This window comes from Coregonus lavaretus, assembly GCF_964263955.1.
Source record: "Coregonus lavaretus genome assembly, chromosome: 33".
NCBI lineage: Eukaryota > Metazoa > Chordata > Actinopteri > Salmoniformes > Salmonidae > Coregonus > Coregonus lavaretus.
This window is the reverse complement of record NC_140020.1, coordinates 7,410,235-7,482,323: the sequence shown is the minus strand read 5'-3', so window position 1 is coordinate 7,482,323 and position 72,089 is coordinate 7,410,235. Positions and strand designations below refer to the sequence as shown.

The window sequence follows — 72,089 nt, the reverse complement described above, 5'->3', positions numbered from 1 at the left end:
CAAAAATCTCTGAAGCTGGAGACTCTTATCTCCCTCACTAACTTTAAGCGTCAGTTGTCAGAGCAGTTTACCGATCACTGCACCTGCACACAGCCATTCTGAAATTAGCCCATCCAACTACCTCATCCCCATATTGTTATTTATTTTGCTAATTTGCACCCCAGTATCTCTATTTGCACATCATATTTTGCACATCTATCATTCCAGTGTTAATACGAAATTGTAACTATTTTGCACTATGGCCTATTTATTGCCTTACCTCCATAATTTACTACATTCGCACACTCTGTATATATATTTTCTGTTGTATTTTTTGACTTTATGTTTTGTTTACCCCATATGTAACTCTGTGTTGTTGTTTTTATCACACTGCTTTGCTTTATCTTGGCCAGGTCGCAGTTGTAAATGAGAACTTGTTCTCAACTGGCTTACCTGGTTAAATAAAGGTTAAATAAAATAAAAAAAACAATAAAAATAATGTGAAACCAAAAACATCCGTTCCCACAACTTAATTGGGCTCCCAAGTGGCGAGGCGTCACTACAGACCCCCTGGTTCAATTCCAGGCTGTATCACAACCGGCTGTGATTGGGAGTCCCATAGGGCGGCGCACAATTGGCCCAGGTTTGGCCGGTGTAGGCCGTCATTATAAAGAAGAATTTGTTCTTAACTGACTTGCCTAGTTAAATAAAGGATAAATAAAAGAAACCAAATGTGCTAGCTGGGTACATTGCTTCATTCTAGGTAGTATGCTAGTATTCCTTTTTTTTCTTTTTTTTTAACAAGATCAGCTTTAAAACCATTTATTTTCTCTTTCATGAGTTACAGACATTTATTTTGCATCATCTCGTTTTGTTGTTTCTTTAAAAATATATATATAATATATTTATTACACATGCCATTTAATAGGCTATATATTTGTTGTTGTTGGTTATATTTCGCTAGTTGTATGGGATCAAAAAGATAAATACAAATAACATCAATACAAAACAATACATTACATTTAACAGCATTTGTAACTTGAGTCTGATCATTTTCAGTACAAAACAATCTGATAATACTAAATAAAAATACTTGCTTGATATGTTTTCCAGTTTCTGAAATACTTTGCAAATGCAACTTAAGTCTAAGTGAAAACTGAAATGGTCTATTCATTCTCTTTACATTTGAGTAGACGCTCTTTTCCAGAGCAACTTACAGTAGTGAGTGCATTCATTTACTTTTTTGTACTGGTCCCCCGTGGGAATTGAACCCACAACCCTAGCGATGCAAGCACCATCATATCACATCGTCACAAACCACTTGATGTCTCAATGTACTAAATTATTGTATTGTGCAATAGTTTTTCTTCATGGTGATGGAAAGTCTACAGGTACAAACCTAGATGACCAGCCTATGTACAATACAGTAATTACATTTACATTAAGTGGTTTGTAAGGATGGTAAATTAATACTGCACAAAAGTGGTTGTTTTCTATGTTATTTGATCAAGAAAAATATTTAACTTGATGTGGATGTTTTGGGTATTTGCCCATAACTTTGCACCTTTTGATGTAAATGTTTGAGGACATGGTTTTGTTCTTTCTGGATTCCATTAGAATGACGATCACAGAGAAAGCGACAGAGCAACAACTCTTACAATTCCAGCTATTGAATCCTGCAAGATACTGTTCTTAATTATACAACTACCTTTTTTGGCAAACAAATGTTTTTGCCCGTGCTACAGATGTCTATATCGGTCCGCTAATACAAGACTAGTAAATGCACTACTTTTGTGAAAATGTCACAAAAAAAATCTGGAGGCGCTGCAGCGCCCTCAGCACCCCTCCCTCCATCAGCCATGTTTACAGTTCATGATACAAAAAGATTGTGAATGATTATTGGGAATTCAAATGTCAAGAATCTTCCACCTAGGCTATTTCATTTTCCAATTCATATAAATTCCCTTTTTTCAAATGTAGTTGTACCTCTTTAAATTCAGATTAAGATATCATTAAAATGTCTCCATATAGGCCTACCTATTATATTGTGCTTTATCTAATCTAGTGTTACCACCTGCAGAATGGAGATCTGAGAGCAGCAGGATAGTAACCTGAAATACAGTGGGAAAAGGAAGCACATGAGAATGATTCAACTTTATCAAGTAACTCCATTTTAATAATCAAGCCAGCTCAGAAGTCCCTTGATCCCTAGTCCAACACATAGTAAGAGCGCCCTCATGTGTCCTAGCTGTAATTGCATCTACTGCATAATGAATGTCTGACTGCTTAAGAATGAATTTGAAGCCTTTGAGTTGACCCTAGAATACATCCCACACAGGATATAATGCTGCGATTGGCAGTCTGGTATCTCCAGTATCTTCCTGTTCTCTCTGATGTGTGTGTGAACACCCAGATACGTACGGCAGTCATACATCGATCGTCATGTCACCAGAATAATATTTATTGGAAAGGAGCATCAAACTCATCACTGTGCACTTTCACCTGTGAAGTTTGTCATAACTTATTTCATCTGTAGCCTAATAAACTGCATGGTTTCATAGCGGGAGGACCACACACCATATCATCGCGTGAATCCAAGTTTACTTCAATATGATGGTTATTATATCAATATCTGCGCATAAAGCCATTTCCACCGCCATTTCTCGCATACTTAATTTAACCGACACAAAAAGATCGGAAGTTACGAATGTAACTATGGTTCTACGAATACCTGGAAGACCGTCAGTACGGTTGAAAGTATGGATTATATCCCTCGTGCTCCACACAGGTCGAGTAATAATAACAACAAAGTTACGCCGGTGACGTGGGAGGACGTGCCCCCGCGGTTCATATAAAACCGTACGTCAGACCATGCACTGTCTCAGAGAATCTTCTCGCCCAAAAGATTCATAGTGACAGGAAAGTACTGACGGTCTTCCAGGTATTCGTAGAACCATAGTTACATTCGTAACTTCCGTTCTACTTCATACCTTTCAGACCGTCAGTACGGTTGAAAGTATGGATGACTCAAGGTCACGAGGAATAGCACTACTAACCTCTGATTAATGCACCAGTGCCACTGGAAGAATGGCAGAGCCCATGGTGTGGCAGGATGCAACGTTGACCTTGTAAAATCTTGAGAAGGTAGCAGCTGCACATATCTCATTCAGGGGGACGCCTCTCAGCGCAGCCCAGGATGTGGCGACACTTCTTGTCGAGTGACATATCACACCTTCTGGGACAGGGAGCCCTACACCGTTGTAGGCCTGAGGGATGACATCCACAACCCAGTGTGAAAGCCTCTGCTTGGACAATGCAAGGTCTTTTGACTTCCCACCGAAGCACAGAAACAGATGGTCTGACTTCCTGTAGTGCTCTGAGGCTTGCATATAGCGTTTGAGGGAACAGACTGGACACAGAAGATTTGCTTGGTCCTCCTACGCATTCTGGAAAGGAGGGGGGCAGTAGGCCGCCAGCTCGATGGCTTGATTGATGTGAAGGGCTGATAAAACCTTAGGCAAAAAGGCTGGATTGGGCCATAAGGTCACGCCTAGGTCGTCTGCCTTCCATCGTAGGCAGACCGGGCTCATAGAGAGCGAGTGGAGCTCACTCACACATTTTGCTGATGAAATAGCTAAGAGGAAAGTCGTTTTCAGAGATAACCATTTTATGTCTGGCTTCTCCGTATGCTCGAAAGGAGGTTTCGTCAAAGCCTCCGATACTAGTGGCAGGTCCCAGGATGCCGCGCAGACAGTCCTGGGGGATGCAGCCAGCGAACACCTTGTAAGAATTGGCAGATGAGGTAGTGGGCCCCTGCTGATTTTCCATTGATGCGTAAATGGTTAGCCGATATGGCTGAGGCACACACCTTCAAGGTAGATGCAGAGCGACCTGAGTCCAATAGTTTCTGAAGGAAGCTCAGTATAACAGGTACAGAGCAGGACACCGGTTCCTCCGCCCTGGTAGAGCACCATTCGGTAAACAGCTTCCAACGACCAGCAAACATCATCCTGGTCGATGGGGCTCTGGCGTTCTGTAACGTCTCGATAATAGCAAGATCGCAGCTGATCAGTAGAGGGTCAGGCTCTTCAGAGGCCACACCCATAGCTGTAGTTGGTCTGGGCTGTGATGCCATATCCTGCCGTCCAACTGTGAGAGCAAGTCCTGTCTGTGAGGAAGCTGCCATGGTCTCCCTCCAGAAGACTGAGGGTTGGAAACCCAAGCAGCAGCCTGTGCTGAGCCTGAGAGACCCTGTGCAGCATTGCTAAGATCAGGGGGGGTCGGAGGGAAAACATACAGTAGGCCCTCTGGCCATGTGTGAGCTAAGGCGTCCATGCCCAGGGGGCTAACAGACTCTGCCAGAGAGAACCAGACGGAGCAGTGGGATGTTTGCTCTGAGGCGAACAGGTCCACGTGTGCTGTTCTGAACCGCTGCCATATCATCTTCACTACTTGTGGGTGAAGTCTCCATTCTCCCGGGGGCAGTTTATGTCACAACAAGAAATCTGCCACCTCGTTCACTTTGCCTGGGAGATGAATGGCTCAGGACATGTTTGTGTTTGAGAACCGGCAGAAAGTGATTCAGGGCTAGGTAAACTGTCTGAAGTTCTAGCACGTGGATGTGCTCTTTCCTCCAGCGGGGGCACCACTCTCCCTGTACAGACCTGTGTTGCCACACTGCTCCCCAGCTTGATAGTGAAGCGTCGGTCGTCACTACTTCCCGCCTTGCCGGAATTTATCCGAGAGGGACACCTGTAGTCAGGTAGGCTCTCTTCCTCCACAGCCGCAGAGTAAAGTAGCACACCCTTGTCACCTGTATTTTGGTGTTTCTGTCTCGCTTGGGGTCCAAGCGGAGGTCATTCAACCACACTTGTAGAGGCCTTAAAGACAGCAGGCCTTACGGTGTCACCTCGGAGGCCGCCGCGAGCATACCCATCAGTTGTTGGAACGTTCGTACCTTCACCAACGCATTCAACTGGAATTGTTGCAGAAGAAGAATGCTGTCCACGCGCTGAGGTGTTATACATGCCCTCATAGTGCGGGAGTTCAGAGCCATGCCAATAAAGGTGACTTTTTGGCTTGGTGTGAAGTTGCTCTTTTCGTTGTTCACGGTAAGACCCAGTGCGGTGACGTGGGTCTGTGTCAGCGCTGTGCCCTGGGCCGCACACTCGCAAAAGGGGGCGCAGATGAGCCAGTCGTCGAGGTAAGGAAGAATCTTGATCCCCTGTAGGTGGAGGGAGCTCAGAGCTGCGTTCACGCATCTTGTAAAAACGTGAGGAGCCAGGGAGAGACCGCAAAGAAGGAGTAAAAACAGGAGTAAAAACAACAAAATAGAACTATTGTAAAATTGACTGTGTCCATAAAATGTATATAGTATTTATAAACTGGAAGTAGAGGCCTAAGCGTTGTTGTTCACTAGTTTACAACAATTAGGGGAGGGGTGGAGGGGTTGGAAAGTAATAAAGGACAATATGTTTTTTTTAAGGACATGTATATGTATGTATGTAAATGTATTTATATGTATGTATGTATGTATGTATGTATGTATATATACAGTGAGGGAAAAAAGTATTTGATCCCCTGCTGATTTTGTACGTTTGCCCACTGACAAAGAAATTATCAGTCTATAATTTTAATGGTAGGTTTATTTGAACTGTGAGAGACAGAATAACAACAAATAAATCCAGAAAAACGCATGTCAAAAATGTTATAAATTGAATTGCATTTTAATGAGGGAAATAAGTATTTGACCCCTTCTCAATCAGAAAGATTTCTGGATCCCAGGTGTCTTTTATACAGGTAACGAGCTGAGATTAGGAGCACACTCTTAAAGGGAGTGCTCCTAATCTCAGTTTGTTACCTGTATAAAAGACACCTGTCCACAGAAGCAATCAATCAATCAGATTCCAAACTCTCCACCATCGCCAAGACCAAAGAGCTCTCCAAGAATGTCAGGGACAAGATTGTAGACCTACACAAGGCTGGAATGGGCTACAAGACCATCGGCAAGCAGCTTGGTGAGAAGGTGACAACAGAAGAAACACAAAATAACTGTCAATCTCCCTCGGCCTGGGGCTCCATGCAAGATCTCACCTCGTGGAGTTGCAATGATCATGAGAACGGTGAGGAATCAGCCCAGAACTACACGGGAGGATCTTGTCAATGATCTCAAGGCAGCTGGGACCATAGTCACCAAGAAAACAATTGGTAACACACTAAGCCGTGATGGACTGAAATCCTGCAGCGCCCTCAAGGTCCCCCTGCTCAAGAAAGCACATATACAGGGCCGTCTGAAGTTTGCCAATGAACATCTGAATGATTCAGAGGAGAACTAGGTGAAAGTGTTGTGGTCAGATGAGACCAAAATCGAGCTCTTTGGCATCAACTCAACTCACCGTATTTGGAGGAGGAGGAATGCTGCCTATGACCCCAAGATCACCATCCCCACCATCCAACATGGAGGTGGAAACATTATGCTTTGGGGGTGTTTTTCTGCTAAGGGGACAGGACAACTTCACCGCATCAAAGGGGCGATGGACAGGGCCATGTACCGTCAAATCTTGGGGGAGAACCTCCTTCCCTCAGCCAGGGCATTGAAAATGGGTCGTGGATGGGTATTCCAGCATGACAATGACCCAAAACACACGGCCAAGGCAACAAAGGAGTGGCTCAAGAAGAAGCACATTAAGGTCCTGGAGTGGCCTAGCCAGTCTCCAGACCTTAATCCCATAGAAAATCTGTGGAGGGAGCTGAATGTTCGAGTTGCCAAACGTCAGCCTCGAAACTTTAATGACTTGGAGAAGATCTGCAAAGAGGAGTGGAACAAAATCCCTCCTGAGATGTGTGCAAACCTGGTGGCCAACTACAAGAAACATCTGACCTCTGTGATTGCCAACAAGGGTTTTGCCACCAAGTACTAAGTCATGTTTTGCAGAGGGGTCAAATACTTATTTCCCTCATTAAAATGCAAAACAATTTATAACATTTTTGACATGCGTTTTTCTGGATTATTTTGTTGTTATTCTGTCTCTCACTGTTCAAATAACCCTACCATTAAAATTATAGACTGATCATGTCTTTGTCAGTGGGCAAATGTACAAAATCAGCAGGGGATCAAATACTTTTTTCCCTCACTGTATATATATATATATATAGTTGAAGTCGGAAGTTTACATACACCTTAGCCAAATACATTTAAACTCAGTTTTTCACAATTCCTGACATTTAATCCTAGTAAAAATTCCCTGTTTTAGGTCAGTTAGGATCACCACTTTATTTTAAGAATGTTTAATGTCAGAATAATAGTAGAGAATGATTTATTTCTGTCACGATCGTTAGAGAGAGTGGACCAAGGCGCAGCGTGAGATTTGTACATCTTATTTAATTAGGTGCACATACAATAAACAAAACAACAAACGATACGTGAAGTCCACGGTACAAACACAAAACCAACTGGAACAAGATCCCACAACTATTGTGGGAAAACAGCCTGTATAAATATGGCTCCCAATCAGAGACAACCAGCAACAGCTGACACTCGTTGCCTCTGATTGGGAACCACTCTGGCCAACACAGAAATACAAAAACTAGAATCCCGACATAGAGCAACAACACATAGAATCTACACACCCTGGCTCAACATATAGAGTCCCCAGAGCCAGGGTGTGACAGTACCCCCCCCCCAAAGGCGCGGACTGCGACCGCGCCTCAACATAAACCAAACAGGGGAGGGCTGGGTGGGCATTCCTCCTCGGAGGCGGTTCCGGCTCCGGGCTTGCCCACCACCCTCCAATAATCCCCCCGTAACGCCCCTGGTCCGGTCTGGCCCCGCTGGCTGGAGCTGGACTGGACATCGAAGGAGCGGATTGCTTAAGCTCCGGTATGGAGCAGCTGACCGGTACCTGATCAGGCACCGGTGACCCAGGCACGGGTTGTGCCGGACTGACGACGCGCACCCCTGGCTTGGTGCGTGGAGCAGGAACGGGCCGGACCGGGCTGACGATGCGCACCCCTGGCTTGGTGCGTGGAGCAGCAACGGGCCGGACCGGGCTGACGATGCGCACCCCTGGCTTGGTGCGTGGAGCAGGAACGGGCCGGACCGGGCTGACGATGCGCACCCCTGGTTTGGTGCGTGGAGCAGCAACGGGCCGGACCGGGCTGACGATACGCACCCCTGGCTTGGTGCGTGGAGCAGGAACGGGCCGTACCGGGCTGACGACTCGCACCCCTGGCTTGGTGCGTGGAGCAGGAACGGGCCTTACCAGGCTGACGACTCGCACCCCTGGCTTGGTGCGAGTGGCAGGAACAGGCCGGGCCGGGCTGGCGACGTGCACCGTAGGCTTGGTGCGAGGGGCAGGAACAGGCCGGGCTGGGCAGCGACGCGCACCGTAGGCTTGGTGCGAGTGGCAGGAACAAGCCGGGCCGGGCTGGCGACACGCACCGTAGGCTTGGTGCGAGTGGCAGGAACAGGCCGGGCTGGGCTGGCGACGCGCACCGTAGGCTTGGTGCGAAGAGCAGGAACAGGCCGGGCCGGGCTGGCGACGCGCACCGTAGGCTTGGTGCGAGGAGCAGGAACAGGCCGGGCTGGGCTGGCGACGCGCACCGTAGGCTTGGTGCGAGGAGCAGGAACAGGCCGGGCCGGGCTGGCGACGCGCACCCTTGGCTTGGTGCGGGGAGCAGGAACAGGCCGGGCCGGGCTGGCGACGCGCACCGTAGGCTTGGTGCGAGGGGCAGGAACAGGCCGGGCCGGCGACGCGCACCATCAACTTAGTGCGGGGAGCAGGAACGGGCCGGACCGGACTGGTGACACACACCACTTGCTTGGTGTGAGGAGCGGGACTGGGTTTCGTCATAACCCTCCGGTCCCTCAGCTGCCTACACAGATCCTCTCGCCGTGCCTCTACTCTCACCTTCTCCCTTATCGCCTCCAGTAGCTCCACCCTCTGCACCACTAACTCCTGCTCCCTCTGCACCAATAGCCCCCTTAACCTGGTGGCCTCCTCACCTAACCTCCTAATACGCCCTGTAGCTGCCTCCTGCTGCCCCGTCGCCCATGCCGTGTGCCCCCCCCTAAAAATGTTTTGGGGTTGCCTCTCGTCCGTCCGACGACGACCCTGTTGACACCGTTGCTCCTCTCTCCGTCGCGCCTCTACCGTCTCCCTCCATGGACGGCGATCCATCCCGGCCTGGATTTCCTCCCAGGTCCAGGACCCCTGCCCGTCCATTATCTGCTCCCATGTCCAGGCTGCCTGCTCCTGGACATGCTGCTTGGTCCTGGTATGGTGGGATCTTCTGTCACGATCGTTAGAGAGAGTGGACCAAGGCGCAGCGTGAGATTTGTACATCTTATTTAATTAAGTGCACATACAATAAACAAAACAACAAACGATACGTGAAGTCCACGGTACAAACACAAAACCAACTGGAACAAGATCCCACAACTATTGTGGGAAAACAGCCTGTATAAATATGGCTCCCAATCAGAGACAACCAGCAACAGCTGACACTCGTTGCCTCTGATTGGGAACCACTCTGGCCAACACAGAAATACAAAACTAGAATCCCGACATAGAGCAACAACACATAGAATCTACACACCCTGGCTCAATATATAGAGTCCCCAGAGCCAGGGTGTGACAATTTCAGCTTTTATTTATTTCATCACATTCCCAGTGGGTCAGAAGTTTACATGCACTCAATTAGTATTTGGTAGCATTGCCTTTAAAATGTTTAACTTTGGTCAAACGTTTTGGGTAGCCTTCCACAAGCCTCCCACAATAAGTTGGGTGAATTTTGGCCCATTCCTCCTGACAGAGCTGGTGTAACTGGGTCAGGTTTGTAGGCCTCCTTGCTCGCACACACTTTTTCAGTTCTGCCCACACATTTTCTATAGGATTGAGGTCAGGGCTTTGTGATGGCCACTCCAATACCTTGACTTTGTTGTCCTTAAGCCATTTTGCCACAACTTTGGAAGTATGCTTGGGGTCATTGTCCATTTGGAAGACCCATTTGCAACCAAGCTTGAACTTCCTGACTGATATGAGATGTTGCTTCAATATATCCACATCATTTTCCTTCCTCATGATGCCATCTATTTTGTGAAGTGCACCAGTCCCTCCTGCAGCAAAGCACCCCCACTGCATGATGCTGCCACCCCGTGCTTCACGGTTGGGATGGTGTTCTTCGGCTTGCAAGCCACCACCTTTTTCCTCCAAACATAACGATGGTCATTATGGCCAAACAGTTCTATTTTTGTTTCATCAGACCAGAGGACATTTCTCCAAAAAGTATGATCTTTGTTCCCATTTGCAGATGCAAACCATAGTCTGGCTTTTTTTATGGCGGTTTTGGAGCAGTGACTTCTTCCTTGCTGAGCAGCCTTTCAGGTTATGTCGATATAGGACTCGTTTTACTGTGGATATAGATACTTTGGTACCGGTTTCCTCCAGCATCTTCACAAGGTCCTTTGCTGTTGTTCTGGGATTGATTTGCACTATTCGCACCAAAGTACGTTCATCTCTAGGAGACAGAATGCGTCTCCTTCCTGAGCGGTATGACGGCTGCGTGGTCCCATGGTGTTTATACTTGCGTACTATTGTTTGTACAGATGAACGTGGTACCTTCAGGCATTTGGAAATTGCTCCCAATGATTAACCAGACTTGTGGAGGTTTACAAATTTTTTTCTGAGGTCTTGGCTGATTCCTTTTGATTTTCCCATGATGTCAAGCAAAGAGGCACTGAGTTTGAAGGTAGGCCTTGAAATACATCCACAGGTACACCTCCAATTGACTCAAATTATGTCAATTAGCGTATCAGATGCTTCTAAAGCCATGACATCATTTTCTGGAATTTTCTAAGCTGTTTAAAGGCACAGTCAACTTAGTGTATGTAAACTTCTGCTGACCCACTGGAATTGTGATGCAGTTAATTATAAGTGATATTATCTGTCTGTAAACAATTGTTGGAAAAATTACTTGTGTAATACACAAAGTAGATGTCCTAACCGACTTGCCAAAACTATAGTTTGTTAACGAGAAATTTGTGGAGTGTTTGAAAAACGAGTTTTAATGACTCCAACCTAAGTGTATGTAAACTTCTGACTTCAACTGTATATATTTGCGAGAAAAAAATATATATGGGGGATTGGAAGTGATGCAGGCAATTACATTGATGGAAGTTACAATCTATCTGCAATATTAAAGCTGATCTACCCCCTAAAAAATAAAATATCTAAAAATACATAAAAAAATAAAAATAATTAAATAGAAAACTAAACTAAAAAAGCCGCAAAGAAGGCGAACCGCAGAAAACGCCTGTGTTCCGGTATCACAGGAACGTGAAAGTAAGCATCTTTTAAGTCCAGGGACTTGAACCATTCCCCTGTGGCTACGGTTTGGAGAACGTCGACTGTCCGCAACATGTGAAAGGGGAGAACTTTTAGGAAAACATTGAACCGTTTTAAATACAGAACTGGAAGGAAGCGTCCGTCTTTCTTCGGAACCAGGAAATAGGTTGAGTAAAAGCCATCTTGCTGTTCTGATGCTTTTACTCTTGTGATCGCGCCCTTCTCCAGGGGAGATGTAGTCTCCTAGTTGAGGGTGCAAGCTTTCAGGGGTTCTGTGACTGAAGTCATTCTGATCCCTGAGAATGGTGGGGTTGGGGGGGCGCTGACCACGACCACAGCCTCTTGGGGGTTGGGGGGGGTGGCTGCATCGCCGTCTGGGGCTGGCGAGCACCTGTGTTAGGCTGGTGGTAGGACCAAGGGCGTGTGTAGGGCTGGGTGGAGTGAGAGCGGCGAGGTTCACGCGCGTCAGGCCTCCCTCTGCCACGACTCTGTGATGCCTGGTTTCTGGGCTGTGGGTTCCACAGCGGTGTAGCCTGACAGCAGCGGGACCGAAGAGCAGCCCAGGGACTACTGGGAGCTTTCTCAGCGTCCGTCTGGAGTCATCGGACATTGGGGCTTGGGCGAGCCAGACCTGGTGACGAGTCACAACAAGGGTGGACATCAGTCTGCATAGCTCTCTGGTCATGAACGCAAACGCTTGAAGAGATGCGTCATTCAGGTTGCAGAGGTCCAGGTCTGCGTGCTTCAGCTGGAGCATCATGTTCTGTGCTAGCATGAGCACTGAGAGGGAGTTCCCATTGCGAGCCATGCGGGCCGCTGTGTCGTAGGCCCGTGACAGTAGCTCATCTGTGACCCTGCACTGAGGTCTGGGGCAGCGGGCATCATCCTTCAGTGCTTTATCTGGGGAGAGCATCAGCTCTGTTATGCATTCATCCACCTTAGGCATCTGGTCCAGCCCATGTTGTTTTGCGTCGCGCATGGCAGATAGCGTCCTACTGTCCTTGCCGGGGTGGGCAAGAGCCCGCGGATCAGCCCAGCATCTCTGAACCTCAGTAAAAAAAGCTGGTGAAGGTGGCACACTGAACGGTGTAGCTGCCGGGGTCTTCTTAAAGAATGGGTTAGCCTAGCTAAGGCCGTACGCAGGACAGCACGTAGTGAGGCAGAGCTTTATTCTGACTCTGTGTGATCAGAGTCTCGGAATGACTCCTCTGACCCACCTTTAGCGTTGAGACTGAATGGGTCCACAACACTGGTTGGCACCTCCTTCACCATGTTGGGCGTGTGTCTTCATCCTGGTCACTAAAGTGCCGGTTGGATGCCCGAGTGGACAGCAGGTCATCATCCGGCTATCTGAGTCCTTTGTTGCGTCACCCATGCTGTAGGGTGTGCTAAAGGGCCCCAACTCAGGGGGCTTGAAGGAACGCAAAAGCATTTTTAGCTGCTCTATCTCAGAGTATAAGGATTCGACCTTCCGAGTGAGGCTCTTATTTTTTTTACTTTTTTACCGGGGGGCACCATCGGTTTCGTGGGCTTTCCCTCTTTTCGAGGCCCTGGGTGGGTACTTGCGAACAACGCCGGACGCTAGTAATTTATCTGTGAAAACCAGGCCCTCAACTATGACTAGCCGCACTTCCTTCACCTTCACAGGCAGGATGGCGCAGTTAATGCAGGGGTCAGAAAGGGCCTCACGCAGGTGGCCAACGCCTAGGCAGGCGGGGCACATGTCATGACCATCTTCTACTTGTAGTTCAGCTCCACAAGAGGAGCAGCCATGCATGCCCAGCATCATGGAGATGTGCTGTTCTCTCAGCTCAGAATGTGAAGAAAAAATTAAATATAAATATAAAATATTTCTTATGCAATACACTGATTCATCAATTAACTGATATAATAGTAACCGGAGACTGTATACAACAGCTACCACAATACAAAGTAAGGGTAGAGAGCTACAATAATCTGGCGGGAGCATGCTAGTAATACCAGGGGAGGGAATACCAGGGGGAGGCAATCCGAATCTCACGTTTTATAGCTGGCTAGGCTAACAACCTTCCTAGATGTGGTTAGCTAGGGAAGTGACCCGTTCGAGTTTTAAATAGTCGAAGGATGACTAGTGCCCGGTGGCCTCGATAACGAGCACAGCAGTGGAGGATATCTTGACAAGGTTAGCACCAGAGTACGGTGGCCAACACACACGCTAGCTGGTAGGCTAAGTCAGCACAAGACAAGGAAGCCCAATATCCTCAGATAAAAAGGGATAAGTAGGGGAGAGCTGTCACACAGCCTTGGAGAGCGAATTTCGCACTATGACCCACAGGTCACAGGCTGTTGGTGACAGACTGACAGTACACACAACTCACACAGAGTTTAGCTTACCCTACTGGGACCTGGGAAGGTGCAATCCGAAAAACGGGAGCCGCGGAGCAGTCAACTTGCGCAATACGCTAAGGCAACTTTGCGATAAGAAATAAGAGACAGTGTGTGGTCTGACGTACGGTTTTATATGAACCGCGGGGCACGTCCTCCCACGCTGTCACGTCACCGGCGTAACTTTGTTGTTATTATTACTCTACCTGCGTGGAGCACGAGGGATATAATCCATACTCTCAACCGTACTGACGGTCTGAAAGGTATGAAGCAGAACCCACCATGTCAAACGAACAAAAAAGAGCTGATTGTATATGCTGCCAATGAGGGTGTCTGTGGCCATGTTTGAGAGCATCAAATCCATGATGCATTGTGGGTAATTGGTGACTAACTGACTGATCTACAAATAATAATGAGTAGTTATTTATGATGCAAGGTGATTTGTAGATCAGTCAGTCGCCTACACTGTCGGCTGCAATGTTGAACAAGCGCTGTGTCCTGCTGCACTCAGTGGAAACTGCAGTAAGCTGGGCCCCGGTCCGGATCCACCACTACTAACATTTATTACAAGTAATGATATAATTTATTTTCACATATTTTTCATAATCATGAATAATGGGCAGATGGACCAGAGTAGCATTGGATTGCAAACCTTTGATTTGTTTGATTGGAGAGACTTACAATGATGCATAAAGCCTCTTATTTGTTGGCAGACAACAGTCTCACAGTCCCTGGGTGCACGTTTTGGTTTTTGCCCTAGCACTACACAGCTGATTCGAATAACCAACTCATCATCAAGCTCTGATTATTTGAATCAGGGGAAACCTTGTTCTAAAGGACTACAATTCCCTACTGCTGCACTTCCTGTTGCGCAGCACACACAGCATGATTGCAATGCCACATGGGATAGGAGTTCTTTGCCTTCTTTTCTTTTGCCCTGTTGTTCTTCTTGCACCTTCTCGGTTCTTCTTTGGTCAGAGATGGTTGTCTTCGCTTTGGTTTGGACACTTTTGAATGGGTTGCATGAAATGTTCCTTATAATAACTCCTTTATTGAAAAATATTTATACTTCCACTATCAATCAATGAAAAAACAAATGCAAACCCTTTGGCCTGGTGCATTGGATGAGTAGCCCACATTGTACTGTCTGTAATGCTAGACTGGGTAGATATGGCCCCATGGGTGGACGAGAGCTAGGTAATGATGTGATGTGAGCATTTGCAGAATGACTTTGATTATTTGTGACAGTGAGATTACACCATGGATTACACATGTTGTGCATTGTACATCAAAAGCATTCATTTTGTTAACCCCCAGAAGAGGAGACTTCAGTTTAGTTTGCCTTTTGTAAAGTTATGATTGCAACATTGATGTGATAGGGATTTTTGAAAGTCAGGACAGTCCTTTTATAGTTGAAAAAAATACATGTTGTTGCATTATTTGACCTTAAAATGTACATTTAGGGGGAAATATTTGTTTTGGGAATATTCAAAATACTTTCAATATTATTTATTTCCATGTTGTCTCTATGCCTGGAAATGCCCTTGTCCGGAGCAAAAGATCCCAATTTCAAACTCACCAAAAACAAATACTATTCTAAAAACGGGCAAAAATGTATATTAACTGAGAATTGATAGTATGTAGTTACTTGCAATAGCCCCGTGCGACTTTAAAGAATATTTCTCTCAAAACTAAAAGATGTGTCCGGATGTGTCCGGAGATTTGGTTTACTCTGTCATATTAGTCTAAAATTAATCAGGAATGAGCAGGGTCAGCTATACCATAAGGACCCCTTATACATGTCCTCATTACATGTAGTGCAACAAGAACACTCATGGTCTGTAAAGTTCTCTACTTTTGATAGATTTAAACAAACAATATTGGAATCACTGTGGTCACAACCATAAACTGTCAACTCCATCAGCCTGATAGATTAAAATAGAATATGAATTTTGGTTCAAATATGTTACATTTAATTATTAGTTATTAGTTAGTTATATAGTTAATTAGGTTTTAGAGTCATAAAGAAACTGAGGGAAAACTAAATTGCTACTGTGTTTGCTACTTCACAACAGTGGTCATTCTTCTGTGAGCTGCTCCATGCAACAACCAGTTGAAAACTGCCAGCTCTTGATAATATTCCGCTGTAAGTAGGCTATGTGTGCGGCCCACATGTGAATATATTTCACGTAGTTTGCATTTGTGTAGGCTACTATGTGCATGATTTCTCTACTGTACTAACCACAGACTTTCTAAACCCAGAGAAGCAACATTCCGAGACTTCCGGATATGCATGCGAAACAGACCAAGCAGACAAGGCCGGGGTTTGGAGTTGAGAAGTCAATGAGGGAAGTGAAACATTCTTCCTTAGTTGTTAATTTTCTCTAAGTCTAAATGCACAACCTAGATTCGAGCTAATGTCTTAAGTAGTTGAAAATGTTATTACTCCAACCTCGTGAAAATGACAAACTCACACGCTTTCATTTTCGTCAAAAACAACTTTATATCTAAGGAGTGCCTTTGATTTGACGGCATGCACATGCGCAATTCGGCACGAGATGACCGTTAGACCCGATGGCGTGTTTCTGCGCATGTGCTTAGCTAGCCAACGTCGCCAAGGCATCGCCTAGAATTTGATGATCGGGGATTTCTATTGGATAAGCAGTTTCTGCCTATCTTCATACTGTACTGTCTTTGACTGTAATACATAATTGACACGGCATATACCTCTGCTACATTACTTTTATACACATCAGTGGATTAAGAAGTGAGTATAAGCAATGCCCACTGAAAAAAAGTGGGTACAGTATACCGCACACTGTACCTGCGTATAGCCTCCACCACACCACTGCTTCCTTGCCATTCTTTGTCTGTCACCTTCAGCAACGAGTTGTCTTTTCATTATAAGGCCTATAGCTACCTGTATTCATGTACGTTACAATTTGGTTACCATAGTATTTGTCTGTGTTTGGACAGTTTGTTTCTCATTTGTGGTAATCAGAGTAGCCTACTCTACTGCGCGACCAATGTGCACGACATCTGTGCCGCGAGGACTGCGTTTGACACTCACGTGACGTCACTTTGTAGGCGGGTTTTTCATGGAATGTGCTGGAAAAAACGAAGTACACCCAAAAGAGCTGACTGATATTCTTCCGTGAGAGTAAAAAGATCCATAATTTCCACTTTTTTATACATTTTATATGTGGCAATTTCTTACTGCACTGTCCGATTGATACAAAATGTGACATTATGGTTTTATATCATATATGTTTCCCCATTCACGGTGTCCACTACTAAATGATGAAGATTTGCTTTGAATAAAGCTGTAGTCTATCATCGTGCCATGTAATCAAAAGTCAAAAGCCGGCAGTTCAAACAACTATATATGTATTCCCTATCAAGTCAATAGACTTTCCCAAAGATATTTCAGATAATTTACAAACTATTCCACACGCTTGAGAATGCGAAGGCAATTCAAGTTTCAAATGTTAATGTCACATGTACAAGTACAGTGAAATGCCTTTCTTACAAACTCAAAACCCAACAATGTAATAATCAATAACAATGTAATACTAGAGAGAGAAAAAAACACGAGAAATAATAAGAAATATGAAGAACACAATAAGTAAGCGTACTATATACTGGGTCAGTTCAAATACCATATTTACAATGTGCAGGGATACTGGAGTGATAGAGGTAAGGTGACTTAAACAGAGTAGCAGCAGCTTGTATGTAAGTGGGAGTGCGTGTGTATAAATGTATGTGCATGTTATGTGTGAGTGAGCAGATGATGGAGTGAGTGTGTGTGTAGGGCCCTGTGAGTGTGCATAAAGACAAAAATATAAATAAAAAGGTAAATGGACCACTATGGATATAAGCTTTTAAGCTTTATTGTGTTATCCTTGATGATTTTCTTAAATTGTATGTGGAGGCGACACCGGCTGGAGCGCCCTTATGTATGTATTTAAAAAAAATTGTCTAATAATTTCAATCAATCAATACAAGGATACAAGGTTAACTCATAGTCCGTGTAGCTATTTCATGATGCAAATGGTTCATAATGGAAATGGATGAAGATCATCATAATGATAGAAAGGGAAAAAATAACTATCACTTCGATTAAGTTATTTATATTTATTTTAATGTGACAAGCATTTACATGCAATTTAACTTGAAAGTGTTTGGTTCCTTCATAATTGTTGGGAGATGCTGCACCCACTGATGCCGCAACAACACAGCTGCGGATGGATACGTCCGCACAACCAAACACACAAGAGGGTATAAAGATATCGGTCTTTTAAAAGGAAATCCCTTTCTATTTTCCTGCGTCAGAGAGCAGAGGGGACTGGAGATATTGGTAGCATTTTATTCAAGAGAAGTCAACGGAACAAATAAAGGTATATATTCACGTCTTAATAAGGCTTAAGCTCAGCCATGTACTTATATTGTTGGTTTTATGAAATCAGCGCTCAACTGAAGTATTCATCTTCATGTTGACTACAGTAACGCGTTGCCGTCTCTGGCTTGGTCCAGCGTCCATCAGTCGAGAATGTTCGATTCAGGAACTAACGTTACTGTAGCTAGTTTACAAACGTCTGTTACATTTTACGTAGCTACATAATAATTTAATTCGTATTCCGTACTTATACACTTAAGTTATCTAGCTGACGTTAACTACATTTTGCGGCAATTTTCAGTCACCACTCATTCGTCTCACCACACCTGATTCCGTCTTTCGTCCTAGATGTGTGTACTAGCTGAAGTTAGCTAGATTGGCTAACTTTTGGAAAAGCCAATTTCTAGGGTACGGTTAACGTTACTAAGTTAAGTTGGTGTATAACTGTTATCGTTAACAGGATTGGCTGTCGAACTAGCTACTGTCAACGTTTCGCTCAGCAGCCATTTCCTAGCTTTCATTTTCCGTCTGGCTAATGCAGCTAGCTAGCAGCGGGTAACATTAAATAGCTACACTGCATAGCTTCTGACACTTTGCAAATTGTTGCAGTGTCAATTTAGTGGCCATTTGAACTGCCCCGAAGTTGCAATTGGTTGTGCCATGCACCTTCTGAGTGTAGCTAATTAAACATTGTATGCAATGGTTGACCTTGTCCTTTATGACTCCAGTAACGTTAATTGTACATTCAGGCAGCATGACTTCGCGAGACAGTATGCTAGCTAACATTAGCTACTTCCTCGTGCATGTCTAGCATTGCGGAATCGTCACCTTCCACGATATTAGCGATTTGATATCCACGTGCGGACAAGTTTAAATTCGGTCAACGTTCTGGAAGTCAATTTGGCGTAGAATCCTTTATGGATTTCCAGAAATCCTTCCACCAACATTGTAAAACACGTGCTGGAGGGAACGTCCATTGTCTCAGGATGTCGCCATGTTGGCTGCTGGGTCCTCGACCTCCGGTAACTGGTTTATCACGAGGGAATGATTGGTAGAGAACACTTGTTAAGCCCCAAAATTGAGTTTCTTGTATTGATGCATAATTTTATAGTCAATTATGCTGTCAGATTGGCATGGCCATTAACCTTGCTAGATTTGTTGACTTTACTATGGAGGTGTTAAATGACTTACATTTGAACTGAAGGTAATGAAATCCCCTTGTTACTAACGGCACTAGATTATGCATAACATTGCTTAATTTAAATCTGTATTTACTATATTTGGGCATTTTTTCAGATTTCATAACATTGCTGCTTTTGCCCTCAGATGCCTGAAGAAATGCGCCAAGAGGAGGAGGCTGAGACCTTTGCCTTCCAGGCAGAAATCGCTCAGCTCATGTCCCTGATCATCAACACCTTTTATTCCAACAAGGAGATCTTCCTCAGGGAGTTGATTTCCAACGCCTCTGATGTAAGTGGGAGGGTTGTGGATTTTGCCCCATTTTGGATATGTAATAACACCCCTCCTTGGACTCAATAATGTTTTGACGATTACTTTGTTCAATGTCTTTCAGGCTTTAGACAAAATCCGATACGAAAGTCTGACAGACCCCACCAAGCTGGACAACGGCAAGGAACTGAAGATTGACGTCATCCCCAATGTGGAGGAGCGCACCCTGACCCTAATCGACACTGGAATTGGTATGACCAAAGCTGACCTCATCAACAACCTGGGTACCATCGCAAAGTCTGGCACCAAGGCCTTCATGGAGGCCCTGCAGGTATGTCCATTGGATTACAGAAATATTCACTAATATGCATTCAAATACTATTCAGATGAGCAGGGAGAGTGAACTTGTTGTGATGAATTATTTCCCCCTCTTTGCTAGGCTGGAGCTGACATCTCCATGATTGGGCAGTTTGGCGTGGGTTTCTACTCTGCCTACCTGGTGGCCGAGAGGGTGACTGTCATCACCAAGCACAACGATGATGAGCAGTACATCTGGGAGTCCTCAGCCGGAGGCTCATTCACAGTCAAGGTCGACAGTGGTATGTGTCCCACTCAATAAAAGCGGGGTGCGCACGACAGAACAATCGAAAAACAATAACATAAAGTACCTCTGCATTGTTTTTAGATGGTATAGTGGATCACAGGTGTTTTTACACTACGTGTCTTGTGGTGATGAAATGGGCAAATGGTTTTCTATGGTGTTTAATTAATTTCCAGGGGAGCCCATGTTGCGTGGAACTAAGGTGATTCTCCACATGAAGGAGGACCAGACTGAGTATGTTGAGGAGAAGCGGGTCAAGGAGGTGGTCAAGAAGCACTCTCAATTCATTGGATATCCCATCACCCTCTTCGTGAGTATATGTATGGGAGTATTTGACTGAAGTGTGATTAGTTACTATTTTATGTAGACGTGGTTGAGGATACAATAGTAAGGGAAAGTTTGACCTTTTTATTGAAGGATTCAAATAACTAAATTGCTCCCTTTGTTTCTGTGCAGGTTGAGAAGGAGCGTGAAAAGGAGATCAGCGACGATGAGGCTGAGGAGGAGGAGAAGGCAGAGAAGGAGGAGAAAGAGGAAGCTGAAGACAAGCCCAAGATCGAGGATGTGGGCTCTGATGACGAGGAGGACTCCAAAGACAAGGACAAGAAAAAGACCAAGAAGATCAAGGAGAAGTACATTGACCAGGAGGAGCTGAACAAGACCAAGCCCATCTGGACAAGGAACCCCGACGACATCACCATGGAGGAGTACGGAGAGTTCTACAAGAGCCTGACCAACGACTGGGAGGAACACCTGGCTGTCAAGGTACTAACAATCAAAATTATTTCCCATGTAGGCCTGGATGGCCTGTTCCCAGATCTGTTTGTGATGTGTAGCCAACTCCTATGGTCATGAATGACTGTGGGAATAGCTATACAGCACACAGATCTGAGAACAGGATAAGGTGATGTGAGTGTATTGGTGTTTAGTAACTCTCCTGCTTCTTCCCCTCTGCAGCACTTCTCAGTGGAGGGCCAGCTGGAGTTCCGTGCCCTGCTCTTTATCCCCCGCCGCGCACCCTTCGACCTCTTTGAGAACAAGAAGAAGAAGAACAACATCAAGCTGTACGTCAGGAGGGTCTTCATCATGGACAGCTGTGAGGAGCTCATCCCAGAGTACCTGAGTAAGTAACCCAGTCTACGCTGCTTTCTTTCAGTCTCGGCATTGTCTAAAGATCCAAAATGGCTGTGATTTTTGTCCCCTGGGGTGTAGTCATTCCACCCACTTTAAAATGTTTCTTAAACGGAAGCAAATGAAACTGAGGGACCAATAGAAACTCACTTTAGTTCTTAAATGGTCAACGGTTTCTGTAATGCATACACCCCTGGCCACAGACTATTTCAGTGCTACTGAATGCAAAGACATCGCTGTCTCACGAATGGGTTTATTCACATTTAGGCTAATGGCGAGGGCTGACGATGCTGCTCTGAAATGGTTGGCTACTAGTCTGTTCTCTTAAGCCTACTCATGATGTATATTAATTGTTTTACACACTGAAGTTCTTTCTGTATTAAAGTGAAATTTTAATACATGTCTGTCTTCTCCCCCTACAGACTTTGTGCGTGGTGTGGTAGACTCTGAGGATCTCCCCCTGAACATCTCCCGAGAGATGCTGCAGCAGAGCAAGATCCTCAAGGTGATCCGCAAGAACATCGTCAAGAAGTGTATGGAGCTGTTTGGTGAGCTGGCAGAGGACAAGGAGAACTACAACAAGTTCTACGATGGATTCTCCAAGAACCTCAAGGTGACTCATTGCATATGTCAGGAGATGGGTAGGAACTTGAAACAGAATCTTATCTTTTGAACAAAGATTTTTGCTGCTAATAATTCAACTTGTCCTCTCCCACAATTGCTGTCATCTGGTGTTCTTCAGTGATTCACCGTGGAATAAACAAAGGTTTACCTCACCGTGGATTAAACAAAGTTTGACCTAGAGTAGATTCCTTTCTAGCAATGTAGTTTGCCCAATATCTTAATTGAAATATTAGCGAGATCTTGCTCCTCATACCCTGTAGGGCTAGTTTCTGGACTGTGTTCCAAACCAGTATCCAGCCTATATAAGCTAAATGAGTGCATAAAACGAACTTCCCCAGGCAGTAGTTTAATGTGTAGTGGTCTCGTATTGACTACCAGGTTATACTAATGGTAATTGTTTCTCTACAGCTGGGCATCCACGAGGACTCCCAGAACCGCAAGAAGCTGTCTGAGCTGCTGCGCTACCACAGCTCTCAGTCCGGAGACGAGCTGACCTCCCTCACAGAGTACCTCACCCGCATGAAGGACAACCAGAAATCCATCTACTACATCACTGGTGGGTCTAGTTAGACATTCAGCCCCAATAACGTAGAGCTCCAAACCCAGTGGCAGACAGTGAATCACTTAGACCCAGAAGGTGACTGACATTACATTGTTTTTTTTTTAGGCGAGAGCAAGGACCAGGTGGCCAACTCCGCCTTTGTGGAGCGCGTGCGCAAGCGTGGCTTTGAGGTCCTGTACATGACGGAGCCCATCGACGAGTACTGCGTCCAGCAGCTGAAGGAGTTTGATGGCAAGACCCTTGTCTCCGTGACCAAGGAGGGCCTGGAGCTGCCGGAGGACGAGGAGGAGAAGAAGAAGATGGATGAGGACAAGACAAAGTTTGAGAACCTCTGCAAGCTCATGAAGGAGATCCTGGACAAGAAAGTAGAGAAGGTAGGTGACTGGAACAACCTGTGATTTCTGCAATTATTTAACCATTAATTTAATAAATTTCTGGTATTTGTGCTCTATTTTGGAGAGCGTATCACAGTTGACGTTTTACTTTTATTTCTGGTTGTGAACAGGTGCCCTAGTTCATCATTAGCTAATATTGATCCTGGTGAGTCCATTGTCAATGTAGCCTGAAGTGGGCCTGTCCTGTTGGGCTCCCGTGGTGTGTTGTGACGCTAACCTGGCTTTGGCATTGACTTGAACGGGAATGCCCAATGTGCTGTAGTTTTTGTCCCCAGGTGTTCGTGTGGCATTACCCAGAGACTCTAGAAGACATTGTGAATTTGTGACGCAGCATTCATTTAGTGGTGGTGACTGCTTGTGGCGATAATGTTCTAACACTGACACACCCTCATTCAGACTTGAGAATTTGCCTGTTTCTGACTACATTTAGGATGTTGTGCTATTTGAGTGAAATCTAACAAGACTTTCCTGCACGATATTTAACTGGATTTTGTCCATTTTTAAAACTCATCTTTTGAATATAAATTAAACTTGCCTACACAGGTTCTTGCCGAACTAATCTCCCATGCTGTTACCTTGTGAACGAACACTCTGCTTGGTGTTCCCCAGGTGACCGTGTCAAACAGGCTGGTGTCGTCGCCCTGCTGCATCGTGACCAGCACGTATGGCTGGACGGCCAACATGGAGAGGATCATGAAGGCCCAGGCCCTGAGGGACAACTCCACCATGGGCTACATGATGGCCAAGAAACACCTGGAGATCAACCCAGACCACCCCATCGTGGAGACCCTGAGGCAGAAGGCTGACCTGGACAAGAACGACAAGGCGGTGAAGGACCTGGTTATCCTGCTTTTCGAGACCGCACTGCTCTCCTCTGGCTTCAGCCTGGACGACCCTCAGACTCACTCCAACCGCATCTACAGGATGATCAAGCTGGGCCTGGGTGAGGATGCACTCGCAACTAGCGGGGGGGGAACTGTTCTCTAAAGGGGGTCTTAGTTGATTATAATGGAAATGTAGGCTGGATCTCATGTCCCTTCCTCCTTCCCCTCCAGGAATCGATGATGACGAAGTGATCCCTGAGGAGCCCACCTCTGCACCCGCCCCAGATGAGATCCCACCTCTAGAGGGAGACGATGACGCTTCACGCATGGAGGAAGTGGATTAAATACCACTTAAAATCTACCCCTTATATAGCCTCACGTTTTTCCAATCGAACATGTTTATTTGCCCTTTTTAAACGGGTAACCTGGTCAGTGTCCTTTATGGTATAAAAGTCTTAACTCATGCTGTCCAGTCGACCAGTGTTGCTCTCTTGTCTTGAGCCTTCAGCAAAAATTCTAGAAATGCGGTTCATTTTTGTTGTACAAGCTGTATGTAATAGTTAATGGTGGGCAACGCATCTGAAAAAAACAGTACCCTGTTGCACTGAGTTTTAAATATTGGACTGGTAGATGTGTGTGAACAATGGGAAATGGAACATTCCATTACTAACACGGTGTTGGGTTGGTTCTTATGTGCAACATAACATGCACGCTGCATGGAGCGTTGACTGCAAGGTTCCTTTGCCTGAGTCCAGACCTGTCTGTATTCAGTCTTTGTTTTGCAGAAATTAAAAGATGTAATACCTTAAACGATCTAATTTGCTGCCTGGACTACTTTGTTCTTCCAAACATTAGAAACTGTTCACCTGTCATATCCATCAACCACTAGGTGTCCCTGTTTCTCTAGTTAAACCTAGTCCTTCACAATTAGGCTTATCAGTGGCAAGGAAGGTACATGACTTGTTTGGACAGTTGACGCCGGTCCCTAAGCTACTGCATTTATCACGGAAAATCTAACTTTGTATTTTTGGCTTTATAGTGGATTCTTTTATCTTGACTACAGAACATTGACACATGCAGATGCTGGAGATGGAGGTTTCATTAGTGGTAAATTACCCCTTTTCTATGCAGCAATCCGTTGAGGCTTACTCCTCACCCATTTCAGGATTGGCCTGGAGAAATGTAACAATTCATAGACTGCTAGATGCAAGGCCTGACCATCCATGATATCAATTATAGTTTGAACCATGATGAGGCTAGTGTTTAGACGGCGTAAAACAAGCATTGGCTTCTGGTGGGGTACGACAGTTGAACGAGGCAACAGCGTTATTCTTTAAGAATCACTGGGTACAAACAGTGCCTTCGGAAAGTATCCAGACCCCTGTGACTTTCCCCACATTTTGTTACTTTACAGGTTTGTTCCAAAAGTGTTTTGTTTTTATCCCTCAAATCTACACAATACCCCATAAAGCAGAAACAGGCTTTTATAAATTTTTGCTAATTTATAAAAAATTAACCTGAATGATCACAACTACAAGTATTCAGACCATTCAATCAGTACTTTGTTGAAGCAGCATCGAGTCTTTGGTATGACGCTACAAGCTTGGCACACCTGTATTTGAGGAGTTTCTCATCTCTGCAGATCCTCAAGCTCTGTCAGGTTGGATGGGGAGCGTTGCTGCACAGCTATTTTCAGGTCCCCAGAGATGTTCGATCGGGTTCAAGTCCATGCTCTGGCTGGGCCACTCAAGGACATTTAGAGACTTGTCCCGAAGCCACTCCTGCGTTGTCTTGGCTGTGTGCTTAGGGTTGCCCCAGTCTGAGGTCCTGAGTGCTCTGGAGCAGGTTTTCATCAAGGATCTCTCCGTACCTTGCTCAGTTCATCTTTGCCTCATTCCTGACTAGTCTCCCTGCCGCTGAAAAACATTCCCACAGCATGATGCTTCACCTTAGGGATGGTGCCAGGTTTCCTCCAGATGTGATGCTTGGCATTCTGGCCAAAGAGTTCAATTTTGGTTCATCAGACCAGAGAATCTTATTTCTCATAGTCTTTAGGTACCTTTTGGCAAACTCCATGCGGGCTGTTGTGCTTTTTACTGAGGAGTGGCTTCAGTCTGGCCACTCTACCATAAAGGCCTGATTCAGGGAGTGCTGCAGAGATGGTTGTCCTTCTGGAAGGTTCTCCCATCTGCACAGAGGAACTCTAGAGCTCTGTCAAGAGTGACCATCGGGTTCTTGGTCACCTCCTTGACCAAGGCCCTTCTCCCCCAATTGCTCAGTTTGGCTGGGCGGCCAGCTCTAGGAAGAGTCTTGGTGGTTCCAAACTTCTTCCATTTAAGAATGATGGAGGCCACGTTGTTCTTGGGGACGTTCAATGCTGCAGACATGTTTTGGTACCCTTCCCCAGATCTGTGCCTCGACACAATCCTGTCTCTGAGCTCTACGGACAATTCCTTCGACCTCATGGCTTGGTTTTTGCTCTGACATGCAGTCAACTGTGGGACCTTATATAGACAGGTGTGTGCCTTTCCAAATCATGTCTAATCAATTGAATTTACCACAGGTGGACTCCAATGAAGTTGTAGAAACATCTCAAAGATGATCAATGGAAACAGGATGCACCCGCGCTCAATTTTGAGTCCCATAGCAAAGGGTCTGAATACTTATGTAAATAAAGTATTTGTTTTTTATTTCGAATACATTTGCCTAAGTTTAAAAACAAAACTTTTCGCTTTGTCATTATGGGGTATTGTGTGTAGATTGCTGAGAAAAAAATATTGAATCCATTTTAGAATAAGGCCGTAACGTAACAAAATGTGGAAAAAGTCAAGGGGTCTGAATACTTTCCGAAGGCACTGTAAATCAGTGGAAGTAGCAACTGCAGATTGCCCTTTTAAGTTAGACCTTGCATAAAACTGTCTAGAATATAGGTTTTCAACTTGAACCATAATGGTAGTGGTTCGCACCCTGTGAATGTCTGTTGCCACTCAAGGCATTAACCCACAAAGATATGTTTCGAGGTTACGGGTTATTCATCAATCAGTGAGATGCATGAAAAAGTCAAGGTGAATTCTTTGAAATCACATGGTTTATAGTATAAAGCAGAGACCTAGTGAGGGGGTGGTGATAAAGGTAGATTTGCAGTTTTCAGCTATTGTATGGAGGAAATGTGTTAACTTGTGTGGGTGTCTTATTCACCCCTGACCCCTTCCACTTCTCAGTCATCCTGATACTGAGTGGTCTCACCAAGCGAGGGACTTGCACAATCGTGTCAACAGAAACACGATGCTAGGCTACTATAAATATCAGAGGAGTGAAAAGATCAGAACGCAGTAGTAGATTTTTAGACGTTTGAATTTGCCTTCTCTTTTACCACTGCAACTAGAGATTTCACATGTAGTAAAGATTTAACTCATGTGACTTCAGGTTCAACAAATGACTTCCTGTGGAACTTGTTCTTCTAAAGATATGTGGTTGTTGTCTTCATTCTTCATACTCTTAGTGGTGACAAAATATGTCCCCAAGTAGGAGGTGATATGTTCATTCACACTGTACCACACCTCCCTACATGATCTATAGAAATTATAAATCATGATCTGATTAAAGAAATGTCCTCATGGGGGTGATGAAGGTCAATTGTGTCGGGCAATTGAGCACACTGGTCGATTCTGAATGGGGTGATTAAAAAAACTGCTCAATGTAACGTGTGTGATATTTGCTTTACAGTAAATTGAAACCACGAGATGCAATAAGGAACACAACTTTCACCACACAAGATTACAATCGGTCTTTGTCAATGTCCACCGTATCTGTCACTGCAGCTCTCGTGCACAATACCAGTGTTGTATTTCCGTTTCCATTACATTATGAGCCCTGAGAATGAGTAGACCAACAGAGTGACAGGATAGAGAATCTAAATAGAATAGCTTAATGATATCAGAGATTACTATCTTCAATATCTGAAGGGAGAAATATTTGTTTACGCACGCTCATAAGTTGTCTAAACATCACAGACAGGAAATCGATCAACCCTAAAGAAGAAGGTGGAATTCAGATGACATAACTGGAGAGGTGACCTAAAATAAACGACGAGAACTGGACCCACCAACTAATAACCTTTCCAGTTGGGTGGAGGGGGATGTAGAACATTACACAGAGGCATAACACTTCATATCTGTTTTGTTCCACTACTACAGTAAGCGTTATCACCAGTTAACCCTTTCCTGCCACTCACAGTGAAAGCTTGTAGTGACTGGTTGGTTTCCCCAGGAGTGGGAAGGTTGACTGAGGGTTGAGTGTGTAGCCTTTTGCTCCTTTACACCAGTGAAGAGAAGCATGGAGATGCCCACGTCTTCACACACTGATCCGGACAGTTTGGGAGTAGGTGGTGTTGTAATGACAGCCCAGGGGGAAGTTCCCCATATGGCTGTGTGTATTTCACACTGATTAGATATCACACAATACCATAATAGCTTCAACTCAACAACACACACTAACAGACAACTTCTGGAGAAGATCATCATTCTGTTCTCTGGTAATTTATAGTTTAATATCAAGAGGTCATGACCTTTTAAAGGTCAATAATCAATATGTGCAAGAGGAAATAATGTATCAGTGTAGTCAGCCCCCCTAGGTCACAGCTACATCTCATAGCACCCTCTGACCTTTTCACACAAAAAAACAACCCATTCAAGGTGGAAATTACACATACATCCATTCCAAGTGTTAACTTCATATATTTACATTAATTTAAATGTTGTTTTAATTATCAATCCAGCCTACTAGTTGAACTACTACAATGATAAAAACAGAAAGTACTGGTTACATTGCATTTCTGTTGTAAGCATTCAGGAGTTCTAAGCCAAACCCCAAGCCTGTCCAATCAATCCTTCACATTCTTAAGAGAGCATCAACCACCATCACCATCCATTCAGGCCACATTAAAACATTCACACATCAAAAAGCAGCTCTCCTGAAAATGAGCACATCATTACAGACAGATAAAAATGTTTATGACTCCATCATAAGAAACACGTACTGTATGCGACTATGCTCCATGTGTCCAAAAAGGTTACAGTTTCAGATGAAGCCAAAGATCCAAAAGACACATGTTTACATTGCATTCTTCCCTAAGTCACTCCCCCGGGCAACATTGAAGGCTATGTAAAAACCATTGAATTATCATGAATATGCCACGTCCCATGACCCATTCTATGACATTTGCTTTGCTACTAGTCCTTTACAGTTGTTTTAACTGTAGTCCTTGTCTAGACCAGATAGAGGTGGGGCCAACCGTCTATTCAAACATCACCATTAAACCAACTGACATTTCAACAAAGGTGTTAAGCTAACGCAAACAGAACATAAAAATATGACATTTGTAAAGCCTATACATAGAACATTAATATTGTTTTGAGTCATATTCATCTAAAGTGTTACAGCAAGAGCAGATGGACTTATGGACCATAGTTAATGACAGAGTGCTGTATATTTGAATGTTTTATATTTGAACTTCATGAAGTGATTGCTGTTTGACAAATCAACACCATTCATTGACAGGGACTGTACACACTATGCCCTAAGGGTGATTACTGACTATGGCTTGTTTGAATACAAATTCCAATCTTGATAATCCAGAACAACTGGTCCATGTCCTGTTCCAAATTACACACTGAGTGTACAAAACATTATGAACGCCTACTCTTTCCATGACAGAATGACCAGGTGAATGCTATGATCTCTTATTGACGTCACTTATTAAATCCACTTCAATCAGTGTAGATGAAGGGGAGGAGACAGGTTAAAGAAGGATTTTTAGGCCTTGAGAGAACTGAGACATGGATTGTGTATGTGTGCTATTCAGAGAGTGAATGGGCAAGACAAAATATTTAAGTGCCTTTGAACGGGGTCTGGTAGTAGGTGCCAGGCGCACCGGTTTGTGTCAAGAACTGCAACGCTTCTGGGTTTTTCACGCTCAACAGTTTCTCGTGTGTATCAAGAATGGTCCACCACCCAAAGGACATCAGCCAACTTGACACAACTGTGGGAAGCATTGGAGTCAACATGGGCCAGCATCCCTGTGGAACGCTTTTGACACCATGTTGAGTCCATGCCCTGATGAATTGAGGCTGTTCTGAGGGAAAAAGGGGGGGGGGGTGCAACTCAATATTATTAAGATGTTCTTAATGTTTTGTACACATGTATGTATGTATATACACTCATATATAAATATATATGCACAGATACAGTACCAGTCAAAAGTTGACACACCACATTCCAGGGTTTTTCTTTATTTTTTAAAACTATTTTCTACATTGTAGAATGACAGTGAAGACATCAAAACTATGAAATAACACACATGGGATCATGTTGTAACCAAAAATAGTGTTAAACAAAACAAATATATTTTATTTTTGAGATTCTTCAAAGTAGCAACCCTTTGCCTTGATGACAGCTTTGCAAACTCTTGGCATTCTCTCAACCAGCTTCATGAGGTAGTCACCTGGAATGCATTTCAATTAACAGGTGTTCCTTGTTAAAAGTTAATTAGTGGAATTTCTTTCCTTCTTAATGCGTTTGAGCCAATCAGTTGTGTTGTGACAAGGTAGAGCTGGTATACAGAAGATAGCCCTATTTGGTAAAAGACCCAAGTCCATATTATGGCAAGAACAGCTCATCATTTGGTTTCAACAGGAGAATGACCCAACACACCTCCAGGCTGTGTAAGGGCTATTTGACCAAGAAAGAGAGTGATGGAGTGCTGCATCAGATGACCTGGCCTCCACAATTACCCGACCTCAACCCAATTGAGATGGTTTGGGATGAGTTGGACTGCAGAGTGAAGGAAAAGCAGCCAACAAGTGCTCAGCATATGTGGGAACTCCTTCAAGACTGTTGGAAAAGCATTCCTCATGAAGCTGGTTAAGAGAATGCCAAGAGCGCGCAAAGCTGTCATCAACGCAAAGGGTAGCTAATTTGAAGAATCTAAAATATATTTAGATTTTTTTAACCCTTTTTTGGTTACTACATGATTCCATTGGTGTTATTTCATAGTTTTGATGTCTTCACTATTATTCTACAATGTCGGAAATTGTAGAAATTATGAAAAACCCTTGAATGAGTAGGTGTGTCCAAACTTTTGACCGGTACTGTATGTATGTATATATATATATTTTTTTGTCATTTAGCAGACGCTCTTATCCAGAGCGACTTACAGTTAGTGAGTGCATACATTTTCCATTTAAACATATATAGCGAATCAATTAATGATAATTAGTGTAAATTAGCCAAACAAATATATATACATAGCGCCAATTAATTTGCCTGGCTAAGCGAACTGGAAGTCCTCCCCGTGGTCTGGGTCAGCCAGGCCACTTAATGAATGCCACAATACTTCAAAAACTAACATACAGTATAAAGATTTATGGCATTTATGCTAATCAAATATGTCAATATGGTTTGCTAAGTTGAATCCTAAACTAACAAAGCAGAGAGCAAATAATTGTGCAGGCTGATTGTTCCAAAAGCTGAAGTTCGAATCATTCCGTCTGGCTGCAACTCTTGCTGGCATTTGACAGTAAATTGTCTTTTGCATGACCAACGTTAGTGCGTCCTATTCAAAAATAAGATGGGCATCTTGAATACTGCTTGATAAGCATCTGTTGACCTAACTAACATATATATATATATATATATATATATATATATACACACAAACACATACAGTACCAGTCAAAAGTTTGGACACACCTACTCATTCAATGGTTTTTCTTTATTTTTACATTGTGGAATAATAGTGAAGACATCAAAAATATGAAATAACACATATTGAATCATATAGTAAACAAACAAAGTATTAAACAAATCAAATAGCCACCCTTTGCCTTGATGACAGCTTTGCACACTCTTGGAATTATTTCAACCAGCTTCACCCGGAATGCTTTTCCAACAGTATTGAAGGAGTTCCCACATATGCAGAGCACTTGTTGGCTGCTTTTCCTTCACTCTGCCGTCCGACTCATCCCAAACCATCTCAATTGGTATGAGGTTGGGGGATTGTGGAGGCCAGGTCATCTGATGCAGCACTCCATCACTCTCCATCTTGGTCAAATAGCCCTTACACAGCCTGGAGGTGTGTTGGGTCATTGTCCTGTTGAAAAACAAATGATAGTCCCACTAAGCCCAAACCAGATGGGATGGCGTATCGCTGCCGAATGCTGTGGTAGCCATGCTGGTTAAGTGTGCCTTGAATTCTAAATAAATCACAGTGTCACCAGCAAAGTACCCCCACACCATAACATCTCCTCCTCCATGCTTTACAGTGGGAACTATACATGCGGAGGTTAATCTGTTTACCCACACTGTGTCTCACAAAGACACAGCGGTTGGAACCAAAAATCTCAAATTTGGACTCCAGACCAAAGGACACATTTCCACCGGTCTAATGTCCATTGCTTGTGTTTCTTGGTCCAAGCAGGCCTCTTCTTCTTATTGGTGTCCTTTAGTAGTGGTTTCTTTGCAGCAATTTGACCATGAAGGCCTGATTCACACAGTCCCCTCTGAACAGTTGATGTTGAGATGTGTCTGTGACTTGAACTCTGTGAAGCATTTATTTGGACTGCAATTTCTAAGGCTGGTAACTCTAATGAACTTATGCTCTGCAGCAGAGGTAACTCTGGGTCTTCCATTCCTGTGGCGGTCCTCATGAGAGCCAGTTTCATCATAGCGCTTGATGGTTTTTGCGACTGCACTTGAAGAAACATTCACATTTCTTGACATTTTCCGGTTTTACTGACCTTCATGTCTTAAAGTAATGATGGACTGTCGTTTCTCTTTGCTTATTTGAGCTGTTCTTGCCATAATATGGACTTGGTCTTTTACCAAATATGGCTATCTTCTGTATACCCACCCTACCTTGTCACAACACAACTGATTGGCTCAAACACATTAAGAAATTCCACAAATTAACTTTCATGAAGGCACACCTGTTAATTGAAATGCATTCCAGGTGACTACCTCATGAAGCTGGTTGAGAGAATGCCAAGAGTGTGCAAAGCTGTCATCAATGCAAAGGGTGGCTATTTGAAGAATCTCAAATATAAAATATATTTTGATTTGTTTAACACTTTTTTGGTTACATGTGTTATTTCATAGTTTTGATGTCTTCACTATTATTCTACAATGTAAGAAAATAGTAAAAATAAAGAAAAACCCTTGAATGAGTAGGTGTGTCCAAACCTTTGACTGGTAGTGTGTGTGTGTATATATATATATATATATATATATATATATATATATATATATATATATATATATATATATATATATATATATATATATATATATATATATATATATATATATATATATATATATATATATAAAAAATAATCGCCCAACATCAATGCCCGACCTCAATAATGCTCTTGTGGCTGAATGGAAGCAAGTCCCTGCAGCAATGTTCCAACATCTAGTGGAAAGCCTTCCCAGAAGACTGGAGGCTGTTATAGCAGCAAAGGGGGGACCAAATCCATATTAATGCCCATGATTTTGGAATGAGATGTTCGACGAGCAGGTGTCCACATACTTTTGGTCATATATATATATATATATATATATATACACACACATACATACATACATACATACATTACACACGTATGTATTGTGTATATATCAAGTGTGTGTGTGATATATATATATATATATATATATATATATATATAGTGCATTCGGAAAGTATTCAGACCCCTTGACTTTTTCCACATTTTGTTACGTTACAGCCTTATTCTAAAATTGATTAAATAAAATGTTCAATCTACACACAATACCCTATAATGACAAAGCGAAAACAGGTTTAGACATTTTTGCATATTTAATTTTTTTTTAATAAACAGAAATACTTTATTTACTTTAGTATTCAGACCCTTTGCTATCAGACTAGAAATTGAGCTCAGGTGCATCCTGTTTCAATTGATCATTCTTGAGATCAATGGACACACCTGTCTATATAACACACCTGTCTATATAAGGTCCCACAGTTGACAGTGGATGTCAGAGCAAAAACCAAGCCATGAGGACGAAGGAATTGTCAGTCGAGCTCCGAGACAGGATTGTGTCGAGGGGAAGGGTACCAAAAAAAATTCTGCAGCATTGAAGGTCCCCAAGAACACAGTGGCCTCAATAATTCTTAAATGGAAGAAGTTTGGAACCACCAAGACTCTTCCTAGAGCTGGCCACTCTACCGGCCAAACTGAGCAATCGGGGGAGAAGGGCCTTGGTCAGGTAGGTGACCAAGAACCCGGTGGTCACTCTGACAGAGCTCCAGAGTTCCTCTGTGGAGATGGGAGAACCTTCCAGAATGACAACCATCTCCGCAGCACTCCACCAATCAGGCCTTTATGGTAGAGTGGCCAGACGGAAGCCACTCCTCAGTAAAAGGCACATGACAGCCCGCTTGGAGTTTGCCAAAAGGCACCTAAAGGACTCTCAGACCATGAGAAACAAGATTATCTGGTCTGATGAAACCAAGATTTGGCCTGGCACCATCTCTATGGTGAAGCACGGTGGTGGCAGCATCATGCTGTGGGGATGTTTTTCAGCGGCAGGGACTGAGAGTCTAGTCAGGATTGAGGGAAAGATGAACGGAGCAAAGTACAGAGAGATCCTTGATGAAAACCTGCTCCAGAGCGCTCAGGAACTCAGACTGGGGCGAAGGTTCACCTTCAAACAGGACAACGCAGGAGTGGCTTCTGAATGTCCTTGAGTGGCCCAGCCAGAGCCCGGACTTGAACCAGATCGAACATCTCTGGCGAGACCTGAAAATAGCTGTGCTGCGACGCTCCCCATCCAACCTGACAGAGCTTGAGAGGATCTGCAGAGAAGAATAGGAGAAACTCCCCAAATACAGGTGTGCCAAGCTTGTAGCGTCATACCCAAAAAGAATTGAGGCTGTAATCGCTGCCAAAGGTGCTTCAACAAAAGTACTGAGTAAAGGGTCTGAATACTTATGTAAATGTAATTTTCATTTTTTAAATACATTTGCAAACATTTCTAAACCTGTTTTTGCCTTATCATTATGGAATATTGTGTGTAGATTGATTAGGGGGAAAAACGATTTAGTCCATTTTAGAATAAGGCTGTAACGTTACAAAACGTGGAAAATTAAGGGGTCTGAATACTTTCCGAAGGCACTGTATACACACACACACTCCCAGTTCCATATAAAATAGAACATTAATTGCTGCAAAGTCCTTTTTGATGGTTTGCTGGTAAGCTGTGCATTTATTCTTGTGATGCTGTGAGGAAAAGGGTTTAGTTCTCTCTGTGGGGACACTATCAGTAACATTCCTTATCAGACATACTATGGTAAGCCATGAGGGACAAAACATCAAGTCAACTAAAGATGTATGAACAGTTTTTTCTATTATCTGAAAGGGCGGTATTTTGACTTGAGATATGGGTTTGCACAGCTCGGACGTTCGCGTAAATCCTTAATTCATGTCAATGGTAGACTTGCGAAAATGTAAGTTAAGTGCGTAAATCTCAAGTCAGAATACTGCCCAAAGTGAAGCGCCCTCAAACATACCAGCTTCTTTATACAGAACAAATAAAATACTCTCAAGCAGAATTACCGGATCATTGGCTAGTAACGATCACCGAACATTTCTCTCATGCCATGTCCAAAAAGTAGAACAATGCAATAATTACATCGTTTTTAAACTAAATTGGTACAGTATCTACACAGAGATGATCCATAAATGGGACCTTGGGGCCTGCTCACCACTATCTCATGTTCTCTCACTGTCAAAGTCACTTTTCAGAGGCCTTATAAGCCACTTAATATGGTGCCATTCGCAATGTTACATTACCAATAGCTGGAGTCTTGCAGTACAGAGTTCATGTACTAGCGCTTACGGCAAAACTATACCGCAAATGTCAAATATATGTTTTCTGAGCGCTGCTCCAGAAGCATATCACGGAGGCAGAAATCAAAGGCGTCAGCCATTTTATCAGTTGTTTACATTTCAAATGCCAATGTTGTATGCTTTTGAGCTGGGTTTCAGATACAAAACGGACAAGCGACGGTTGCTGTGTAATTTAAACGCCTGTGACTGCTGATTGGTTTAGTCTAATAACTCCCGTTGACCTCTGTGACGACGGCATTAGAATCCCTTTCTGTACCTTTCCTATACAAAGTAGAAACCCATAAAATGTCAAACTGGACACACAGACAGACGAGAAAAAGCACCACCAAAACGTGGCTTCAGTTCATTTTCCAGTTCCCTCCAACTCCTCCTCCTAGACCTTCTGCACCTGTGGCTGTGGCGCCTTGCGTCCCGCCTTCATGCGGCTGCGGGCGTAGACGCGCATGAAGAGAGCGAGGAAGACCACGGCCATGCCAAAGCCCCCCACCTTGGTGACGGCGTGGCCGTACAGGAAGCAGGAGAGCAGGATGGCGATGGCCTGCCGCAGGGTCATGATGATGGTGAAGATGGCGGCGCCGAACTGCGCGATGGTGTAGAAGATGAAGAGCTGGCCACACGCCGAGCACACCGACAGCAGCATGGTGTGGAAGGCGAACTCTGAGTGGCGCATCATGAAGGCCAGCGAGTCGAAGAAGGCGCCCTGCTCCAGCAGCGAGCCCATGGTGAAGAGGCAGGAGAAGAGGTTGACGCCGAACATCATCTGCACAGACGACATCTTGTGCTTGAACAGGTTGTCCTGCCAGTTGGACGTGAAGCTGTCGAAGACAATGTAGCCACCCAAGATGACCACGCCGCTGAACGTTGTGACCGTAGACGGGTGCTTATCGGTCGCGCTCGTCAGCAAGAACATGCCGACGCCCAGCGAGATGAGCGCCGCCGTCAGGTACTCCCAGTACTCGTAGCTCTTGTGCGACACAATCTTTCCCATGAGCATGACGGGGATCACTTTAGAGGCCTTGGCCAGCACCTGGGTGGGGAAGCTGATGTACTTGAGGGCCTCGTACTGGCACCAGCTGCTGAGGACGTTGGAGAGCGAGGCGAACGAGTACTTGTACATGGGTGCGCCGTGGCGGGGCTGCTTGAACAGGACACACCACAGGCCTGACACGGTCAGCGCCAGGATACGGTTCATGAACACCAGGAACTGGGAGTCCTTGAAGCGCTCGCCCTCCTCCTCGGGGGTGGAAGCCCCGTACGAGCGCGTCATCACCCTCTCCTGTAGGACACCCCATGTCAGGTAGGATGCCTGGAGAGACAACAGGATAACAGAGAAGGAGACTAAACAATATGAAGTGCATTAGATATGAACGTGAATAGGTCAATATGTTTGCATTGCAGTTTAAAGATATAGAATCTACCCACTCAAATTCAATACATTTTATTTACAGAGCCTTCAGAAAGTATTTACACCCCTTGACTTTTTCCCCATTTTGTTGTTACAGCCTGAATTTAAAAGTGGTTAAATTGAGATTTTGTGTCATTGGCCTACACACAATACCCCATAATGTCAAAGTGGAATCATCTTTTTAGAAATGTTTTTATTTATTTATTTATTTTTTGGGGGGAATGGATCAGCTTAATATTGCAGATAGATTGTATCTTCTATCAATGTAATTGTCTGCATCACTTCCAATCCCCCATGTTTTTATATATACTCCCCTTTATTACTTTTCAACCCCACCATCCTTTCCCTACTTGGAGTAAATTAGTGAACAATGCCCAGGCCTCTACTTCCGGTCTATACTTACTATCTACACCTTATGGACAGAGTTAATTTTACAATAATTCTATTATATATATATATATATATTTTTTTTTTTTTTTTTTGCTCCTGAACTTCTTCTACTCTCAACCTCTCCGATCATTTTCATGATGTCCATCCGGTTTGCTTCTATATGCCATATCTTTCTAACTGTGCTCTTTCCCAAAAGCTCCCAACATACAACCTATATACTTATTATGGACACAGTATGCTTACATTATTAGCTATCTTTGTTATTATTTGTTGTTATTTGTTATTAGTCCCATCCTTCAACTCTATTCAATACCTCCCATCTATCTCTTAACACCATCCATATAGGATTTCTATTTGCCATATATATTTCAACCGTACTGTGATGTTTTACAAAAGTTCTGAACCTTTCTATTCTCATTGCTTCTACAGATTGTGAATTAAAAATAAACATTTTAATAAACATAAACCCTTTTCCTCACAGCATCACAAGAAATGTTTGCAAATTAATAAAAAATGAAAAGCTGAAATGTCTTGCGTCAATAAGTATTCAACCCCTTTGTTATGACATGCCTAAATAAGTTAAAGAGTAAACATTTGCTTATCAAGTCACATAATAAGTTGTGCAAAAATAGTGTTCAACATGATTTTTGAATGACTACCTCATCTCTGTACCCCACACATACAGATAATTGTAAGGTCCCTCAGTCGAGCAGTGAATTTCAAACACAGATTCAACCACAAAGACCAGGGAGGTTTTCCAATACCTCGCAAAGAAGGGCACCTATTGGTAGATGGGTAAAAAAAACTAAAAAAACAGACATTGAATATCCCTTTGAACATGGTGAAGTTATTAATTACATGTTGGATGGTGTATCAATACACCCAGTCACTACAAATATACAGGCATCCTTCCTAACTCAGTTGCCAGAGAGGAAGGAAACCGCTCAGGGATTTTACCATGAGGCCAATGGTGACTTTAAAACAGTTACAGAATTAAATGGTTGTGATAGGAGAAAACTAAGGATGGATCAAGATCATTGTAGTTACTCCACAATCCTAACCTAAATGACAGAGTGAAAAGGAAGGCTGTACAGAATAAAAAATATTTCAAAACATGCATCCTGTTTGCAATAATGCACTAAAGTAAAACTGCAAAAAATGTGGCAAAGAAATTAACTTTTTGTCCTGAATACATAGCGTTATGTTTGAGGCAAATCCAACACAACACGTCACAGAGTACCACTTTATATTTTCAAGCATGGTGGTGGTATGAAAATGTACAGTGGGGAAAAAAAGTATTTAGTCAGCCACCAATTGTGCAAGTTCTCCCACTTAAAAAGATGAGAGAGGCCTGTAATTTTCGTCATAGGTACGCGTCAACTATGACAGACAAATTCAGAAAAAAAATTCCAGAAAATCACATTGTAGGATTTTTAATGAATTTATTTGCAAATTATGGTGGAAAATAAGTATTTGGTCACCTACAAACAAGCAAGATTTCTGGCTCTCACAGACCTGTAACTTCTTCTTTAAGAGGCTCCTCTGTCCTCCACTCATTACCTGTATTAATGGCACCTGTTTGAACTTGTTATCAGTATAAAAGACACCTGTCCACAACCTCAAACAGTCACACTCCAAACTCCACTATGGCCAAGACCAAAGAGCTGTCAAAGGACACCAGAAACAAAATTGTAGACCTGCACCAGGCTGGGAAGACTGAATCTGCAATAGGTAAGCAGCTTGGTTTGAAGAAATCAACTGTGGGAGCAATTATTAGGAAATGGAAGACATACAAGACCACTGATAATCTCCCTCGATCTGGGGCTCCACGCAAGATCTCACCCCGTGGGGTCAAAATGATCACAAGAACGGTGAGCAAAAATCCCAGAACCACACGGGGGGACCTAGTGAATGACCTGCAGAGAGCTGGGACCAAAGTAACAAAGCCTACAATCAGTAACACACTACGCCGCCAGGGACTCAAATCCTGCAGTGCTAGACGTGTCCCCCTGCTTAAGCCAGTACATGTCCAGGCCCGTCTGAAGTTTGCTAGAGTGCATTTGGATGATCCAGAAGAGGATTGGGAGAATGTCATATGGTCAGATGAAACCAAAATATAACTTTTTGGTAAAAATTCAACTCATCGTGTTTGGAGGTCAAAGAATGCTGAGTTGCATCCAAAGAACACCATACCTACTGTGAAGCATGGGGGTGGAAACATCATGCTTTGGGGCTGTTTTTCTGCAAAGGGACCAGGACGACTGATCCGTGTAAAGGAAAGAATGAATGGGGCCATGTATCGTGAGATTTTGAGTGAAAACCTCCTTCCATCAGCAAGGGCATTGAAGATGAAACGTGGCTGGGTCTTTCAGCATGACAATGATCCCAAACACACCGCCCGGGCAACGAAGGAGTGGCTTCGTAAGAAGCATTTCAAGGTCCTGGAGTGGCCTAGCCAGTCTCCAGATCTCAACCCCATAGAAAACCTTTGGAGGGAGTTGAAAGTCCGTGTTGCCCAGCGACAGCCCCAAAACATCACTGCTCTAGAGGAGATCTGCATGGAGGAATGGGCCAAAATACCAGCAACAGTGTGTGAAAACCTTGTGAAGACTTACAGAAAACGTTTGACCTGTGTCATTGCCAACAAAGGGTATATAACAAAGTATTGAGAAACTTTTGTTATTGACCAAATACTTATTTTCCACCATAATTTGCAAATAAATTCATTAAAAATCCAAAAATGTGATTTTCTGGAAAAAAAAATCTCATTTTGTCTGTCATAGTTGACGTGTACCTATGATGAAAATTACAGGCCTCTCTCATCTTTTTAAGTGGGAGATCTTGCACAATTGGTGGCTGACTAAATACTTTTTTTCCCCCACTGTAAGTCGCTCTGGATAAGAGCATCTGCTAAATGACTAAAAATTTAAAATGTTATGGGTATGCTTGTCATCGGCAAGGACTAGGGAGTTTTGCAGGATAAAAATAAACAGAATAGAGCTAAGCACAGGCAGAATCCTAGAGGAAAATCTGGGTCAGTCTGCTTTCCAACAGACACTTTGCGACAAATTCACCTTTCAGCAGGACAATAACACAGAGCAAAATATACACTGGAGTTGCTTACAAAGACAACATTGAATGTTCCTGAGTGGCCTAGTTTCAATTTGGACTTAAAATCGTCATGAAAACCTATGGCAAGACTTGAAAATGGCTGTCTAGTAATGATCAACAACCAACTTGAAAGAGCTTGAAGAATTTTTAAAAGAATACTGTACAATCCAGGTGTGCAAAGTTCTTAAAGCTGGCGGATCGAAGGGAGGGCGGTGCGGCAGGTGCCGCTTCTCCTCCAGATTCTGTTATTTTATCTAAAAGATCAGGTATACACCGACCCCAGCTAAGTAACTCTCGCAAAGATTTAAAGTGCAATTATGAGTTTTATCTCCAGTGCATTGCCACAATTGTCAGCTATGTATGTAGATGCTCTACTGATCATCTCAGTGTGTCCTTGCTGGGATGACAATCTACTGTCGGCGTGGTGTTCTTCTAAAACACATATTGATCTGGTGTTCAGTAATATACCAGAAAGCGTGACTAAATCATTCTATATGGTTACTGGGCTGTCTTACCATAATGTGACACTCATAGCCAGAAAGCTTTCTAATAACAGGTTTAACCTCTCTACTGTTAGAAAGCCTGATCAGCTCAGAATACCTAAGGGTTCAGCGCCAGTGAATAACTCAACCTGTCTTGTCTTCACCATAAGGGAGGTTTCTGAGTCAGAGGTGAACAAGGTGATTAGCTCTCTAAAGACAAAGATGTGTTTGGGCTGGACTCTACCTTTCTTAAAAAAAAAATAATAATAAAAAAAAAAAAATGTCACTCACTGGCCCCATTACTAAGGTCACCAATACATCTATTGGTCAGGGGGTGTTTCCAAGGGTCTGGAGGTCGGCCATAATAACGTCCATCTTTAAATCAGGTGACCCATTAGTATACTACCTGTGGTGCTGAAAAGTGTCTAGCAGAGCAACTGATTGCCCAACTCAACAACAGCCCCTTCACATTACACTCCATGCAGTTTGGGCTTCAGAGCAAACCACTCCACATAAACGGCCAACTGCTTTCTTCTGGAAATTGTGAAGTCCAAGATGGACAAAGGGGGCATTGTTGGGGCTGTGTTTCTAGACCTAAGGAAAACCTTTGATACTGTTAACCATGAGGTTCTCATCCCAAAACTGTCTAGGTTCAACTTTACCACCTCGATGCCTTGAGATGGATGAAATCATACTTTGAAGGCAGAACCCAGTGTGTCAGAGTGAGCAATGAGATGTCATCCACCCTCAGCTATGATGTGGGCATGCCCCAAGGGTCAATACTGGGGCACCTCCTGTTCAACTTGTACATTAATGATCTACTTTATGTCTGTACTGGATCTGAAATACAAATGTATGCAGATGATACAGTGATTTATGTGCATGCAAAGAGAAAACAAGCTGCACAATAATTCACTACGGCGATGGTCCATGTTACAAAGTGACTCAGTGACTCATGTTTGCATCTCAATGTGAAAAAAACAGTCTGCATGTTCTTTACAAAGAGGGCAACTGATGCTACTGAGGCAGATGTCTATGTGTCAGAGGAGACGCTCCAGGTGGTATCCCATTTTAAATACCTTGGCATCATACTTGATTCCAACCATTCTTTCAAAAAGCAGGTGAAAAAGGGAAATCAAATAACCAAATTCAACCTAGCTACTTTCCGATACATATGAAATTGTTTGACTACAAAGGCAGCAAAACTGTACTTCAATGCTAAGATACTCCCCCACTTAACATACTGCTTGACTAGTTGGGCCCAAGCTTGCTGTACAACATTAAAACCCATTCAATCAGTCCACAAACAGGCTCTCAGAGTGCTTGATAGACATCATCACTATTACATCTTCAGAAAGCATGAGTTCCTGAGCTGGGAAAATCTTGTGCAATACACTGACGCATGTCTTGTATTCAAGATCCTAAATGGTCTAGCTCCCCCCCTGCCATGAGAGGTGATTGTATAGTTCCCTTAAGGAATAGCACCTTTAGTCAAACTGCTTTCTCTATGAGAGCTTCCCATGTCTGGAAGACACTGCCATCAGACACACATAACTGCACCACCTATCGCACTTCACAAAAAAACAAAGACATGGCTAAAGGCCAATCAGACTTGTGAACATAATCCCTAGCTGTGTATTGCTGCTTTCCATGTTATCTGTGTTCTGTAGCTTGTGAGGTGTAGAAACACTGTTTGTTGCTTTTATGTATTTTGTTTTGTGGTTTGTCTGCGTGCTACGTGTTGCTTGTCCTATGTTTCTCTGTCTGTCTGCGTGCTACGTGTTGCTTGTCCTATGTTTCTCTGTCTGTCTGCGTGCTGCTTGTCCTATGTTTCTCTGTCTGTCTGCGTGCTGCTTGTCCTATGTCTGTCTGTCTGTCTGTCTGCGTGCTGCTTGTCCTATGTTTCTCTGTCTGCGTGCTACGTGTTGCTTGTCCTATGTTTCTCTGTCTGCGTGCTACGTGTTGCTTGTCCTATGTTTCTCTGTCTGTCTGCGTGCTACGTGTTGCTTGTCCTATGTTTCTCTGTCTGTCTGCGTGCTACGTGTTGCTTGTCCTATGTTTGTCTGTCTGCGTGCTACGTGTTGCTTGTCCTATGTCTGTCTGCGTGCTACGTGTTGCTTGTCCTATGTTGCTCTGCATGTGCTCACTGCTCATTGTCTGTCTGTATTGTTATTGTAATAGTTTTTAATAACCTGCCCAGGGACTACGGTTGAAAATTAGCCGGCCGGCTGAAACCGGCACTTTTACTGAAAGGCTGATTAATGTGCACTGTCCCTGTAAAAAATAAACTAAATAAAGTAAAGTGACTTACCCAGAAAGAGTCACAGCTGTAATCGCTGCCAAGGGTGCTTCTACAAAGTACTGACTCAGGGGTGTGAATACTTATGTAAATTAGATTTTCGTATTTAATTTTCAATAAATTAGCATGTTTTACTTTTTCATTATTGGGTAATGTATGTAGATGGGTGAGAAAAAAATCAATTTAATCAATTTTGAATTCAAGCTGTAACGCAACCAAATGTGGAATAAGTCAAGGGGTTTGAATACTTTCTGAAGGCACTGTATATAGCCCTTTGAACTACACGTCACAAAGTGCTCTACCTGAAGTCCTGCAGCACAAAAGACTAACTTGAAGGCTTGTCTGGCCGACGAGCCCGAGTCCACGTCATTTCTGGGAGCTAGGGATGCGTCGTCTAGGAGACCAGTCTTCGATTCACTTCCAAACACACAGGCCTTTATGACAGGATAGCAAATGCCTCGGCCTGGGAGGAGGGGAATAAACAAGATCCGGAACACATCAACCATTCACTGATCCATCAAATTCAACATACTGATCATGTTATGTTAACAGAGAGAAAGTCTGAATTGCAACTTGAAGGACACACTAACTCATATCGGATAGATGGGTAGGTGTTAGTCATGTGGAGAAAAAGTGTAGTCCTATTTGTGTGTGTGTGGGTCTGCGTGCATGCCAGCATATAAGTGCAGCATGTGTGTAATCACCAGTTTGTAGATCATCCACACCTGTTTCGAGGTAGTTGATCCTCTTCAAGTAGGTGACGAGGAAGTAGCCGGGAATGATGATGGTGGCGTAGCCCAGCACGTTGAGGAAGAAGCGGAACAGCCACACGTCGTTCCAGTCCTGCAGCAGCGACGACTCTTTGTCCACCGCCAGCGTAGACGGGAGGAGGATCAGCGCCAGGCCAGGCCAAAGCCTTCAGCGCACGCACACACACAAATACTAGTATTAGTACCAGAGACATGGCAGGTAAGTTATGTAGTGGACTGATTTAACTATAATAAATCAGTCATAGCCATTGAAGAACTCTGTCAGCAGCATGTTTTTCCCACATGGTTTTAGAGTGATGGATTGAAATACTCCAGTAACCTAATCAGGCCTGTGAAAGGTGTGTTCCCAGCCTGCCTGGCTCCTTCTCTGCTTGACAGACAGAGGCTCTTTGTGTGCCGCCTCTACCCCAAGCCAGCCAGCCAGGCCACTGCAGCTTCTCTCAGTGCAACCTGGGCTGTGAACAAGCAGCTCATTACATGCAGGAATGCAGTCCTCTCTGCACTTCTACCAACCAACCTGCAGGCTGAAGCCATTCACATCAGGGCAGGACTGAAAAATTGCCACATTTAGGCTCCATGAAGGGACAGTAGGCCTAATCGTGCCACAGTTGCCGGGATTTCATGTACTTATCGCATGGTTCATCTTAGAATGTTACACAATTGCAAAGAGGGCCTTGTTGCTTTTATATACAGTAGGTACCCTGCAACAGTTAGCCTAATTGTTGTAAATGGTTAGAATACACACTTGTATGATTTGAGACTAGGATATCGGCCTGGACCCATAAATGCCTTGACTTGTACATGTTTTTTTCACATACCTGACAGGGACGGATCACATTACACAGACTTGAAAATCTGAACTGACTGGTTACACAACCCAAAGGAATGGACTAAAAGCTGAAACGTGTTAACAGTTACATGACTAGACCTACATCATGTCAATGGCCACGGCAAGGGTCTTTATTCTGCATTTATTCATTTGAACCTAAGTAACTAGTTTAACTGTTGTCATAACAGCTAGCTCTAGAAGCTAAGTACAATGTTGCAATCTTCCTGAAAACAAAACATATCGTCGCCTACACAATCCGACTGTTGTTTACAAGGGCACACTCACATTGACAACTAGCAGTTTGCTGTGCCAAATCAACAAAATAATGCTTTACGTTGGGTTTAAAGTGAATGCAATTTCAAAAGACCGTTTACAGAGGCGTCCGCATCAGCGCAATGTGTTCCTACCTCCATGAAAAAGATTGCATTTTCCTCCCACTAACACCAACACCTGGCGTAGACAACACGCCGAACAACTCAACCACTTTCGCAGCAATGAAGCATGTACCGACGCAAATCAACTGTTGGAATCGTTATTATAAAAGCGAGCTTTTTTTTCTTCCCCCGGTGCCTTCACAACTTATCAATTGCCTATGTGTTCACTTCTACAAAGAATCTCCCCCTTCAGTGGAAAATTAGGTTGTAGTCCTCTTTTGCGACATTGCCACCTGTAGGGCTGGATGAACAGTCCACTGTACTGTAGCAAAGCCCAATTATTGTGCACAGCACCGTCCTGTAAGTATCAGCTACAATATGTACAGTAGTTTAAATGAAACAAAAGAGTCAATCAGAAATAATAGCTTGGAAGAATTAAGTTAATTCACAACAACAGAACGCATGTCTATTACCCGATAATGTAATAAAAACAATAAAATCAACATTTTTTCCAAAGCATGAACAATTTATATTGAGGAGTTTTCATTTATCCACACTGGAAAGCACAAGAATGGAAAGATGCATGCCTCTCACAAAAAAGGAAGCCAGATCAGCCAGCACATGTTTCTCAGCACACCAGCAAACACATGCAGTTTCCTTGACAATGAGGAAGTGTTGCTGTCCAAAAACACAGACATGCCTGTCATTGAACAAGCCTATGCCATGATTAGATAGTGGGAAAACCCACCAATCTCTTTTATAAGTTCTTTCAACAATAAAAGCTAATTTACCAACATTTCTGAAAATGGACATATACTGAACAAAATTATAAACGCAACAAGTGTTGGTCCCATGTTTCATGAGCTGAAATATAAGATCCCAGAAATGTTCCATAAGCACAAAAAGCTAATTTATCTCAAATTTTGTGCACAAATTTGTTTACTTCCCTGTTAGTGAGCATTTATCCTTTGCCAAGATACTCCATCCACCTGACAGGTGTGGCATATCGAGATGCTGATTAAACAGCATGATCATTACACAGGTGCACCTTGTGCTGGGGACAATAAAAAACCACTCTAAAATGTGCAGTTTTGTCACACAACACAAAGCCACAGATGTGTCAAGTTTTGAGTGTGCAATTGGCATGCTGACTACAGGAATGTCCACCAGAGCTGTTGCCAGATAATTTAATTTTCATTTCTCTACCATAAGCCACCTCCAACGTCGTTTTAGAGAATTTGGCAGTACTTCCAACCGGCCTCACAACAGCAGACCACGTGTAACCACGCCAGCCCTGGACCTCCACTTCCGGCTTCTTCACCTGCGGGATCGTCAGAGACCAGCCACCCGGACAGCTGATGAAACTGAGGAGTATTTATGCCTGTAATAAAGGTCTTTTGTTGGGAAAAACTCATTCTGATTTGCTGGGCCTGACTCCCCAGTGGGTGGGCCTGGCTCCCAAGTGGGTGGGCCTATGCCCTCCCAGGCCCACCCATGGCTACGCCCCTGCCCAGTCATGTGAAATCCATAGATTAGGGCCCAATTAATTTATTTCAATTGACTGATTTCCTTATATGAACTGTAACTCAGTAAAATCGTTGAAATTGTTGCATGTTGCGTGTATATTTTTTGTTCAGTATACTGTATATCGTTTTGAAAATAAACTCTTCATATGTAACTCTTCAATAGTCCCCTGTAGCTCAGTTGGTAGAGCATGGCGCTTGCAACGCCAGGGTTGGGGGTTCGTTTCCCACGGGGGGCCAGTATGAAAAATGTATGCACTCACTAACTGTAAGTCGCTCTGGATAAGAGCGTCTGCTAAATGACTAAAATGTAAAATGTATCATGTGAAATAAGGGTTAATAATTACTGAAGCCACCGTTGTTACGTCCCTGTGATGTCTGGTGTACAGAATGTGCTGCACACTGTCAGTGCAGTACGCATGCTGCGTAGCATGCTACACAGTGGCCTCTTCCGATGGCTATCCCTTTATTAGCCAAGGATGGCCTTATGAGACTATCACCTTATTAGAAAAGAGGATGTGTAAACACATTTTTAAATGTCACACCACCAACCACAGAGGAAGTGCCTACCTACCTGCCCATCATGCTCCGTTCTCATACATGCTTTCATGCAGTGTTGGGGTGGTTGGGTAGCGAGGAAGTAGCCTTAACCAGGAGCCGTATGTGTCATAAAGTAGGAGGGCTGATCTAGGATCAGTTCAGCCTTTTAGATCATAATGTATAAGATTATATGGACAAGTGGGACCAGGGCCCATATCCACAAAACGTGGAGGTCTAGGTTCTCCCAGGTCCCATCTGTCCATGTAATCTTATTCATTATGATCTAAAAGTCAAAACGGATCCTAGATCAGCACTCCTCCTCTGATACGCTTTGTGGATAGTGCCCTGATCCTATGTCAAATCAAATCAAATCAAGATTTATTTATACAACACATTTAAGACCTGGAATGCAACGCAATGTGCTTTACAGGAAACAACTAATAAAAAACAATGAGAATAAAAGCTGAAATATTTACTACACAACAAACATATGTTAAAAAACAAAAGAATGACACAAACTGAACAACTAAAAAGCACCTTAAGGAAAAGCAAAGCTAAAAATATGTGTTTTAAGATCTTTTAAATATGTCCACAGTTTCAGCTCCCCTCAGGTTCTCTGGCAAGCTATTCCAGAGCTTGGGGGCATAGTATGTAAAGGCTGCCTCTCCATGCCTCTTGGTCCTAGGCTTTGGGATAGTTAAAAGGCCAGTGCCAGAGGACCTGAGTGACCTACTGGTGCATAACTTAAAAGCAGGTCTGGTGTGTACTTGGGTGCACAATCATGCATTGGTTTAAAAACCAATAGAATAATCTTAAAATTAATTATAAAACTCACAGGCAGCCAGTGCAGAGAGCTTAAAACCAGTGTAATGTGTGTTCTCCGTCTGGTCTTGGTCAGTACCCGTGCTGCAGCATTCTGTATGTTTTGTAGTTGACCAATGGCTTTCTTGGGACAGACAGGAGAGCATTACAGTTGTCAAGCCTGCTTGTAATAAAAGCATGGGTGAGTCTCTCTTTATCAGCCTGAGAGAGAAACGGCCGCACCTTGGCAATGTTCCTCAGGTGGTAAAAATATATTTTGGTCACATTCCTAATGTGTGATTCGAAATTGAGTTCAGAATCTTAAATAACACGTAGGTTTTTACCTGGTGTTTTATCTTTATCTGTGCGGCTAGATTTCCTCTCTGTGCTTTGGCTCCAACAATAAGTACCTCAGTCTTGTCTTGATTTAGCTGGAGGAAGTCGTGAGCCATCAAAGTATTTAAATCACTAATACAGTAATAATTTATCCGTGGAGCTAAAATCCTCTGGTGACACAGAAATATAAAGTTGTGTATCGTCTGCATAGCAGTGAAAATCAATGCTGTGCTTTCTGATAACACTGCCAAGGGGTAACATACACTATATTTACAAAAGTATGTGGACACCCCTTCAAATTAGTTGATTCGGCTATTTCAGCCACGTTGCTGACATGTGTATAAAATCGAGCACACAGCCATGCAATCTCCATAGACAAACATTGGCAGTAGAATGGCCTTACTGAAGAGCTCAGTGACTTTTAACGTGTTACTGTCATAGGGCGCCACCTTTCCAACAAGCCAGTTCGTCAAATTTCTGCATTGCTAGAGCTGCCCCGGTCAACTGTAAGTGCTGTTATTGTGAAGTGGAAACGTCTAGGAGCAACAACGGCTCAGCCGCGAAGTGGTAGGCCACACAAGCTCACAGAATGGGACCGCCAAGTGCTGAAGCGCGTAGCGGTTAAAAATCGTCTGTCCTCGGTTGCAACGCTCACTACCGAGTTCCAAACTGCCTCTGGAAGCAACGTCAGCACGATAACTGTTAGTTGGGAGCTTCAAGAAATGGGTTTCCATGGCCGAGCAGCCGCACACAAGTCTAAGGTCACCATGCGCAATGCCAAGCTTCGGCTGGAGTGGTGTAAAGCTCACCGCCATTGAACTCTGGAGCAGTGGAAACGCGTTCTTTGGAGTGATGAATCACACTTCACAGTCTGGCAGTCCGACGGACAAATCTGGGTTTGGCGGATGCCAGGAGAACGTTACATGCCCCAATGCATAGTGCTAACCGTAAAGTTTGGTGGAGGAGGAATAATGGTCTGAGGCTGTTTTTTATGGTTCAGGCTAGGCCCCTTAGTTCCAGTGAAGGGAAATATTAATGCTACAGCATACAATGACATTCTAGACAATTCTGTGCTTCCAACTTTGTGGCAACAGTTTGGGGAAGGCCCTTTCCTGTTTCAGCATGACAATACCCCCGTGCTCTTGTGGCTGAATGGAAGCAAGTCCCAGCAGCAATGTTCCAACATCTAGTGGAAAGCCTTCCCAGAAGAGAGGAGGCTGTTATAACAGCAAAGGGGGGACCAACTCCATATTAATGCCCATGTTTCTGGAATGAGATGTTTGACGAGCAAATGTCCACATACCTTTGGTCATGTAGTGTATACTGTATAAACTGAACAGTACCGGACCCAAAATCAAACCTTGTGGAACACCACATGTGATATGTATTTTCTCTGAGTTATGTTCACCAAGGGTGACAAAAAACTCTCGACCGGTTAAATAGTTCCTAAACCAACTTAGAACTGGACACGGAAAGGCCAACCCTCCTCTCCAGTCTGGAGTCATTTAGCTGTTTGAATAATTTAGCTGTTTGAACACCAATTTCTCCAGGATTTTGCTTAAGAATGAAAGGTTGGAGATTGGCCAAAAATTGCTAAGAGCTGAAGAATCTAGATGACTTTTCTTCAGAAGGGGTTTCACCATAGCAGTTTTTAGTGCAGTGGGGAAAGTGCCTGTGAACAGGGAGTGATTAACAATAGCTTGCACTTCTTCAGATATGCAATTAAAAACTGTTTTGAAGAAGGTGGTGGGGATAGGATTGAGAAGGCAGGTAGCAGGCTTAAGTTGTGATATCACTTTCCTGAGCATGTCTGTGTCAACCAGGGGGAAAAAATCCATAGTGCCTTTGCGTGGTAGGCTAGGGCACATATCAAACGTCTCATCAGGTCTTGCTTGACTGATACCCTGCCTGGTGTTGGTTATCTTATCTTACCGCAAACTCATCACATTTAGATGTGGAGGAAAGTTGACATAGGTTTGCAGGAGTAGGATTTATCAGGCCATCAATGGTCAAGAAGAAGAAGAACACGCTCAAATTATTCTGATTAATAGTGATCAAGTTAGAGAAATGAGCCCCTCTGGCATTTCTAATTGCCTTGTAATATATGCCAAGATGCTCTCTCAGAATATCATAATGGACCTGCAACTTTGACTTTCTCCACTTCCGCTCTGCCTTTCTGCAATTTCTATTTAATGGATTAGTTTCCTCACTCATCCAAGGGGCTCTCCGTTTGGATGTGGCCCTTTTCACCTGTACTGGAGCTATGGCATCAACGGTTGCCCTTAACTTGCTATTAAAGTTATCAACTAAATCATCACAAGAGGAAGGCAGAATAGGTGGTGGAGTATTGTTCATACACTCAATAAAATCTGTAGCAACTTCAGAGGTAAGATAGCGTTTCTTAATAATGTGTTCAGTATTACCCTGTGCCATGGGAAAAAAGGTAGTAAAAATAAGAGCGGCACAACAGTCTGAAGACAGCCATGTTTCAGTGAAAAACATGCAATCAACTTTGCGCTTAGTAATGAGGTCATTCTTGAGAAAGGTTTTACTGGTGATTGCTCTAACATTTAAAAGCGGCATATTCAATGTGTGGGCCACTCTGCCCCTGGGGAATCTGCCTCGAGGTAAACCAATGGAATAACAACCAAATTAAATCATTAACATTACAACCACGTTTTCTGACAGTCTCAAATCTATCAGAATGGTAGGAGATAACCGTTTGTATAAACTCACTAGAAGGCGGAGTTAAAGGAACATAAATTAGGCTACTCACAATAACCATAGTGCCATTTCTACAGGAGTTGATATGCTTTCCAAGTCTTCTGTTGCTTATTCTGACAGGGAGAACTGGTGCACTACCAGACCCTGTCCGTCAGTCTCTGAAACAGTTTGCAATGTTCCTGGAAATAATCCTGGTCAGCACTCCTAGTCGCTTGATACATACAGCCCCAGAGTCTTACATCTGCTTCTTGTCACAGGACACAAGAGCAGCCAGGTTTGTTTACTGATAGTAGAGTCATTTTAGGGCATTCATTCACTCAAAAGGGCGTTGACCATTAGTTTCACAAAACTGTGTCCTGGTTGGGGCAAATAAAGATTTGATTGTTCAGTTAGAGCGTTGACAAAATATAATTTGCACAACCCCTGCCAAACCAGTGGATTCCTAATCATCCGGAAAAACAAACTAGCCTTGCTTATCTGGCTTATATTTGAGTATTAACGAGTTTTGTCAAAGAATAAGTCATATAACTGTCAAAATAAAGGCTCAAATATGTCACTGGGCACACTGGTTGAATCAACATTGTTTCCTCGCCATTTCAATGAAATGATATTAAACCAACGTGGAATAGACATTGAATTGACGTCTGTGCCCAGAGGGTAAAATGCTTGTGAAAGAAAATATGCCAACATGCAAATAGAAGGTAAAACATTCCCCATCAACAAAGCCAAGAAATTAATCCCTCACCTCATTGAAAGGCTTCTTTATTCTCGGGCCCAGTCTTGCCTTAGGCCTGTGCTTGAATATGAATTATTGGCAGCCTGTCAGAGTACACCGAGAGCAAGTTATCCGGCTGAGTGGAATTTCCAGACTCATTGTACTAAAGGGAAGAACCCAACAACAACAATAAATATGATTTACCAAAAGCAGCAGACAGGAAACTGAGAAATAAGGAGGCTTTGTTCTCCTGAGTCAGCATCCTACGATTTTTACAAAAATTCATTGGATGGATTTGCGGTACATGCCGAGTCAGCAATAGCCTGCTAGAATGGCCCTATCAACAAAACATCTATTCGACCTCTAGTCTATATTAATGACATACAGTGCATTTGGAAAGTATTCAGACCCCTTGACTTTTTCCACATTTTGTTACATTACAGACTTATTCTAAAATGGATGAAATTGATTTTTTCCCTCATCAATCTGCACACAATACCCCATAATGACAAAACAAAAACAGTTTTTTGTAAATGTTTTCACATTTATACAAATGTTTAAACTGAAATACCTTATTTAAACCCTTTACTATGAGACTCGAAATTGACCTCAGGTGTGCCCTGTTTCCATTGATCATCCTTGAGATGTTTCTACAACTTGATTGGAGTCCACCTGTGGTAATTTCAATTGATTGGACATGATTTGGAAAGGCACACACCTGTCTATATAAGGTCCCACAGTTGACTGCATGTCAGAGCAAAAACCAAGCCATGAGGTCAAAGGAATTGTCCGTAGAGCTCCGAGACAGGTTTGTGTCGAGGCACAGATCTGGGGAAGGGTACCAAAACATGTCTGCAGCATTGAACGTCCCCAAGAACACAGTGGCCTCTATCATTTTTACCTGGAAGAAGTCTGGAACCACCAATACTCTTCCTAGAGCTGGCCGCCCAGCCAAACTGAGCAATCGGGGGAGAAGGGCCTTGGTCAGGGAGGTGACCAAGAACACGATGATCACTCAGAGCTCCAGAGTTCCTCTGTGGAGATGGGAGAACCTTCCAGAAGGACAACCATCTCTGCAGCACTCCTCAGTAAAAGGTACATGACAGCCCGCTTGGAGTTTGCCAAAATGCACCTAAATACTCTCAGACCATGAGAAACATCTCTGGAGAGACCTGAAAATAGCTGTGCAGCAACGCTCCCCATTCAACCTGACAGAGCTTGAGAGGATCTGCAGAGAGCTTGAGAGGATCTGCAGAGAAGAATGGGAGAAACTCCCCAAATACAGGTGTCCCAAGCATGTAGCGTCATACCCAAGAAGACTTGAGGCTGTAATCGCTGCCAAAGGCTCTTCAACAAAGTACTGAGTAAAGGGTCTGAATACTTATGTAAATGTGATATTTCAGTTGATTTATTTATAAATTAGCACAAATATCTGAAAACCTGTTTTTACTTTGTCATTATGGGGTATTGTGTGTAAATTGATGAGGGGGGAAAACAATTGAATCCATTTTAGATTAAGGCTGTAATGTAACAAAATGTGGGAAAAATCAAGGGGTCTGAATACTTTCCGAATGCACTGTAATTGATTAAATCCTAATTCCACATACCATAATTTTTGTATTATCCCCTTTGAGCACAGAGGGCCTGCTCAGATAGTATAGGTAGATTATTTATAAACAATTCATATGACACACATCCATGAAAAGAAACTCCGAACATATGTTTAGGAATGACAAGAAAAAAGTGAAACTGTATTGATTATATACTGTTTATTACAAAATGTGGAACTGTTAAGAGAAGGCTCAAAGATCAAAGCAAATTTATCAGAAAGAAGGAGGATGGTTAAACAGGGAAATTATAACTGTATTGAAAATCCATCCGTTATGATAAAATGTGTCTTACCAATACAGATACTGGCAAGGCAATGCATTCAAAGTAAAAACCGAGAAATGAAATATACAATGAAAGATATTAAGTTATGATAATAGATAAAGAACCTCTTTATGATAACAGATTTACAGTGACTAAAGTTTAATTGAAAATAAAAGTTCATTCTGAGCTGAAACTATTTTCACTTACAGCATGACAGCAATGCATTTTCTTAATCAATTAGTATACACATTTGATAAAGAGGTAGATTCCCTGTATTTTTATAGGGAAATTAAACATTTGAATTCTTCCCACTCATACTCATCTGTTTTTGGTAGTAAATGAATGTAGAAACAGAAGGAAAACTTTTTAAAGTGTCCAAGTGAGATTTAACTGCTCCTAGCATTTGAAAACATGTAAAGAACTAATTCAGTAGATATACATTTTCACCTTTGTACCTTTTTGCTAGTGGCGAAAAAGCAACTTTTCTCAGTGTACACATTTTCATACAGAGGGACGAATTCTAACTTTGGATTTTCATGCACAACTCAATCTTCCATTGACTTCAATGCATGATTAACACAAAAGGCATGCAGATAGCAGGTTAGTATTCAGCCCATATAGTATATAGTCATGATGTACACTGAGTGTACAACACATTAGGAACACCTTCCTAATATTGAGTTGTACCCCCCCTCCCCCCTTTGCCCTCAGAACAGCCTCAATTCATCGGGGCATGGACTCCACAAGGTGTCCAAAGCATTCCACAGGGATGCTGGCCCATGTTGACTCCAATGCTTCCCACAGTTGTGTCAAGTTGGCTGGATGTCCTTTGGATGGTGGGCCATTTTTGATACACACAGGAAACTGTTTAGCATGAAAAACCCAGCAGCGTTGCAGTTCTTGACACACTCAAACCGGTGCGCCTGGCACCTACAACCATACCCTGTTCAAAGGCACTTAAATATTTTGTCTTGCCCATTCACCCTCTGAATGGCACACATACACAATCCATGTCTCATTTAACCTATTTTCTCCCCTTCATCTACACTGATTGAAGTGGATTTAACAATAAGGGATCATAGCTTTCACCTGGTCAGTCTATGTCAGCAGGTGTTCCTAATGTTTTGTACACTCAGTGTACACACAATATAAATGAAAGTAAACCATCACACAATAACAAACATGATTGAAGTAAAGCTACAGTTTTCCGATGAGGCTCCATGATGAGGCTCCAGATGTTCATGATTCAAATGTCTCCAGCTGTAGAGTATATTCAGGTGGTGAGAGTACGCTCAGAATGGCCCTCCAACCACTGACCTGCCCTGGATTTGAATGTCATCAAAAGGGAAAAGAGCAAGGATCTGAAAGGAAGGCATATGGTGGGGGGTTATATTTCACATATTGTCTACCACTTATCCAGACAACAGTCCAGTCAGTCTCTTTCATAACAATAAATAAGCTGGGGATGTTACAATTTCCCCCCAAATCATCACAAATATGTATTTCTAGCGTTCTCAGTGAATATCATCCGGACTTCGAGTCAAACGCCAAATACACTTTGAGCTGATTTCCCAGACACCGATTAAGCCTATAGCTATCGTCCTGGACTAAAAAAGCATGTTCAGTGGAGAATCTTTTTTTAGTCCAGTACAAGGATTAACTTGTGTGTGGGAAACTGACCATTCCTGTATAACTCACATCATCATTGCCGTCAGCTAGATCCAGTGCCGTCTCATCCTCCATGTTCCTTAGCATCTTGTCGGCCCCAGACTGGCAGAGCAGGTTGGCGATGGCTGCGTCCTGCCGGCCTACCGCTAGGTGAAGTGGCGTGCAGCCGTTAAACATCGCCGTGTCCATGTCGGCTCCCATGTTCAGCAGCAGAGTCACAGAGAAGATGTCATGGAGCTCCACAGCCAGATGGAGAGCTGTCTTACCACTTGTACCTTCCTGGGGGACAGAGTGAAGACAGGCAAGGGTGAGGGAATCAGTAAATCCAATTTCCCTTAAAAAAAGGATAGGGTGAGGGTAAGGCCACCAGGGGGAGCAAAGCACCAAACAATCTTAGTAAGGAATGCTGGTCTGGGCCTATTCTCTGACACTTCAAGCATCTCCAGAAAAACCCCTAGTTCCCAGCCAGCCTCATCACGACCCAACTCTAATTACATAAATCCATCAGAACCCACTGAGCTCAGGCCGTATCACTATCAGTCTGTACCTCTAAATATGTTTGTTTTTTAAATACCATGTGTTCATTAATATATCACATTAGCTCATATCATGACACGATTCATTTATTTCAAGACAGTCCTCAAAAGTGTAGTTTCATCATCTAAGTCGAGGTAAATGTATATCTGCCCTTTACAAATGAAGAGGATTTAGCAAAGACACAACGTTATGAAGTACTAACTTCAGTATTACAGCACAATGTAATGCAGTACTTGAGTAATACAAGGTTATTGTAAGGGAGTACACCCGGGGGAGTCCCTGGACTAACCTGGATGTTGAGGTCTGTCCCTTTCTTCATCAGTAGCTTCATCAGACAATGCTGTCTGTTCACAGTGGCTAAGTGGAGACAGGTGAGACCTAAAAACAAATACTTTATTTTTATTTTTTTATCACCTTTCAAAAATCACCTTCCTGAATGAGAGATTAATTTGACTACATGTTATAGCTAGTATCAAACAAGCATAAGTAACGTCATGCCAGGTGACACACAATAACATACATAAGCTACATATCCAACAAAATATAAAATTGATTACAACCATAATCATGATTTCCATCTCCAAAATCTACTAAGCCGGGAACATCGAATACCAGCTCAACAGCAACAAAAAATAGTTTAGACCACAGTCTTGTTTCGCACAGAGCAATAAAACACAACACGCGAGGCAAGAGCAACCTCGCACAGACGCCGACATACTGTAGACGCCAACACATCAACAGGAAGTGGCACTAAATAAAAAGAGACATCACATCATGGTATCGTTATAGCCTCGCACACATTTACATTTACGTCATTTAGCAGACGCTCTTATCCAGAGCGACTTCCAAATGACACAGTGTGCAAGGTGGCAACAGCTGATCTTCCTGGGCCCTGTTCAGTAGGCAAACGTTATGGAAACGTTATGGTGTGAATACTTCGGAAAGTATTCACACCCCTTGACCTTTTTCCAAATGTTGTTGTGTTACAGCCTGAATTTAAAATTGATTAAATAGAGATTTTTTTTTGTCACTGGCCTACACACAATACCCCATAATGTCAAAATGGAATTATGTTTTTTGAAATGTTTACAAATGAATAAAAAATGAAAAGCTGAAATGTCTTGAGTCAATAAGTATTCAACCCCTTTGTTATGGCAAGCCTAAATAAATTCAGGAGTAAATATGTGCTTAACAAGTCACATAACAAGTTGCATGGACTCACTCTGTGTGCAATAATAGTGTTTAACATGACTTTTGAATGACTACCTCATCTTTGTAACCCACACATACAATTATCTGTTAGGTCCTACAGTGAATTTCAAACACAGATTCAACCACAAAGACCAGGGAGGTTTCCAATGCTTTGCAAAGAAGGGCACCTATTGGTAGATGGGTAAAAATAAAACAGCAGACATTGAATATCCCTTTGAGCATGGTGAAGTTATTAATTACTCTTTGGATGGTATCTCAATACACCCAGTCACTACAAAGATACAGGCGTCCTTCCTAACACAGTTGCCGGAGAGGAAGGAAACCGCTCAGGGATTTCACCATGAGGCCAATGGTGACTTACATAGTTTAATGGCTGTGATAGGAGAAAACTGAGGATGGATCAACAACATTGTAGTTACTCCACAATACTAACCTAAATGACAGAGTGAAAAGAAGGAAGCTTGTACAGAATAAATATATTAGAAAACATGAATCCTGTTTACAACAAAGCACTAAAGTAATACTGCAAAAAATGTGGCAAAGCAATTATTTTGTCCTGAATACAAAGTGTTATGTTTGGGGCAAATCCAATACAACACATTACTGAGTACCACTCTATATTTTCAAGCATAGCGGTGGCTGCATCATGTTATTGGTATGCTTGTAATCGTTAAGGGAGTTTTTCAAGATAAAATAGAAACGGAATGGAGCTAAGCACAGGAAAAATCCTAGAGGAAAACCTGGTTTAGTCACTGGGAGATGAATTCACCTTTCAGTAGGACAATAACCTAAAACACAAGGCCAAATCTACACTGGAATTGCTTACCAAGAAGACAGTGAAAGTTCCTGAGTGGCCGAGTTAACATTTTTACTTAAATCTGCCTGAAAATCTATGGCAAGACTTGAAAATGGTTGTCTAGCAATGATACATTTTGAAAAGAATAATGGGAAATATTATACAATCCAGGTGTGCAAAGCTCTTAAGAGCCTTACCCAGAAAGACTCACAGCTGTAATCGCTGCCAAACGTGATTCTAACATGTATTGACTCAGGGGTGTGGATATTTAAAGTTATTCGATTTCTGTATTTCATTTTCAATAAATGTGCAAAAATTATTGCTAGAAAATCTATTTAATACATTTTGAATTCAGGCTGTAACACAACAAAATGTGGAATAAGTCAAGGGGTATGAATACTTTCTGAAGGCACTTTACATTAACTAGAACACACATGCCACCCTGACATGTAGAATAAGGCATCGTTTCAGCTCTATTTATGACATTTCTATCTGTAACATTTCATGTTTGCCTACAGTAGGTGGCCCGGGGTTGTATTCATTAATGCATACGTTGAAAAACATTTTGCAAAGGAAAAAGAAAATGAGTGTTTCTTATACGGCAAGTCCAGGTAGTCCCTCCCTGTTTCAGTCCGTTTTTTCCCCATTTGGTGCCGAATAAATATGAGCCCTGCTCTCTCACCTCTCCAGTTCTGGGTCTCCAGCACAGAGCCCAGCATGCTGTGGGAGACATCCTGGGTCATCTCGGTGGCGCATGTAGCCCGGCCCTGTTCGCAGGCCACGTGGAGCGGCGTGTTGCCCTCCTGGTCCTGCAGCTCCAGGCTGGCCCCGTTCTCCACAAGGCCCCGCACCACCGAAGACAGGTTCAGGTAGGTGGCAAGGTGTAGCGGCGTCTAAGGAACACGCATAAAAATAGAATTACTACTATGGGGTACACTCAATATGGCCGCCAGTCCACCCATCACAGAACATTGACTTGGATGGGGATCCCCTTTCTAATAATTATATTTCTATGGAACCATGTACCAATCCGAACAAACAACCAACAAAGGGTTAGTATGGGAGGTTGGTGTGATATCTGACTTGGGAATCAGAATGGGCCCTCGTTTAAAGTGAATTTAGTACAATCAGGGTTGCTAAGAGCTGATCTAGGAGTTGATTTTAATTACAGTAGCTAGTATCGACACTGAGTGTACAAAACATTAGAAAAACCTTTCTAATATTGCGCTACACCCCTTTTTGCCCTCAGAACAGCCTCAATTTGTCGGGCATGGACTCAAAAGCGTTCCACAGGAATGCTGGCGCATGTTGTCTCCAATGCTTCCCACAGTTGTGTCAAGTTGGCTGGATGTCCTTTGGGTGGTGGACCATTCTTGATACACACGGGAAACTGTTGAGCGTGAAAAAAACAGCAGCGTTGCAGTTCTTGACACACTCGAACCGGTGCGCCTGGCACCTACTGCCATACCTCATTCAAAGGCACTTAAATATTTTGTTTTGCTATTCACCCTCTGAATGGCCCTCATACACAATCCATGTCTCAATTGTCTTAAAAATCCTTATTTAACCTGTCTCCTCCCCTTCATCTACACTGATTGAAGTGGATATAACAGGTGACATCAATAAGGGATCATAGTTTTCACCTAGATTCACCTGGTCAGTCTATGTCATTGAAAGAGCAAGTGTTCCTAATATTTTGTAACCTCAGTGTATGACTCATCTTTAGTATAGAATAGTTCAACTCTTTAATGCCATAGAAGGCTATACCAAGTGAGGGGATGAGCAACAATGCATTGGTAAGTAACTAAAATACAAATATGTAGGCCTAAGGCATTTCAATGCGGAACTGCTGATTGAACCGTGTAGGGGGGAATATAATGACTAATATAATCAGTAGGGCTTCCATTGCTTACGTGGCTTTTGGTAAAACTCTAACAGAACAGAGAAAGAACTATGTGTGTGTGAGTCACGGTGTAAAACGCTGACTTTGTCATTTCAGCTCTCTCTGCTTTCCTCTCTGACCCATCAGGATTTCTCCAGCCCCCCCCCCGTCCAGTTTACATGATTTTATCTATGAGACAGAGAACATTCCAGATAAGATTCCTCCACTCGTATTCGTTTTTTAAAGGCGGGAAAGCAGGGGAGTTTCCAATTTAATTTAAAATCTCTTATGAAATTACCCTGGATCCACCCACCGCCACCGAAGCGTTCCTGTGAGAGGATGCACTACTGGAGAAAGGGGAAGATCATTTCTCTTGAATTACACGATGCAGAAATAACATTACCACCTCCTCTGTCATCATAAACATTGGCAATTGCAATCGTCAAGAGGAAGTGTCATGAAGGTTAAGTCAGTTTCAGTACACCAGTACAACCAGTGTTGAGGGTGTAAAGAGAGGAGTGTTGCTTTGTTTACTGTACCTGGTACAAGTTGTTCTGGATGTCCAAGACATGTTTGGGGAACAGCTGTATCAATTGGTGGGCAAAGTGTTCATCTTCATGGATGATGGCTAAATGCAGGACTCTAGAAGGGGGACAAAAACAAAATAACTTTTCTCATTACATTTCTATAATAAATCAGATTGATTTATAAAGACCTATTTTCATTAAAGTTGTCATAAAGTGCTTTTGTGGTAACCCGGCCTTGGCCCCACAGCAAGCAAAAGCAGTTGAGTTGCTGTCACTTAAACATTGCATTCGACTAAAAGGTGAGCCGCCTGAGGAGAGTAGAATAGTTTCTCATTCAAAATGTCCAGTTACTTTCCTTTAAACGTTTAAAAGTAAGCAGCCTCAGGAGATAAGAACAATATATAATTTGATGGAAATAATTATCTGCTTGAGCATTCTTAGAATGATATCCAGACCTACCTGGAAATGTAGCACATTGCATGAATGTCAACTGGTTGGTTAGTCGGCCACACAGTGCTTATTGGTTGGTTAGTCGGCCACACATTGCTTATTGGTTGGTTAGTCGGCCACACAGTGCTTATTGGTTGGTTAGTCGGCCACACATTGCTTATTGGTTGGTTAGTCGGCCACACAGTGCTTATTGGTTGCGAATGTTGTGCAATAATGGAACTTTTATGCAAAGAATAGTCATGTCAGGAGGATGTTTCATTCCACAAAGCACTTTTCAAATATGTATCTTCTCGGGTATCATTCACCGTAACCATAGTTTTTTGAAGAAGAACAAACAAAACTATTGGGTGATAAAGGGATGTATAACAAACACAAACCACAGGCCTATGAACTTCAACTACACAGTTAAAATGCAAATGCAATGCATTTTGTTCTTTACTGCACCCCATGTATGCTGTCATCACATTTGGTTCATACAGTCAATGTGGAAAACAACAACACCAAGAAACACTCACCCCAAAAGCTAAAGGGGAAGTCTAGCAGACAAAAGAGCCAAATGCAGGAAATGGACACCACAGTGTTTTGTTTAACCTACAACAAGGCTTTCCAGAACACATTGTTCACACACTATTCCCTACAAAGTGTACTACTTTTGACCAGGGCTCTATTCCCTACATAGTACACTACTTTTGACCAGAGCTCCATTGTCAACCTAACTAACTGATGTGAAAGTAGTGTAGAAGGCCGATAACGCCAAAAGTATGCCTGTCTGTGGTAATTGTATGAGTTTCATTGACCAGCCTATTCTTGGGAGAGAATTACTCAGTGAAAATGTGCCCTGCCTCGTCTACCATGGGGAATTTCCAGGGCCGTGTCTTCTACACTTCTGCTTTCCAAGTCGACGCACCCCACAGGAGTTCATCCGCGATCAGCTCCGTGACAGCTTTCACACAAAGGCCTGAGAGTATGTATCACTCCACACTTAAACTCTCCTTTTAGTCGACATCACATGCTATGATGATTGGGCTTAGGATAAACATGACACACGCAAAGAACGAGCTGAGTTAACCCTGTGCAGGCTGAAACTACAGGCCTTTCCCCAATCCCTTTTTTATTCATCCAGACAGCAACAACAATTTGTGGTGGTTTTGATTGTTCGCTACAAATTCGTGCAGTAGGCCTAGCATACGAAAACGCATCCATCTTGAAATTGTTATTGTGTTTAACACACTCAGCCATCCAGTCATTCCACCAGACATGACCGCATTAATGAAAACGTCACCCGTTTGTTGACTGTGGTAATTTTAGCCTATGCTTTCATTGCCAGATGAAACCCCTAAGAGGACAGCCAAGGAGCTGCACCCGTCCAATTATGTAAGATCTACCAGGTTGGATCTCGAAGGGTCTCTAGGTGCTTGGGGCGAAGGGTTGGTTTTTGGATTGGGCACAAATGTATGGGGTAGGACAGACACCATATTGTGAATTAGAATTGAGTTGATTGATATTTGCATGGCCCAATTGGTACTCAATATAGCCTATGCTATGTATTTTAGACTGGTAAAAGTAATATTTTGGATAAAGATATTAAGGACACCACTGCTGCGACTCTGTTCTTTATTCTTACTCTTATTATTATCTATTCTGATGCCTAGTCACTTTACCCTGCGTTTATGTACATCTCTACCTTAAATAACTCGTATTCCTGCACATTGATCTGGTACTGGTACTCCCTGTATATAACTCCACATTGATCTGGTACTGGTACTCCCTGTATATAGTTCCACAGTGATCTGGTACTGGTACCCCCTGTATATAGCTCCATTCTTGTGAATTATATTCCTATTTTTAACTCCGCGTCGTTAGGAAGGGCTTGTAAGCAAACATTTCACGGTAGTCTACACCCGTTGTATTCCGCGCATTTGACAAATATAAATTCATTTGATACTGTCAAATTAAACTCAAATTAGCCTACCGTTGCCCGTATTTGTGTCTATACTGAAACATTTGTCAATTTGTGTCCAACAATAATTGTGGGCGGATCCCAATTTAATTAATTAAAATACAAAGTTAACCATGCCTTGGCTTGCACACACGTCCACGCATGCGTGTGTATCTTGAAACATTGTTCACCAAAACTTCGTCGTCATGACAAGAACACGTTTTACTTTTTCAAAAACATAGCCATAGGGTAAATTAAAATATGAGTTATTTAAAAATATGTAAATAAAAAACGTACGTGTCTCCATCTTCAGTGATGGTGGTGAGAAGGTTTTCTTCATGTTCACTACATTCTGTGTTCTCTGCGCTGTCATCTTTAGACTTTGAAATGTTGCAGCCCCCTATAATCTCACTCAAACTCTCAACATTTAGTGACGATGAGCCATAAGCAGAATCCAACCGCTCCTCTGTGCTGGTGATGGTCAATTTGTCCCTGGCTTCACTGGGTTCAGAAGTCGAATCCCGATTTGTTTTGGTAAAGGGGTCATCTTTCATTAAAGATTTGAAGGATTCAACACCAGAGTCCATTCGGTTATCCTCCAACAAATCAAATTTCCCCTTCGCATCTGCATCTGCGGCGCTTGCCATGGTGGCCCGCGACCCACAGTCACTCCAGGTAGGCTTGACCAATTTAATCCCTGAGAGGCCTATATGTTGCTTGATGTTGCGAGCAGTTCTCGGAGGAAAACTCGATCACACCTGAGTAGGAATTCACTGTTCCTTTCTGAAACCAAAGGTAGCGGTTGCGTTTCATACCACCGGGTCGAGCGCGTTTATTTTCCCCGCACACCACCAGTTTAGGCTACATGAAAATAAGTGGTCATCTTGCAACACCGCGCATAAATGGTATAAACGCTTCCCTCCACGCAAAATGGGGCATTTAATTCAAAACATCATAAGAGTCTTAACATCAGCAACAGGCTTCAAAATAACTTTGGTACCGTCATAACCTATGGTAAACCTGCATAGTTGAGAGCATGTGAACGATGAAACGCGATAGGGGAAGCGCTCTGCGTTTACGTGAAAAGGCGGACTGTTTTTGGCCCGCGATGGGGATGGGGAATCCCCGAAATGCGTATTATGCGCTTACATTACAACCACCCCCAACGCCTTGGAGTCTCCTTGGCTTTACAGAGTAGGTTTGACCTACACTCTCCGTACCATACTTTCATTTGTGTTTTTTTCTAAACTAGTGTGTCACAATGTTTCAGTGAGTAGAGACCATATGATAGGCCTAAAATAGAATAGCCTAGACCTATACTCTAATGTTGCAATATGGAGACATATAACTTTTGTAGATACAGTGCCTTCACAAAGTATTCACACCCCTTGACTTTTTCAAAATGTTGTTGTGTTACAGCCTGAATTTAAAATTGATTAAATTAAGATTTTTTTGGTCACTGGCCTACACACAATACCATAATGTCAAAGTGGAATTATGCTTTTAGATTATTTTATTTTTTTAGAAAGGCTGAAATGTCTTGAGTCAATAAGTATTCAACCCCTTTGTTATGGCACGCCTAAATACGTTCAGGAGTAAAACAACAAGTCACAAAATACGTTGCATGGACTCTGTGTGCAATAATAGTGTTTAACATGATTTTTGAATGACTACCTCATCTCTGTACCCCACACATATAATTATCTGTAAAGTCCCTCAGTCGAGCAGTGAATTTCAAACAGATTCAACCACAAAGACCAGGGAGGTTTTCCAATGCCTTGCTAAGTAGGTAGATGGGTAAAAAAATATCATTTTGAGCATGGTGAAGTTATTAATTACACTTTGGGTGGTGTACCAATACACCCAGTTACTACAAAGATACAGGCGTCCTTCCTAACACAGTTGCCGGAGAGGAAGGAAACCGCTCAGGGATTTCACCATGAGGCCAATGGTGACTTTAAAACAGTTACAGAGTGTAATGGCTGTGATAGGAGAAAACTGAGGATGGATCAACAACATTGTAGTTACTCCACAAAACTAACCTAATTGACAGAGTGAAAAGAAGGAAGCTTGTACAGAATACAAATATTCAAAAACATGCATCCTGTTTGCAACAAGGCACAAAAGCAATACTGCAAAAAAATGTGGCAAAGCAATTAACTTTTTGTCCTGAATACAAAGTCTTATGTTTGGGGCTGTCACGATTTTCGTATGAAGCAGACCAAGGCGCAGCATGATATGCGTACATCTTTTAATGAGTACTTTACAAAAATAACAAAACAACAAAACGATACGTGAAGTCCTAAGGTTAACAAAACACAAACCTCTCCAGAACAAGATCCCACAAATAACAAGTGCAAAACAGGCTGCCTAAGTATGGTTCCCAATCAGAGACAACAAGCCACCCCGGCCAACATAGAAACACATAAACTAGAACATAAACATAGAACACTCCTGAGTGGCGCAGTGGTCTAAGGCACTGCATCGCAGTGCTAACTGTGCCACTAGAGATCCTGGTTCGAATCCAGGCTCTGTCGCAGCCGGCCGCGACCAGGAGACTCACGGGCGGCGCACAATTGGCCCAGGGTAGGGGAGGGAATGGCCGGCAGGGATGTAGCTCAGTTGATAGAGCATGGCGTTTGCAACGCCAGGGTTGTGGGTTCGATTCCCACGGGGGGCCAGTATAATTTAAAAAAAATAAATAATGTATTCACTAACTGTAAGTCACTCTGGATAAGAGCGTCTGCTAAATGACTAAAATGTAAATGTAACACTAAACATAGAAACTAACACCCTGGCTCAACATATGAGTCCCCAGAGCCAGGGCGACCGCGCCAACTAAACCCAACAGGGGAGGGGCCTGGTGGGCATTCCACCTCGGAGGCGGCTCTGGGCGTGACCACCACTCTCTCGCTACCCCCCGTAGCGCCCCTGGTCTGGTCTGGCCCCGCTGGACTGGACATCGGTGGAGCGGATTGCTTAGGCTCCGGTGTGGAGCAGCTGACCGGTACCTGACCAGGCACGGGCTGTGCCAGACTGACGACGCGCACCACTGGCTTGGTGCGGGGAGCAGGAATGGGCCGGACCGGGCTGATGACGCACACCACTTGCGGGGAGCAGGAACGGGCCGGACCGGGCTGACGACGCGCACCACTGGCTTGGTGCGGGGAGCAGGAACAGGCCGGGCCGGCGACGCGCACCACAGGCTTGGTGCGAGGGGCAGGAACAGGCCGGGCCGTACTGGGAACACGCACCACTAACTTAGTGCGGGGAGCAGGAACGGGCCGGGCCGGACTGGGAACACGCACCACTAACCTAGTGCGGGGAGCACGCACCACAAAATTAGTGCGGGGAGCAGGACCGAGCCGGACCGTACTGGGAACACACACCACTGGCCTTGTGCGGGAAGCAGGAACGGGTCGGGACGTACTGGGAACACGCACCACTAACTTAGTGCAGGGATCAGGAACGGGCCGGACCGGACTGGTGACACACACCACTTGCTTGGTGCGAGGGGACTGGGTTTCCTCATAAACCTCTGCTCCCTCTGCTGCCTAACCAGTTCCTCTCGCCGTGCCTCTACACTCTCCTTCTCCCTTATCGCCTCCAGTAGTTCCTCCCTCTGACCAATTAACTCCTGCTCCCTCATGACCAATAGCCCCCGTAACCTGGTGGCCTCCTCTCCTATTCTGCAGATTCGCCCTGTAGCTGCCTCCTGCTGCCCCGTCGTCCAAGCCGTGTGCCCCCCCCCAAAAAATTATTGGGGTTGCCTCTTGCGTGTCCGACGTCGGCACGGTTGGCGCCGCTACTCCTCTCTATGGCGCGCCTCCACAGTCTCCTCCCACGGACGGCGATCCATTCCGGCCTGGATTTCCTCCCAAGTCCAGGATCCCTTCCCGTCCAGGATCTCCTCCCAAGTCCAGGCTGTCTGCTCCTGGACACGCTGCTTGGTCCTGTTATGGTGGGATCTTCTGTCACGATCGTCGTAAGCAACGGACCAAGGCGCAGCGTGATATGCGTACATCTTTTAAGTCCTAAGGTTAACAAAACACAAACCTCTCCGGAACAAGATCCCACAAATAACAAGTGCAAAACAGGCTGCCTAAGTATGGTTCCCAATCAGAGACAACAAGCCACAGCTGCCTCTGATTGGGAACCACCCCGGCCAACATAGAAACACATAAACTAGAACATAAACATAGAACACTAAACATAGAAACTAACACCCTGGCTCAACATATAAGAGTCCCCAGAGCCAGGGCGTGACAGGGGCAAATACAATACAACATATTACTGACTACTGCATCATGTTATGGGTATGCTTGTAATCGTTAATGACTGGGGAGTTTTTCAGGATAAAAAAGAAACGGAATGGAGCTAAGCACAGGCAAAATCCTAGAAAAAAACCTGGTTCAGTCTGCTTACCACCAGACACTTGGAGATGAATTCACCTTTCAGCAGGACAATAACTTAAAACACAAGGCCAAATATACACTGGAGTTGCTTACCAAGAAGACAGTGAATGCTCCTGAGTGGCCGAGTTACATTTTTACTTAAATCTGCTTGAAAATCTATGACAAGACTTGAAAATGGTTGTCTAGCGATGACCAACAACCCACTTGACACGGCTTGAAGAATTTTGAAAAGAATAATGTGCAAATATTGTACAAACCAGGTGTGCAAAGCTCTTAGACACTTACCCAGAAAGACTCACAGCTGTAATCGCTGCCAAAGGTGATTCTAACATTTGTTGTCTCAGGGGTGTGAATACTTATGTAAATTCAATATTTCATTTTCATTTTCAATACATTCGCAAACATTTCTAAAAACATGTTTTCACTTTGTCATTATGGAGTATTATGTGTAGATGGGTGAGGGAAAACATATATTTAATCCATTTTGAATTCAGGCTGTAACACAGCAAAATGTGGAATAAGTCAAGGGGTATGAATACTTTCTGAAGGCACTGTATGAGTAAGCATTCACAATAGGCCTAATAAAAACATAGAAATACAACTTGTGGCCTATAGTATAGCATACTAATGCTTACTCACTGTAAACACAACTTCAGTGGCCAATACAGCCTACTAGGTTAATGCTTACTCACTGTAAACCTAACTTTAGTGGCCTATAGAAAAGCCTACTAATGCTTACTCACTGTAAATACAACTGCAGGAGTTTCAGTGCAAGACTTGTAGCCTCATTTTCCAGCAGAGAGCACTGGCCAGCTTTTTTTAATCCAACCCCAAAATGTATTTTTTACTTTGGTGTTCAATAGGTCTCCTGTAGGCTATTTCTCCTCTCTGATTCAAATCAAATCTAATGTTACATACAAATACATCAGGTTTAGACAATACAGTGAAATGCTTACTCACAAACCCTTAACCAACAATGCAGTTTTTAAGAAAATAAAAAAATTCAGTGTTAATTAAAAAATTGCTAATAATTAAAGAGCAGCAGTAAAATAAAATAACAGTAGGGAGGCTATATACAGGGGGTACCGGTACAGAGTCAATGTGCGGGGGCACCGGTTAGTCAAGGTAATTGAGGTAATATGTACATATGGGTAGAGTTAAAGTGACTATGCATAAATAATAAACAAGAGTAGCAGCAGCGTAAAAGAGGGGGGTGGGGGGGGGGCGCAATGCAAATAGTCTGGGTAGCCATGATTAGCTGTTCAGGAGTCTTATGGCTTGGGGGTAGAAGCTGTTAAGAAGCCTTTTGGACCTAGACTTGGCGCTCCGGTACCGCTTGCCGTGCGGTAGCAAAGAGAACAGTCTATGACTAGGGTGGCTGGAGTCTTTGATAATTTTTAGGGCCTTCCTCTGACACCGCCTGGTATGGAGGTGCTGGATGGCAGGAAGCTTGGCCCCAGTGATGTACTGGGCCGTACGCACTACCCTCTGTAGTGCCTTGCGGTCGGAGGCTGAGCAGTTGCCATACCAGGCGGTGATGCAACCAGTCAGGATGCTCTCGATGGTGCAGCTGGATAACTTTTTGAGGATCTGAGGACCCATGCCAAATCTTTCCAGTTTCCTGAGGGGGAATAGGCTTTGTTGTGCCCTCTTCCCGACTGTCTTGGTGTGTTTGGACCATGATTGTTTGTTGGTGATGTGGACACCAAGGAACTTGAAGCTCTCAACCTGTTCCACAACAGCCCCGTCGATGAGAATGGGGGTGTGCTCGGTCCTCCTTTTCCTGTAGTCCACAATCATCTCCTTTGTCTTGATCAATTTGAGGGAGAGGTTGTTATCCTGGCACCACACGGCCAGGTATCTGACCTCCTCCCTATAGGCTGTCTCATCGTTGTCTGTGATCAGGCCTACCACTGTTGTGTCGTCAGCAAACTTAATGATGGTGTTGGAGTCGTGCCTGGCCATGCAGTCATGGGTGAACAGGGAGTACAGGAGGGGACTGAGCACGCACCCCTGAGGGGCACCCGTGTTGAAGATCAGCGTGGCAGATGTGTTGTTACCTACCCTTACCACCTGGGGGCGGCCCGTCAGGAAGTCCAGGATCCAGTTGCAGAGGGAGGTGTTTAGTCCCAGGGTCCTTAGCTTAGTGATGAGCTTTGAGGGCACTATGGTGTTGAACACTGAGCTGTAGTCAATGAATAGCATTCTCACGTAGGTGTTCCTCTTGTCCGGGTGGGAAAGGGCAGTGTGGAGTGCAATAGAGATTGAATCATCTGTGGATATGTTGGGGCGGTATGCAAATTGGAGTGGGTCTAGGGTTTCTGGGATAATGGTGTTGATGTGAGCCATGACCAGCCTTTCAAAGCACTTCATGGCTACAGACATGAGTGCCATGGGTCGGTAGTCATTTAGGCAGGTTATCTTAGTGTTCTTGGGCACAGGGACTATGGTGGTCTGCTTGAAACATGTTGGTATTACAGACTCAGTCAGGGACATGTTGAAAATGTCAGTGAAGACACTTGCCAGTTGGTCAGTGCATGCTCTGAGTACACGTCCTGGTAATCCGTCTGGCCATGCGGCCTTGTGAATGTTGACCTGCTTAAAAGTCTTACTCATGGTATCACAATTAAATAAAGAGGTATCATTTCATCTGTAGCATATTCTTGGTAACAAAGGAGAAAAATGTGTTCATGGGTGGACAGAGGCTAGTAAGCTGAAATCTGCCAAAATGCCACACCATTCCATGGGAGTCAAACCTGACCATAAATCACTTTCCCCTTTTAAAATTAAGCCTAATATCAGTATGGCCATTAGAGGGCAGAATCAGCCATGTTATAGCAGATTGTTCACCTTTGAGAGTTGATACCATGCCTTACAGCCTACAAGCGATAATAAAAATACATAAGGATTAGATATAACAAGATGTTAATACATGTTGTTACTTACTTGTTTGACTACAACATTACTACAGCATTACTGCAGAATTACTACAGCATTACTACAGCATTACTACAGCATAACCTTAGCATTACTGCAGAATTACTACAGCATTACTACATAATTACTACAGCATTACTGCAGAATTACTACAGCATTACTACAGCATTACTACAGCATTACTACAGCATTACTGCAGCATTACTACAGAATTACTACAGCATTACTACAGCATTACTACAGCATTACTGCAGAATTACTACAGCATTACTGCAGCATTACTACAGCATTACTGCAGCATTACTACAGCATTACTACAGCATGATTACAGTATTACTGCAGCATTACTACAGCATTACTGCAGCATTACTACAGCATTACTGCATAATTACTACAGCATTACTACAGCATTACAGAAACATAGTGCTACAGAGGATTGCTTGAAAAATATTAACTATAGTAGGCCTAGTCTTGCCCATAGCATGAAAAGCTACTCAACAGATTTTCTGTGCATTTCAACTTGCTGTCAAGAGCCGCTGTTGCAAATTTGGGCCTGCAGTTAATGTCATTAATGTTCCAAGTGCAATCATATCTGGCCATGCTTTTTGAATGATTAGATAAGTTAATTATATCATGCTCACGTAGTCACTGTGCCATCTAATAACATCACTCTAGGGTGAGCCATAAAACTGGATAAGGTCAAACTAGCTTACTGGGAACTTGTGTTAAAGGCTTAGATCTTCACTGAGCCAAGGATGGTTTTCATTGAGTAGGCTACAGTTCTGTCAATCAATTGGTCTTTATCAGTGGACAGTCAGACTATATCAATTGGACTTTGAGCAAAATCTCTATTCAATCAGAGGCCCACATCAGAAATTATTTGTTGACTTATTGTTGTTATTCTCTAAAACGTGTGAATGGCTGTTTTTCTTGTGTTCGTGATACGGATGTGTGTGTGTGTGTGTGTGTGTGTGTGTGTGTGTTAATAGAATACAATAAAATCCATCAATCTCAATCAATCAGTTTGGGAAATATGACTAGGTTGTTCTGGCACAACAGTCTGCTTTAAGTGGCACTTAAGTTTCCCCTTCACCTCATTTAACACCTGATTTACTTAACAAAAGGAACATCTTAATAGATGGTCCAGGTAAGTCATTGTGGGGGGGGGCTTTCCTCTTTTGTTCTTTATTGCTCCTCTATTGTTCCTCAAGCAAGGGGGGAGGGCAATGACATCACGACTTCCCATCAAACCAACTCCTTGAATGCCCTAATCCGTGAGGTTTGTTTGCAGTTGTGTAAAAAAACACTATTTTGCTAAAAACTTGTTTTTACCCTTTAGTGTGTGTAATTTACTGTATCTATAGGCCTACTTGGGATATCACTTTTCAACAGGAAAAGTAAAAACATTACTGGAGGACAATGTTTTTACTTTTCGGGCAGCGGAGCGGAAATGGAAGAAAACTAAACTCCCTGCCGACCTGGCATCTTTTCACTCCCTCCTCTCTACATTTTCTTCATCTGTTTCTGCTGCTAAGGCCACTTTCTACCACTCTAAATTCCAAGCATCTGCCTCTAACCCTAGGAAGCTCTTTGCCACATTTTCCTCCCTCCTGGATCCTCCCCCCCCCGCCCCCCCCCTCCTCTCTCTCTGTGGATGACTTCGTCAACCACTTTGAAAAGAAGGTTGACGACATTCGATCCTCGTTTGTTAAGTCTAATGACACTGCTGGTCCTACTCACACTGCCCTACCCTATGCTTTGACTTCTTTCTCCCCTCTCTCTCCAGATAAAATCCTGCGACTTGTGACTGCAGGCCGCCCAACAACCTGCCCGCTTGACCCAATCCCCTCCTCTCTTCTCCAGACCATCTCCGGTGACCTTCTCCCCTACCTCACCTCGCTGATCAACTCATCCTTGACCGCTGGCCATGTCCCTTCCGTCTTCAAGAGAGCGAGAGT

The 72,089-nt window shown here is 43.4% G+C and overlaps 3 protein-coding genes across 4 annotated transcripts; 1 reads left to right on the top strand and 2 right to left on the bottom strand.

The window, feature by feature from the left end:
• Positions 1-17,845: 17,845 nt before the first annotated feature.
• On the top strand, positions 17,846-24,483 carry LOC311108344 (heat shock protein HSP 90-beta). The gene is made up of 12 exons (XM_084150976.1): positions 17,846-18,085; positions 19,411-19,554; positions 19,658-19,864; positions 19,973-20,132; positions 20,311-20,444; positions 20,591-20,899; positions 21,092-21,257; positions 21,688-21,878; positions 22,298-22,445; positions 22,557-22,825; positions 23,456-23,789; positions 23,902-24,483. Exons 2-12 carry the CDS (start codon positions 19,411-19,413, stop codon positions 24,012-24,014), a joined length of 2,175 nt encoding a protein of 724 aa, XP_084007102.1. The 5' UTR covers positions 17,846-18,085; the 3' UTR covers positions 24,015-24,483.
• Positions 24,484-34,927: 10,444 nt separating this feature from the next.
• On the bottom strand, positions 34,928-45,491 carry LOC311108489 (adenosine 3'-phospho 5'-phosphosulfate transporter 1-like). 2 transcript variants are annotated; one of them, XM_084151121.1, is made up of 4 exons: positions 45,291-45,491; positions 44,010-44,200; positions 43,587-43,747; positions 34,928-36,903 (listed from the first exon to the last, which is right to left on the bottom strand). In XM_084151121.1, the coding sequence occupies exons 1-4, from the start codon at positions 45,308-45,310 to the stop codon at positions 35,971-35,973; spliced, it is 1,305 nt and encodes a 434-aa protein (XP_084007247.1). In that variant the 5' UTR covers positions 45,311-45,491; the 3' UTR covers positions 34,928-35,970. The 2 variants fall into 2 exon arrangements, with proteins under 2 accessions (XP_084007247.1, XP_084007246.1); XM_084151120.1 differs by having other exon boundaries at positions 34,929-36,903; positions 43,989-44,200; positions 45,291-45,489.
• Positions 45,492-53,652: 8,161 nt separating this feature from the next.
• LOC311108366 (NF-kappa-B inhibitor epsilon-like) lies at positions 53,653-63,826 on the bottom strand. Its single transcript, XM_084151001.1, has 6 exons — positions 63,077-63,826; positions 60,403-60,505; positions 58,664-58,874; positions 56,263-56,351; positions 55,467-55,715; positions 53,653-55,129 (listed from the first exon to the last, which is right to left on the bottom strand). The coding sequence occupies exons 1-6, from the start codon at positions 63,424-63,426 to the stop codon at positions 55,061-55,063; spliced, it is 1,071 nt and encodes a 356-aa protein (XP_084007127.1). The 5' UTR covers positions 63,427-63,826; the 3' UTR covers positions 53,653-55,060.
• Between the last annotated feature and the right edge of the window lie 8,263 nt (positions 63,827-72,089).

What these genes read in the sequence shown, in the direction of transcription:
- LOC311108344 (XM_084150976.1), top strand. Translation starts at nt 19,411, where the DNA reads ATGCCTGAAGAAATGCGCCAAGAGGAGGAGGCTGAGACCTTTGCCTTC. An exon ending in TGATTTCCAACGCCTCTGAT is followed by an intron (nt 19,555 to 19,657) that starts GTAAGTGGGAGG and finishes AATGTCTTTCAG; the next exon opens with GCTTTAGACAAAATCCGATA. An exon ending in GATTCTCCAAGAACCTCAAG is followed by an intron (nt 21,879 to 22,297) that starts GTGACTCATTGC and finishes GTTTCTCTACAG; the next exon opens with CTGGGCATCCACGAGGACTC.
- LOC311108489 (XM_084151120.1), bottom strand. Translation starts at nt 45,310, where the DNA reads ATGCAATCTTTTTCATGGAG. An exon ending in ATGCAATCTTTTTCATGGAG is followed by an intron (nt 44,201 to 45,290) that starts GTAGGAACACAT and finishes CGTGCGCTGAAG; the next exon opens with GCTTTGGCCTGGCCTGGCGC. An exon ending in TGTGGATGATCTACAAACTG is followed by an intron (nt 43,748 to 43,988) that starts GTGATTACACAC and finishes CCCTCCTCCCAG; the next exon opens with GCCGAGGCATTTGCTATCCT.
- LOC311108366 (XM_084151001.1), bottom strand. Translation starts at nt 63,426, where the DNA reads ATGGCAAGCGCCGCAGATGCAGATGCGAAGGGGAAATTTGATTTGTTG. An exon ending in TCCAGAACAACTTGTACCAG is followed by an intron (nt 58,875 to 60,402) that starts GTACAGTAAACA and finishes CGTGTTCCTTAG; the next exon opens with ACGCCGCTACACCTTGCCAC. An exon ending in GGACAGACCTCAACATCCAG is followed by an intron (nt 55,716 to 56,262) that starts GTTAGTCCAGGG and finishes TCTGTCCCCCAG; the next exon opens with GAAGGTACAAGTGGTAAGAC.